This window comes from Ammodytes marinus (assembly GCF_949987685.1).
Source record: "Ammodytes marinus genome assembly, chromosome: 21".
Classification (NCBI taxonomy): Eukaryota; Metazoa; Chordata; class Actinopteri; order Uranoscopiformes; family Ammodytidae; genus Ammodytes; species Ammodytes marinus.
In genome coordinates this window covers 21113734-21185822 of record NC_137225.1, presented here as the reverse complement: position 1 = coordinate 21185822, position 72089 = coordinate 21113734, and the positions used below count along the sequence as shown (strand labels likewise).

At 40.6% G+C, this 72089-nt stretch overlaps 2 protein-coding genes across 2 annotated transcripts; both read right to left on the bottom strand.

Annotated features, from left to right (window-relative positions):
- Positions 1 to 21081: 21081 nt before the first annotated feature.
- On the bottom strand, positions 21082 to 44736 carry adgrg2a (adhesion G protein-coupled receptor G2a). The gene is made up of 35 exons (XM_080050087.1): positions 44527 to 44736; positions 42099 to 42196; positions 41138 to 41463; positions 39759 to 40017; positions 39328 to 39378; positions 39116 to 39157; positions 38933 to 38992; positions 38406 to 38470; positions 36479 to 36550; positions 36328 to 36365; positions 36089 to 36231; positions 35100 to 35211; positions 34941 to 34999; positions 34812 to 34859; positions 34489 to 34553; positions 34375 to 34412; positions 34111 to 34144; positions 33993 to 34027; positions 33627 to 33754; positions 33416 to 33533; positions 27766 to 33092; positions 27322 to 27443; positions 26910 to 27046; positions 26663 to 26819; positions 26332 to 26487; positions 26009 to 26131; positions 25843 to 25885; positions 25651 to 25754; positions 25284 to 25408; positions 24911 to 25179; positions 24525 to 24624; positions 23216 to 23502; positions 22681 to 22782; positions 22188 to 22310; positions 21082 to 22088 (listed from the first exon to the last, which is right to left on the bottom strand). Exons 1-35 carry the CDS (start codon positions 44544 to 44546, stop codon positions 22006 to 22008), a joined length of 9069 nt encoding a protein of 3022 aa, XP_079906213.1. The 5' UTR covers positions 44547 to 44736; the 3' UTR covers positions 21082 to 22005.
- Positions 44737 to 49093: 4357 nt separating this feature from the next.
- ptchd1 (patched domain containing 1) lies at positions 49094 to 64650 on the bottom strand (the record flags this gene model as incomplete). The annotated part of the gene is made up of 4 exons (XM_080050630.1): positions 49094 to 50197; positions 50817 to 51592; positions 59018 to 59735; positions 64231 to 64650. 4 exons carry the CDS (start codon positions 64648 to 64650, stop codon positions 49094 to 49096), a joined length of 3018 nt encoding a protein of 1005 aa, XP_079906756.1.
- Positions 64651 to 72089: the final 7439 nt, after the last annotated feature.

The window sequence follows — 72089 nt, the reverse complement described above, 5'->3', positions numbered from 1 at the left end:
ACACACACACACACACACACACACACACACACACACACACACACACACACACACACACACACACACACACACACACACACACACACACACACACACACACACACACACACAATTGTCCTATGGCCCTCACCTAGAGCCCCTCTCAGAGACGGATAATACCTGAGACCAAGCTTTACCTTCAGATAATCTCCAAAAAAGGTCTTATACAGGGCACACAGTTCATTGCGTTCTTAGACAATAACTCAACAATCCACACTTCCCTATTGGCCAGTGAAGATTTATGGAGCACAAAGGCCAAAATAAAATGGATGGACATGTAAAGAGTGTTGAAGACCGTCAGAGAAAGATGTGATGGAGAAAAATATGGAAAGAGATAAAAACGATAAACTCAATATCTAGAGACTTATAAAAGCAGGCATTTCAAAGAGGAAAAATCCCATGAAGCCCAGGGATAAAAGCTGGAAGACATTGGGAAAAGGTTGGTGCATGGCTGTGAATATGAAATCAACTCTGCGGTTTGAGCTGCAGGTTTTACACACTTGATCTTCTCAACCCGGCAAAATAATATTTTAAATAGAGACAAGTTTTGCCTAAATTTATCAAGTGAATTGCATAACTTTATGGAAGCAAAACTCAGAAAAATTGAAAGAAGCCACTCTTTAGTGACTTCATACACACCTTCGACATTGTGTGCACTTTCCTGACGTTTAGACTCATGTATTTTTCATGTGTCTTACTCTTTTTACATGATAAATTGGCTTTTATGTGTATAAACTGCTGAATACTTGAATTTCCCCATGGGGATCAATAAAGTATCTATCTATCTATCCATCTATCTTTCTTGATCCATCGTTGTCTTCCATACACTGCCTCGCCTTCAAGACCTGTGCCCTGCAAATGTGCATCAACTATGTTTTTATATGAATTAAACATCTTATTAAAAGTGGAAGCCGTGTACTATGCATATGGAGATTAGCCTGGAAATCCTGACCCTGATATCTTGAACGATAGAGGGTCTGGCGACGATCAATAGTAATTTCCAACTCTAGGGGCGGCTCCTACTCGTGCATTTCAAATGCCACTGCACGCAGTTGGATAGCACTACAACCAATCAGAGCGATGCACAAGTGACGTAAGCCCCGTTCGTTTAGCGAACAGCTGTTAAACTGTTCAATTAAACGTTTGCCGTTGTCGGTCGGCAAAACAGAACATTCCACTTACTTGCTAGTGAAAGCTATGAGTCCCGTCTTCCAATTCGTTAAGGGTCGAGGCCAAAGCAGTCTCAAACTCACACAACATATCCGCAGCCATCTTTGATGTTTACTATCACAGCTTCGACGTCGCATGCACGTCACTGTCGTCATCCGGTTACGTCCTCCCCAGAGCACCATATAAAGGGCTCTGGCGCGCCCATATTAGATAGAACCAATTGAAACGTTATACCAGATTTCTGGTAGTCTTGATAAGCTTCAACGGAGCGTCTCCAGACCAACACGCGCAGCAAATTTAATTTGCCAGCGCCTAGTGGCAGGTCTGGGAATGCCAGGCTATATGGAGATAGTATTCAAAATCAACCAGCAGGAACATGAACATGTAACCCACTCAAAAATGCTTCCTCTTCAGATTACAGTTCAAGTGCTCCTCCAGTAGCTGACTCCATTAATGGTAATGTATTACAAGAGGCACTCCAAAACAAGGCAAGCACAGCAGGTTTTGGCAAATACTTGAAGTTGGTCGTTTTTCGATGCAAAAATTAATTTATAGCCAATGGCAACGTCTCGATATGAAAGTTAACAGGACTACTGTGTAGTTTTTGACCTTCCTTTCAAATGAACTAAAACAAAAATCGTTGTCAATTGACATTTGTTTGGTACGGAAGAGGATTAGGGCCACACATGAAAAAAAAAATAAAAGTTCTGACTTTATTCTCAGAATTCTGACATTTTTCTCAGAATTCTGAGAATAAAGTCAGAACTTTTTTTTTTTCATGTGTGGCCCTAATCCTCTTCCGTAGTTTGGAGAATACGACTTACAGTAGATTTTTTTTTTCTTCCATTTTTATATGTGAAAAGATCCCCAAGGTTTCCACTTCAACTGCCATCAGTAGCATCCACAAAAAGTGTGAAATGACCAACGAGGACACAAAACAACTTTTAAGTACAAATAAATCTCTGGTCAAACCAAGGTGAAGTGATTTAGTGGAATGTTTACAATGAAAGCCTTCAGCGGGAATTTTATGTTTAGTTCTGCAGGTTTAGAATCACCTTGTTTCTTACCTTGAGCGATGCGCTTCCGGAGGCTGATGTACAACGCTATTGATCTGAAAGGAGCAGTCTGTTTACAGCCCACTATAAAGGCCGTTAAGTTGACTGCAATATTTGTAATCCATCTATAGGCCCTTTGTTTAAAGCGGCGCTTTGTCAAAATCTACTTTAAATACCTTTAGTATTTCTTGCATAAAATATACTCAAACAAAGTATAACAAGCTAAATTGTCTAGTAGCAGATCAATCCCGCCCTGCTGCTTGTACTGTGAAATGTATGGGGGATGTTATATGCAATATATGTCATGTTTGATAAGACTAGTCGTTATGGTCATTGAATCAAACGTAACAAACTGACTAACAATTCCCATTAAATACTGATGTAATACAGTGTATTACAATGTAATGTTTAAAATATTACCCACTCTTTCATATATAACTGTCACTGATACTTAGTGACTATTAGATACATTGCTTGAAATGGCTAGCATGTGTGAGTGTGTGTGTGTGTGTGTGTGTGTACCCTCCATAGAAAGGATGCCTTTTATGGAGGACTCAGGGAGAACAAAGTTGAATGGAGCCCTTTGAACATGCTTTTAAATATTTCAGGTAGCTGTGATCAGATTAGGAATGAGAGCCAATGCAGGTCGTATAGATCTCAGGCTGTAACCTCACACCAAATCAAAAGCAACATGAGACAGACTTTGAACTTCACACAGAGCCGTCCCGATGACCTTGGAATCACAATTGAAATCGTTCCATTGTTATTGAACATGCGACAGAGATAGCACAGACAACGAGTCATTGTAGTCGAATCAATGGCGAGGCCTAAACTGGATTCTCTTTTCTTTGCCATGGGGCACAATGTTTTGTTACTGCAAATCAAAAGAAGTGCAGAGAAGGCTTTTTGGAAAATCTCTCAAGGGATTTGGGAGGCTACAAAGAAAATAAATTGTGTGATGTGTTGCGAGGTAAGACGGGTGAAGAGAAGGTGAATGTGTGCCTTGGCCTCAGCAAAAAAAAAAAAAAGAGTATGATTAAAAAGGGGCATCATATTGCTTGATGGCCTAAACAAGGACACATGTGTAAGTTATGGATTAAATGGTGTGTTGGGGCATTTTCACACCTAATAGTCCCAACCAAGGTCCAAACCAGGGTTCATTTTTTTAGTTTCTACTATTGATAAAGATCAGCTTATGTTTGGTTTCACATTGAAGTTCTGTGAGCGCACACACTAAATAACTTCCATTACATACGTCCTGTCATCCCTTAACTGGAAATTGATTGGTTTGTAGATGGGCGAGCATCTATGCAGTGGATAGTCATCAGTTTGAATGAATGAATTAACCCATTGATGACGGCTGCTTCGCGATGCCACATTGGCTCTCCTGCCTGATGCTGCGTCGCGCAGCATTATTACTTTATCTAATTTTCATGGCATTCCCAGCATAGAATGCACTGTCATTGGTTAAAATACACATGAGGTGGGTTTTGTTGATTTTTTTAAGACCACGTGACCACCCAAAAGTTGTGTGGTTTGCTGAAAATCATGTCAATCAAAAAATAAATAAATAAATAAATAAAACAAAATAATAAAAAAAATACGCCAGCTATGTCAGCGACAGAACAGTTAGTGGCGTTTGGTGCGCAGAATCAAGGTCTACTATAGACTGCTGACGAAAATCACACAACACATTGCATCTATTTATTAACAATATTTAATAATTTTCTAATTCATCTAATTTTGACGATTTTTAGAAATATTTGTTGGTTTCTAAGCGCTAAGGGAGCATGTTTAAATAAAACCTGTGAACCTTAACTTTTAAATGTATTTTATTTCATGTTTCTATGTGCTACACAGGCTTAGATATTAAGGTTTTGGTAGACTTGACAATTCGTACTATCTTTTCAGAAAACCCTCAGGCATTAAGGACATGCATCCTAGATTGCCATAGTCATCAATGGGTTAAGAAAATGAATGATTGAGATGCCTGCCTGCCTAGAATATGCACCGCCTGCTTTAACTCCTGCTGTATTTAAAAGGAATTGTCTTGGCCGTCTCCATCAGAGTAGATGGCTTTGCCTCTGTATAAAATCATTTTAAAATGCTATATCTGCCACTGCTGTTACTTTTAAGTGCATATGTCACATTGTCTAAATTGTAGTTTAGAATAGGTACACCAAAAGCTGCACCCACCAAACCCTCATTTGATTAAAGCAGCTCTGAGTAACATTTAAATATATTTTAAACAGCCTCATGTATGGGCAGAGATTTGTGTCAGTAGAACTTGAATTCGAATTGATAGAACTTGAATTCGAATTGATCGACTTGAATAGGAATTGATCAACCTGCATTTGAATTATTGATACTTGAATTCGAATTTATGCACTTGAATATGAATTATCCATTTGAATTTGAATTAATTGTACTTGAATCTGAATTTTATTTACTTGAATCTGAAACAGTTAATATTCCAAATGACTTTCAAATAAAAATTCAAAATTCAAGTTTTCAAATTCAAGTAGAAAAAATTCAAGTAGAAAAAATTCAAGTAGAAAAAATTCAGATTCAAGTAGAGATGTGCACATCCGGTTTCTTTGAGGAAGAGCAATCGAGTGCAGATCTCTGATCCTAGGCTACAGCGTCTGGCCGGTGACCGTTATTTAACGTTCAGGAAATATAAAGTCATACATTAATTTGTTTAATCATCGTCTGTATTTTTGACCTCTTGTTTTATAATCGAAGTATCTTTTAGAACACTAATCACGTTTGAGTAATGAAACTGAAAGTAGTTATAATATCGCCAATATGCTATATCAATGAAAACAGACGGTCAAACAGCGTCCAAATGAGCTAAAATCCTAAATCCAATAAACAGTAACATGGCAAACTTATTTTTAGGCAAGCTCTAATTGATTATTTATTCATTTTTTCAAACGTTTACATGTTTAGAGGCGGAGGATTCCTCCCTCTGTCCGGCTTATCAGACAGCACTCAGCTGTCTGTCAGTTGAACTGGACAAGCAAACGTAAAATCATCAGGAAATGATAAAAACATCCCGATGGAGATTTCTATGCAGTGATTTTTTGATTTTACAGGGTCACGTTGTGGCAGTGACACTCTTTCATCAGTCGGAGCTGCAGCGTAAAGTGAAAACAAACTCAGAGTAGGCCTATATATATAGTCATACTATAGTCAAAGGCGAACATATATGGGCCCTTTACTTGATGCATGCGCGCTCACCGGCCGGCGGGGACACAATTCTTATCAGCGGTAACTTGGCACGATACCGGCACACACCTTGGAGGAGCAGATGCGCAGGTGAACATTGCATCCTGTCAGCGCGTCTCTCTCTCTCTCTCTCTCTCTCTCTCTCTCTCTCTCTCTCTCTCTCTCTCTCTCTCTCTCTCTCTCTCTCTCTCTCTCTCTCTCTCTCTCTCTCCTGTGGTAGGGCGCTTAGCAGACGGAGCGAACGTATAGTGACTATGTTGAAGTTATCTACTGCTTTGTGCCATTACCCTGGATTTTTAATGATAACCTAATGCTCATTAGTGCGCGCCTCTCAGCACTCTGACTCTACCGAAGTGCGCATGGGAAGGCGGGGCACAAACGTAATCTTGTCCTGGGCACGGGGAAGAAATGCGACGGGCATAGGCCTATACTGTAGCCTATACAGTATAGCCTATAAACTGTATATATATATTATAGTGTATATTTATGATCTGTCAAGTTGATGTGAGGGAGCAGGAGATGGGAAAGAGGACATAGGCTATGAGACTGTTTACAGAGCAATCGCGGGAGCACAGGGCAAAGTGTAGGGGGGCGGAGAGGGGGTGCAGGCGGTGGTGATCTCTTATCTATTGTAGCCTAAGTGTTTATTAATGACTATATATATAGGCCTACTCTGAGTTTGTTTTCACTTTACGCTGCAGCTCCGACTGATGAAAGAGTGTCACTGCCACAACGTGACCCTGTAAAATCAAAAAATCACTGCATAGAAATCTCCATCGGGATGTTTTTATCATTTCCTGATGATTTTACGTTTGCTTGTCCAGTTCAACTGACAGCTGAGTGCTGTCTGATAAGCCGGACAGAGAGCGTCGGAGGAATCCTCCGCCTCTAAACATGTAAACGTGTGAAAAAATGAATAAATAATCAATTAGAGCTTGCCTAAAAATAAGTTTGCCATGTTACTGTTTATTGGATTTAGGATTTTAGCTCATTTGGACGCTGTTTGACCGTCTGTTTTCATTGATATAGCATATTGGCGATATTATAACTACTTTCAGTTTCATTTCTCAAACGTGATTAGTGTTCTAAAAGATACTTCGATTATAAAACAAGAGGTCAAAAATACAGACGATGATTAAACAAATTAATGTATGACTTTATATTTCCTGAACGTTAAATAACGGTCACCGGCCAGACGCTGTAGCCTAGGATCAGAGATCTGCACTCGATTGCTCTTCCTCAAAGAAACCGGATGTGCACATCTCTACTTGAATCTGAATTTTTTCTACTTGAATTTTTTCTACTTGAATTTTTTCTACTTGAATTTTTTCTACTTGAATTTTTTTCTACTTGAATTTGAAAACTTGAATTTTGAATTTTTATTTGAAAGTCATTTGGAATATTAACTGTTTCAGATTCAAGTAAATAAAATTCAGATTCAAGTACAATTAATTCAAATTCAAATGGATAATTCATATTCAAGTGTATACATTCGAATTCAAGTATCAATAATTCAAATGCAGGTTGATCAATTCCTATTCAAGTCGATCAATTCGAATTCAAGTTCTATCAATTCGAATTCAAGTTCTACTGACACAAATCTCTGCCCATACTCATGTTTCCTCTGATAATCATAAATTACTTTTAACAGCAAACAAGACCATCAGTGCAAAGAAATATGTTTTTATGTAGTTTTTATTACTGCTTTTGGTCTGGTCGCACACCGTCCCGATTTTCGGTTCGCTCGTGCATGCTCTATGGTCACATATTCGTATTGGTCGCAGATTTCAGTGTGGCGCAGCAACGCGATTTGAGAAGCCTATCCCGCCATGTGAGGGAAGGGGAGTGGGAGCCTTGTTTGAGACAGTTATTTGTCGTCATAATGACTGATAGTGGGGCTGAACCATCAAAGAAAAAAAAGAGAATGCAATGAAGAAAAGCTAAAAAAGGAGAGAGATATAGGCTATGGGCGGGACGAGGGCGTTGCCAAGCAACGTGTATACAATTTCTGCCGTCTCTCGTTCATTCGCTTTCTGTGAGGACACGTAATCTTTCAGCTCCGTGAGAGAGAGTAGTTAGGTGACACTGCTGCATCAACTCATTGCAATCAGGTGTGTGTGGCACTGACTGGCATTAGTTGATGCAGTGTCACTAACCACTCTCACAGAGCCGAAAAGAGTCCGTGCCCTCACACTTTCAACACACGGACATGCACTATATTGCGCCCTTCCCAGTTGACACTCGCACGCCTGGCACAAGCCAGAAAACAGCTTTGCGACAGCGGGCGTCGTTAAAATACTACCGCTTTTGTCCAAAGGGGCCGCCAACAGACCATGTTACTCGTAGTGGCTTTAAGTAGATAGAGCTCCCATATGCGTTCATAGACCCAATGTTAAAAATTAGTAAATATCTGTGGTGGTAATTTACAGTTAAGTTTGATCTCCTTACTTGGTATGAATAGAGATGTCTGTTCAGCAACATCACAAATCCAGTTAAATAGTTGTTTTCATTATTCAAGGCCATGGCCAAATGAGTTTTTAATAAATGCCCAATGACGGCAAATCAACAAATGCAAAGTGCTGTATTCAACGAGCGATAAGATAATGACCTCTTCTTAATGATCAGCTCCTTGACCTAATTTACTGTCTTGGGAAAAAATGAGCAGACATCCAGAGCATCTGTGTGTGCAGCACTGTATATGTATCAGATCAGCTGCTGTGATAATATGTTGTCTAACTGATGAGCTCCTTATCGCTGAGCACATGTTTCCCTATATCTGACCATCTCTTATCTACAGTATTACTTTCCCTGGGACATTAAAACCTGAACTGATTGCGTAACAAGCATGGCCGCCCACAAGTAAATTATTGCAAGGCAGAGTGAGAGGGAGAAGAAGAATCATTTATTAGTCCCTCAATGGGGACATTTCCCATTTACACTATGTTATATTGTTTTACACACACACACACACGATATACCAAGCAAAACTTCCACCCTGATTTTATCCATTTTAAATGTTCTTAAATAAACTTTTTCAATTTGTTGTGCTTCTATTGTGTTTTGTAAAGTGTCCTTGGTTGTCTTGAAAGGCACAACAAATAAAATGTATTATAGGAGAGCTGTCAGATGGAGGGAGCTGCCTCAGGAGAAGACTCGTCCCATAGTGGACTTGAACCGGTGACCCTCCTGTACCCAATCCAATTCCCCACGGACTGAGATACTGGACTAAAGGAAGGGCTAGCATTGAATTCAACAATCTGCTGACCTTGGTTTTCTTGTAAAGACATTCTGGAACACAAACAGCCAATAATAGATCTAGTCTACACTCTCTATGTCTGTTCGACTGTCCTTAGCCTTTGCTTGGAAAGGACATTTCCCCTTCTAACAAAGTTGTATAGCCAAAGTCTTAATGATGCCCATGGGGGGGGAGAGGGGGGGGGGGGGTCAAAGTCAGGGGGCTCTGCAGCACTACATCCCTCTCTATGTGGAGCACAGAAGGACACACACTGTTGTACCAGATTATTTCAAAGGTGCAGGTTTTGAGTAGCACAAATTCAACTACTGGACAATTTGGAAAAAGTATGGACAAGTAATGCTTTGTTGTCAAGAGTTTGATGTACGGATATATACTATTCACATCTAGGCTTTCCAAGTGATCCAAATTAAACGACAAAAACATTGATCCATTCCCTCCAATATGACCCAGGTTAGCTTTTCCTGAACAACAAGGTAGGAAAGAGTCCTAATTATTACAATGATTTTGTGTCTAAAAGTCAACAAATAACAGTTTCCAAAAAATATACATAATGTCCAATAATCTCGTTTGACTTGAGGAAAGTGTCATTCATGATGAAGCAACAGTCAACAGCTTTATCAAACAACAAAGGGAGCACAATCCAACAACATTACTTCTAAAGCTCACCAATTAACATGCTACATCTCAATTGATTGATCTGCACCGAAAATGTGTAAAAAACACTATTTGTGGTGATATAACCCAGAGTGGGTTATTACCACCTGCTTTTGCTCAACACATGGCACTCAGACAATGTGTTGATTAGTGAGCCTGAGCGGTGGAGCTAGTAGAAGTCTCTTAAAAGAAAGTCAGGCTACCCATTTCTATAGTTTTATTGTTGAGCTAAGATAACCCGTCGATTCTATGGCTACATATTCACCCAAAATAAATGAAAATAGTATGAAAACAGTGCCGGCTAATCATATATTCAATCCTGTATTCAACATTGATTAAAAGTGTCTGACAGACTGTCATATGGGGATTGTTATCGGGGAACACTCACTCAACGATGCCCTTTTCTGTTTGGGAAATGCAGTCAATTGTAATTATGAATCTGACTGTTAATCTATTGATTCTCTTCTTAATTAAAAATGTTATAAACCCCTTAAGACACAGAGCCCCATTATTTTTTGACACAAATACAGCTGAACAGAACAGGATCAAATCATTGTGCCTCTGTGTGATTTTCACAATTTTTTTGTTGCAGATCATGAAATGTCTCGAGAAAAGGGTTTTTGTCTGTCCTATTATACTTCAGTTGGGGAAAAAAATAAGCACAATATGGATGTTAAAAATCTTTGTAAGTCAGGTCTTTGAGAAACTGTTATGTTGTATCCCACAAAAAAGGAGCAGTTGGTTCATAAGTAAAAGTACGATAAGGTTAGCAAAGGAAGCTTCTTACTCAAATGGAAATGTCCACATTAGTACCCTCCTCCACCCTACGTATTAAAAAGTTAGTCGTCCGCTGCTTACTGACATGGTGAGCATGTCAAATTGATGGGCTATTTATAACACAAAAGCAAAGCACAGCAAAAGGACGGGAAGGGAGCGCATTTAGAAAAGCCTGGCCTGAAGGTATATGGCTCTCAAGGGACAGATAATCGGGAAGCTTCCTATAGGGGAGATTTATTAGATGTTTTATTTATTACAGTTTTTTTTTGTGTCCGAGTTGAACTTGGACCTAAAAGCTGTTGGTGGATCTTTGTTGTAAAGTCAATGCGGCTCGTCTTCCAAGACACTGGTTCAACATGGTTGTGTGTGTGCCTTTGAGCTTTTCCTACTGATTCTTCCATTTCAGAATAAAAACACTTCCTCTTTAATAAACATACTGTATAAATAAGAAATAATCATCCAATGAGGAACAATTTCAACTTCCAGTTCTCAATCATTGTCGATTCAAATTGCTGGACAGGAAATGATGCTGAAATGTCAAGTTGATTCAATCAGTCACTAAATTGAACTGGGAGATTTTGAAAACATGTAACTACACCATTACATAAATCGGTTCATTTTACCATGCCCCCAAGGTACAATACGTTTCCTCAACATGAAATATGGAAATAAAGGGGGCCCTGAAACTCTCCATACATTTACTGCTGTTGTGAAACTTATCCTCATTATACAGCATGGTGTCACTAAAGTTTGGAGTCACCTTGAGACAACTCACAGTGGACAGTTGTGCAGTGAAATTGTCAACTCTGTTTCTATAAATCATCCCTCAACTGACGCTCTGCTTTCCATATTAAGACAATGTTGAAACAATTATAAGCCTTCATAGCTGGGCCGACACGTCAGTACAACAGCAGAAGGAGGTCCCCCCCCCCCCCCCCCTTCCATCTAAGTGTGAATGTAAATCCTATACTGCAGCAAAGACCTTTGACACATTTACCATCACAGCCATGAATATTTATCAGTGGGTGAGGAAGTATTAACATCCTTTATTTAAACATCCTACGAGGAACTATCAAATGTTTATGAAATAGTCTCATTTTTCCTTTGATGATCATAAATGACCTGCAACAGCAAACGAGAGCACCAGTAAAAATAATGCTATGTTTATATAGTTTTTATTGATGCTTTTGATCGGGTCTGATTTTTTCTTACCACCATTAAGAAGTTGAAACTGTGAAGTTTTTGATCTTTTTCTACATGCAATTGTGTTGTGTGTGTCACTCAAGCTCTGTATACAGCATTGGGTAGTTAAGGTAGTTATGTGAAATATTAGTCTGTAAATATATACAGGTATCTTGCCCTTCTTGGGATCAATATAGCCGTCTAATCTAATCAAATATGTATTGAAATACAGCCTACAGAGTAAATGCACTTTAACATGGGATATTTGTATGTTAATGTATGTATATTTGGAGTGACATGACATTGACCAAACAATTTGTCTCATGCATGCTAAAAAGAAAGAGGATCTAGAAAAGCATGCATTGTTTGATGTTTTTGACATACAGTAAGGACAACCTTGTCCGTGCATGAGATACAGCTTCACCTTGGCTTCATTAACATTTCTTCAACTCGAAATAATAAAATTTTTTGCCAACATTTGAGTTACAGTTAATGGAATGGATGCTTAACATTAACCTGATTTAACCACTTTTTCAGTAGCTTCTATGCCCAAAATAACTTGATTCTTTCCCCAGTGGTTCTGTTCACGTCCCCACTGTGATAAAGTGACTGTGTGGACTCTACTAGCCAACAGATCTGTGATGCTGATCAATTCACAAACATGCCGCCAGACTGCAATGGCTCACGCGATTGATGTAGTTTTAAAATGTGCATTTCAAATGTCCCTTTATCACCGTGCCAACAGTATATACACACACACGTCCCCTCCCCTGGGCGGCTGACAGCTAGCAATAAGAGGGATGTAATTTCCCCTGGTCTCTAATGCAAGTTTAAAATGAGCTTGTCAGAAAAAGAAAACACACATTTTCAAAAACATATCCATTAAAGAAAAAAACATGTTTTACCGAGACGTCGATGTGGACTTTAGTATAGTTTGATTATACAATAAAAATAATACGTCTCTGCAGATACATAAATTATTTTTGACAAAGCAGACTCTCAGCATGAAATATGGAATTATTTTGTTAACATAGCCAACTGCAGGGCGAGCCCACAGACACCACAAAGCCTGTCTGTAAAAGATGCTTTAGATCTACTGACCAAAGGGAGCCAGATACATTCCTAACTTTTCAAACAAGTATAAGTTAGAGACTATGGTGGATAACATAAATGACCTCAAATACAAGTGAAACGAAAGCTTATTTTGTGATGAGCAAACTACTTTTGACCAACTTTTGTTTTGTCACACTGCAGAATGTACATCAACTACACAGTACAATTAACATTTACTCCCCTTACCCCATTGCGGTCCAGCCGTATAGTAGGTATTCACATAGTCTTGCTTTTAGAGTAGGATTTATGTTCAACCTATAAAAGTTAGTTACATTTTTACACTGTCAGTAGCTTACATATGGAAACAAGCGGGAGCGCTGCAGCAGGAGCACAAAGTGAATGTCCACCTACACACAATCTGCTTCTTCTTCTTCTTCTTATAGAATTCCGGCAATTTAGACACTGTTTAGCGTATTAGTGCCCTCCACAGATCAGACGTTGTCCTACATTTTTACATACAGCCCTGTGTTGTGCAGGAACTGCAGAATAGCTTTTGACTTCATTTGATGGTTCTCACTGTGTCCAAATAAAGAACAAATAGAAAAAACCTCAACTCCAAGTCCCAACAGTCTATCAAATAATAAATGTCATTCTGCTCGATATTTTCTGCACTCAAGAAACGCATGCTTTACTGTTTCAGGTGTCCCACACTCACACAACCCAGACACATGTTTTCCAACAATAAACAAAAAGTGATTTAACCCACAGTGCCCCAGCCTTAATCTACACCATTTAACTGAATCCCTTCTGGAATGAAAAGTGCAGATACCTCTTTTTTTAACTTGGGATTGTAAAGAGAAATAGTGTCTTCCCCTGCTTTCTTTTTCCCACCCTCTCTGCCATTACTTCATTAAACTACACAGGCTGTGTCTTGATTCAGGGGTTGCACCCTACGTAGGTTGCATTTGAAGACCGATTGCGTCATAGCGGCGCGCAAAGGCTGTCCCGTTTGCAAGGCTCATTGCAAGGCTCCTCATATGCGGCCGAGAAATGCAGCCTTCGTTTCACGGTTTTGAAGGCTGCATCAGATGGATCCTTCGTGGCCCAACATATCCCAAGATTCATTGCGTTTTTTTCAGAGATGGCATAAAATAAAATAAAAAATAACAAAACAGCAACGTGTTGCTCCATCTTCTTAACTTTTATCTTCCTTTCTTTTTTTCTTGTACTTTTTTTTCTTTTCGTCTGGTAGGCAACTTATTTTTCTTTTTTCCTCCGTTGACAAGGCTGTCTCCGTTGGCAGCAATCAGGGTTGCTAGGCAGCACAGGAGCGGCGAGTCGTCACGCAAGGTAACGGCTTGTTACGTGAACCGGAAATGCTCGTAAACGGAGACCTGCGGAGACCATCTCGTTTAACAAGGCTCGTTGGCCTTAAAACCGCCCTTAAAATCGGCCTTCATAGGCTATAGCCTTCATAGACCGCAAGACTGCGTCCTGCCAAGTGCGTGGTCTCTGTAATGGGATACAGCCACAATCTGCTACCTGGTGGCCTGATATTTATACCCAGGGGCTTGACGAGGAACAGGTGTGTCGTGATGATGTAATCAGGGACAGGTGTACTGGGCAGGAGACTGGCAGTTGGTGAAAACCAAGCCCCAACCTCAGCGATTTCTACCAGCATCCAATAAGGAAGTGACCACAACTGTAGTAACCAGGAAGTGCCACTGAGGGGTGGTACCAAGACCGAGCAGTTTTTCTTTGACTCACTTGTTTAATAAGACGTTTTCAAAGTCTTATTAAACCTATTTACAGCCTGGTCCACAAAACCATTTTAGTCTGTATGTTTAGGTCATATCTCCATGACAACACTGAGGGGGGTGACTTTTTTTGGACCACGCTAGTTTTTATTTTATCGGAGGTTAAAATGTATTGGCGCGATCTCTTGAGTGACAGCTCTCCGCCCGTTGTCCCTCACTTTGCCTCGGAGGTATACGTCAGCTATCTCCCTCCCCCCGACGTGAGGCGGAGTAAACATCTCACAAAATGGCGAAGCGCACAAACTAGGATTATTGGATGCCGTGTGAATAACTGAGGTCAGCCCGGATGCTACATCCATATTATGTACTATCTATGGTGAAAACTTAGGAGAGCACAACTAGTGGATAGATGGGGGACAGCAGGTCTGGACAGTTCTGCAGAGGAATAAAGTTACGCAGGATAAATGGAGTAAATCAGGGTTTTAAGTAACAGACCATTTTAAAAAACAACAGAATTGCTTGTTCTTCATAGTGAATGCAAAACAGTTTTATTTGAAAAACCACTGATTGTATGTAGGAGAGTCAGATGGTAGGATGTGCAGCATGTGCAAAAACACTTACAAGAAGCATCTGTAAAAAGAAAGTCTTTGATTGGAGTGCAAACATCATGTTCAAGCAGATGCTTCTTATGGAGATACTTGTATAGCCTCAGCCTTTTTTCTTAAGGTACAGTGGGTAAAATCGAAAAGTAGTGGCAGCTGGTGGTGAGCTTCTATTCAAAGCTACCACGCTAACCCCTCACTTTCTTCAAATTTAGAGAAGCTATGAATTGAAAGGCTCATTCAAAGGTTATAAAACACATTTTATTTTAAGAGTGCATACATTTATTACAACAAACTTATGAATATTATATTCCATTTCTACCAAGTCTGTTCTTTAATAACATGCTAATACATTCTATGCACTGCACCATTCAGTCTTTGGTGTGTAAAGATGTGCTTAAGTCTGTTATAAAAAGGCAGTAAGATAATTTTGACTGATGATGAATTGCTAGTCCGTTTGCAGCAGCCTAAGTGGTTTCCGTGACCACAGAGCTGCATGATTAAAAGCACAGATTTCAGTGGCGGTATCTCCCGCTGAGCGCATTTCGCTTGATCTAAATGTCATCCTCTGATTAGAAATGTCATGTTCTCAAACCAGGAAAAGAGTGCCAATCTAGCAGGCTCCTCGCTGTGTTACTGTGAGGATTGTGTGTGATGGACTATCTTGAATAACTGGAATTTTAACTCATTAAACACAAGTTTGATATTTTATCTGTAGGACTAAAAACATGAGGCACTTCCAAGTGTGGGATAGAACAGTTTGGACAGCGTGTCTTGGAGGCTCTGAATTCCTCTCATCAGTATATATGAAAGACTAAAAACTGGTTCATTTACTACATGAAGTGAACGAGGAATGTTTATTTAACAGCGTATACCTCCTGCTGTTACTGTTCAATCGGACTTTTGCCTCACACACATTTGTGATGTTGTAGAAATCTAGGATCATTTAATGAAAATCTGCAAGGCTGGCCTTTTACTAACAGAAGCATCCAATTTGCCGACATGTACAGTATGCGTTTTATTCACGTTGCATCCCGCCTTGATATACTGCATACACACAAGACACAAATCCATCCTTTTTGCACTGGTCACATCATAATATTAACCGTAAATATTTCATGATTTACAGGAGCAGCAATGTCATCACTAAGTCTTGACTGACACTACAAATCTTTCCATTTTATTCCTCCAGCAGCGTCTCTGTGATAAACATCCTCCTTTCTTCACCGGATGCGGGCGGGACAAATTGGAATTGAATAAGACTTCCGCTGGAACCAGGCACACACTCATTTTTGTATTGTATTGTGTAACCAGGTTTTTCTTCCTCTCCTGTTTGTCTGTGTGTAATTTATTTTTTAACCCACCACCTGGAATTCGTCTAGAATGTCTGGCCAAGAAATGTGAAAGAACAATCAGCTGTGTGAGTATGTTGCTTGCTACTCATATAAAAAATATATATAAAAAAACCTTGACAGATATTCATATTCTGATATATAAAGTATTTTAGGTGAAAGAATACTAGACACATACACCACTGTAATAGTGCAAATAGACGGACATCAAAATCCAAATCCAGAACATGCTCTGCACTAGTACAGTGAGTCTACAAAAAAGTATCTCAGTTTTGAAATGGGGGGGGGGGGGCTTCTGCTATGCATTGTATCACTTACAATGGGTCTATTGATCTTTTCTTGCCACACATGAAAAGAGACGTTTAAAACCATGGGCAGTTAATAAGGTAGCTGTAAAAACACAAGTGACACATTGACAAGGATCTGAATGCATTTAAAAGGCTTGTAACAGGTGGAGGACGCTAAGCCCATAGGCATGACTTTAAATTCCCAATTTGGCAAAGAGTGAAGATCCTGCTGATTCAGTGACCTCCTTCAATCAACAATGGATTGAGAGGTTTGTCTCATTGATCTGATGATTCCCAGAGGGGGGGTGTTATTTCTGCTGATGTGGAGGGCACAGGTGTTATCAGCCAATACCTTTTAGATTAAATATTTCCTCCGGCTCCTCTATCTGCATTTAACAGCATTTATATTAGAAATGAGTCGAGATGGAGCAATTATAGTTACGAAAAATTCCAATTACAATGTGTATTCAAAACTGCATTGAGGCAAATAAAGGGACATAGAGTTTAGACATTAATAAAGTTATCCGACATGTTCATAAACTGATACCAAATACACATTATTCTCACACACGCACACACACCTACACACACACACACACACACACACACACACACACACACACACACACACACACACACACACATATACTCGCAACACCGTCACTCACTGAAATCAAAGTAGATTTTCCTGAGCTCAGATTCTTTCCTTGTGTTTTACTGCCCTCCTTTGCCACAAAAGGTTACAAAGACAGTTACTCAGACAAGATAGTTGTATTACACTGCCTCCACTTCTATTATAATAAGATTTTCATGGGAGATTCTGTATCGCTATCAATCTTCACTAAAACCGCTGTTTACAAGACTGTGTCTGATGGATCGTCAATAAAATAGTGTTTTAATATAGAAATACATTCAGAGCATGCTTTATGATATTTGTTAAAACCAGACTATTCTTCTGTGAATACAAATAATGAGGTTCTGTTTATACTGTCAAATCATAGCTTTGTTTTGTTGATGTCTGAAATACCACCGACATATTACAACCACATGGGTCAATTATTCAATACAATAGGCTACAAATTTTTTCTTCTTATACTATATGTCTAAATGTACTTCATATGTTTGGACTGGTTAGATGCTTAACTGCATTTCATCGAGTTGCCACTTATTGCAATCAACATTGTGGTTTTTACAATAAAGAAGAATGCATGGAATTAAAATATATATATTTCTGGTACATCACATCTCATTTTATACCTCAAAGATAATTCTATGTGAGAGATTTTATCGAATCAGATGTGTTCTTCTTATATGAGAGCAGAATAGCAATACTATTTCATTTTATTTTGAAGTAAATATATGTAGCATCTCCATATCTCAGTGTGTCAAATGAGCTGTGTGATGTAAGCTGAGATAAGTTGCAATCTGAGGGCTGCGGACTGCAATATCTCAGAGTTAATGATGTGAGTTGAGTGTAAAGCTATAAATGTTGTAGGGGGAAGTGCTGGAAACAGATCTAGTAGCACATTCATTTGTACACATCTGAAGTTGCAATCCACCCCACAGTGCACTTCTTTAGTTGCAATATTATTTTTTTTATTTTACAGAAGATGGCATGAGAGTATGTGGACGGGTTTGTATGTTCAAGCCTTTTGGATATTTATATTTACCTGAAATAAATATATGTGGTATAGACTAGGTTGTAAGTAAGTTTTTGTGAGTAATGAATCTTCTGACCCGATGGGAAATCAGAGCGGTGTTAGTGACTGATGAAGCCTATGATTCATAACCAAACAGCTGCTGAACGGCCAATGATCAATACGCTTCAACTTTAAATATAGGCTCTGCTCTATTAAACTTTAAAGCTGTAATGCGTAATTTATGTTGCCCTATGTGTAATTCTTAGTAATTACAACACTGTCGGCGCATCATTGTAAAAGAGGGTCACCCCTCAATTTATCTGTCGAGGTTAAATAAAGGAAAATTAATGAATCTACATGAGGTAAGCCTTCGGTGATCGCACATGGATTTTCCCTCTGGTGCACGTGCTGATTTTTTTTTTTTTTAGATCCTTCAAATCTGTTAACTCTTCTGGGCTTTTATAGTATTTTCTTCCCAGAAAATGAAAGGCTGCTGGTAGTGACTCGCATGGATAATGCTGCTTATAGGTGTTAAGCTGCAGAAGCCAACCCCCGGGGACAGACAGACCTTTCCTCTGACCTGGATTAAATATTGATGGTAGGCGATAATAGAGGATAGGGCACCAATGTCTGGGTCACGGCAAAGCAAAGCGGAGTGGGGGCCAATCCCTTTGTTAAAAAACTTAAGGGTGGGTTGGATTTATTCATGTATGTTTTTCCCAGGCCGCTAGATGAATCGTAAAACGTCCATTTAGAAAATGAAATGTTAATCGATTGAGATGCGTCTTCACGTCCGCGCCCTTCCCACGCCTCTATCGATGGTGAGGTTGTAGGAGCGTGCAGGCCACACGTGCGCGGCTGCACTGAAGGTTAACCTTCAAATTTAATTAAAAATCCGGACGAGAAAAAGAAAACATTCTTTGCGACTTCTTGACCAATGAGTTATTAGTCAGTTAAAAATCTGAAAGCAAATAAATCAGGTGAACTGGAAATCCACATATCTCTTGTTATTTTTAAGAGCCTTCCATACTGAATGTGTCAGTACAACACCCAGGAATAAAGGTTTTGGTTTGCAAACATGAATCATCTAAAAGAAAAGAAAAATTGATGGATTATGTTAATGTGTTGTTTTGTATTCAGTAATAGTATTGGTTTATTCGAGGTGGCACTAAACACAAATGTACAGAAGCAGGATCATAAGTGAGTTGTTTTTTCTAGTTCTTCCGTCCCTATTGATATTTCACTTGACAATAAACAAATTAAATCAATAAATCAAATCGCTGCAGTAAAGTGTGGACTGGTCAAGCAGTTTTTCCCTGTATGAGCATAAAAAGACATTGGCTTACACTGACATCTGGTGGGAGATGTCTGAGCATCCAGAGTGAGCCTTATTTAAACCAGACGATCCTCCTGTGACTGAAGTGGAATTATTCATGCAAAACAAGTTTCTGTTCCTATTGTTATGATCGTAATGCTGACACATATATATATATATACATAGTAAATAGGGTAGCGATGACATCAAGTTAAGATGTATAAACAAACAGTAAGAAAGTACAGTGTTGGCCACAGTAACTAACAAGGAAAAACACATCCGGTAACAAAATGCAAAGCACATTCATTATTTGCATCCCACATAACCCTTCCATATGTGTTCAAATAATAACAATAACCAATGTGTTTCCTCAGAATAGCTTGTTTCTTCAACCGTAAAAAGGTTTGCACCACAAACTTGCACAAACAAATAAATACCTATAAAGTATTGTTATTACACCAAACTAGAACATGTTTTACGTTTATTTGCGTGTTTACACCTGTAAATTGGGAATCTGACAATTCAATGTACCATACAGTATGTTATCCTATGTAGCCATAACTGTCATGAATAAAATATTTGCCCAAAGGATTTGTGGGGGATAGTGCTGTGTGGAATACACTGTCAACCTCTTTACAGATAGGGACAGGGATATTTCTGGGGGTGTGAGATGCCAGACAGAAGTAATGCATCATTGTCTGTAAATGTACAAACATGGCATCAGATCCGAAAATCATGTTTATGAACTTTTTACTTAATTTATTATTTTTTAGTTATTAAGCACCAGGCTGGAGAAAGTATATTCAGTATATTTTCTGAGTGGTTACAGAGGTCAGACTGGTTATTATATTTCTGGATAAATGTAAGCAGTAGCAGCAGAATTTTCTCATCTGAACGACCTGGCATTTTGGATTCAGTATTATTCAGTAATGTATTTAGAAATATGTGCTCGTCCCCAGTAACATCTGCGTCTCCGTGACCTCTTCTTTGGTTCACCCCGGAGGTCACCCCGTTCTGAGATCTGAGCTCATGTAAAAGTTTTTAATTAACAGAGGCCGACATTCACAGGCTGCGCAATGGGTGGGCGAGACAGTCAGCTCAAGGTGACATATTGGGATGAAAGAGGCTATCTGCAGGGATCATAATTGGTGTGAGGGGGTTTTCCCCATAGAAAAGGTTTGATTTAATATGTCAAGATGTAAAAACATTTTTTATTTTTTATTAGTAAATACAAATAAATGAGGCTCTTGCTGAGTAACAGAGAGTCACGATTCAACAGGATTTGGCGGCCCCTCTTCTGTCACTTAAGAAATTATCCATACAGGAAACTCCTTGTGTATGTGACGGCCCATGTTAACTCTTTTCCTGTCATTTTTTGTAATATTTCATAACAGCCCTTAATGTACCCTTAATGTATACGATCACACACTGAGCAGAAGGGAGGGGTTGGGAGGGGTTTGGTGTATGTTGAGATTATGTGTTTATTTTTTTTACTTCAGCAGTATTTGTTGTTGAATATTCCTTTTGTTTCTCTTTTCAAATGAAAATGTAGATTGCATTCTATTTTCCTACAACATATATTGTAGATCTTGAAAAAAACACAATTGACCGTTTTTTTTAAAGATGTCATGTAGATGTAAACAATATCCCATTCAAAAAAGACTATCTGGCATGTAATGAATTTAAGTTTTATTATGTCATATTTCATGGCATGCACATGTGCCTGCATTAGAACACTTGACAGTTTTTGTCCTTGTATGTGCTCCAGCACACTGCTACACAACCATACGTCATGTCTTTTACAATTAAAAAATATCCTATATACAGTATACAAACAATATAACAACTCTGAGTCTAACATCAACACTGCACTGTGGCAAAATATAGCAATACATAACTATAACGGAGGAATAAACTCTCAAATACCACATAGAGATGATCAGTTTGTCATACATTAATTCAAGGTTTTTGTATTAAAATTGAGCAGTTGAGTTTTGGCGTGTGAAAATATTCCTTCAATCCACCTACAAAAGGTAGAAATGTTTTATCAAAGTGCCTTTTGAGAGCCCCTCAATGAGGGGTGTAACTTCAAAACTTGAACCGAAAAAATATCGGTAATGATCACACTCTTCATCTTCATTTTTTCCATTTATGTTTGTGAACAAAAGAAAAATACTAAAAGAAGAGAGCACAATAGCCTCACAATAATCTATGCAATGTTGACAGTGTATGTTCTAGTATACTAAATAAATACACTTTTGTCTCCTTAAAATGCAAATACTTTTTCTCACAGACTCGAAATAATGTTAATAATATCACATGTAATTCTGAGAACTTGAAAATAAGTCTACACAAACACTGAGTCACAGATGTGACAGTAAAATAATTAAAATGTTCAGTCAAAAATGCAACCTCTTGCAACACGTGTCTCACATGAGTTCTGTATGTTCTACTGTCCACGTAGAAAAGTCACATTCACTTCATATTGATCTCGTCCTCGCTAAAAGGTGCATCAGTTTCAAGTCTCCACGGCCTTCTCCTTTCCTTCATTACACTTTCGAAAACCTTGTGTAACACAGGGCATTTCTTAGGACCATCTTCTCCTGCCCTCGTTTTTTTTTTTTACAGCAGAGAACTAATTGCTTCGTCTGAGAATCTCGTTGAGGACGACATCGCTGCCTGACCCATCAGATATGCCGCTGTCCATAAACACAGAGCCTGTGTGAGTGTGGGGGGGGGGGAGAAACTTTAATGTGGTGTAGAAAGCATTTAAATAAAGCTAAGTTATACGCTGCACTTTGTGACCTGTGAACATACCACTGCTGCTGTTGGTGACATCGCTGGTAACAGAGGTGCTTCGAGAGGTGAGTGGTGGAGCGTTGGTCGATTGCGTGGCAACTGACAAATGCCTCTTGTTTTGGGTGGCCGTCCGACTCCAATCTGCAGAAAAGTGCGTTTGTATTTACATTAGGTCAGATCTGAATTTTACTTAATGTCATAGTAAAATCCATTAATGTTAGCAGATTGTATATGTGAGTGTTCAGCGGAGTCTACTGGCGACATTCTAGATTACCACGCTCCCTTGTTAACTCCTCTGTTTCGTACAATTTACAGAAGATGCGGTACCCTTCAAGGACAAGAAGCTAGTTACTTAAAAATGGCAACATCCACCACTGCCTCAAGTATTTCCACAATATCAAGTGATGAGGTGAATATGCATTTAGTTATGTATTCTATAGAACTTTTTCCTTGTCTTCCAATAAGTGCATTTCCAATTTATCAGAATTATAAAACACATTAAGATACCCACCTGAGTTTTCAGGCAATCGCAGTTTCCCACAGCAGAGGTAAGTTCTCCACTGCCTGCGGACGTTCTCCTTCACAGCACAGTGGAAGACAAAGACAAAGAAACCTAGACAGGACAACAATAAATTGTAAAAAACTATATTTTGGCATACATGTGTGTATTATGGTTTACTCACATAGGGAGAACCCAGTATAGATAGATAGATAGATAGATAGATAGATAGATAGATAGATAGATAGATAGATAGATAGATAGATAGATAGATAGATAGATAGATAGACAGAAAGACAGACAGACAGACAGACAGACAGACAGACAGACAGACAGACAGACAGACAGACAGACAGACAGACAGACAGACAGACAGACAGACAGACAGACAGATAGATAGACATCCAGTAAAACTGTAAACTGTACACAACTCTAAGAATTAAATTAAACTTTGCAGAAAATAAAAAAATAAGTGCAAAATAATGAATGAATGAATGAATTTATATACAGTACACATATAATTATAATTATTTCATACAAGTCTCACCTTGCAGAGTGTTGAATATAGAGAAAAGGTAAACAAAGGGTAAGTAGAGGGGTCCCCATGCAAACAGGGCAAACCCCCATGTGAGGCCTAGCAGTACGATGAGGCCGGCTATGCTGCGTAGATCAGTGATAAACCCCCTGTTAGGAGACTGGTTCTGGGGGTTCTGCCTCTTGATCCGGGACAGCTGCACCATCACCACCACAAACACAATCAGGCACAGCACGAAGATCAGCAGGAAGTAGGCCACCACACCCACGTAGAAGACAATGTCATTACGGATCCAACAACTGCAAAGGGGACGGGTATATGAACAGAAATATGTGTCACTAGAACATGAACTTGATACATCTGATGTATTTACCAACTTAAAATGGCTTAAAATAAAACGTACTACATAATTGTTGTTCCCTAAGTTGATCCCTGCTAGGGTGCTGCAACACTTTATTAAGTGCCTTGCATGGCAGCTAAATGGTAAATGGACTTGACTTATATAGCGCTTTCTAGCCGAAAGTGTATTTATTTATTTATTATTCTTTCGGACAATTCCACACAATACACAATTTTCTCTTGCAAATATTCATACATCATACTTTGTGTTGTCCGAAGGGAGACGGAAGAAGCCAAAGGCTTATCAGGTCCCGCCCCCATTTTCATCAAATTCGGATTCAGATACACAGATTACTGTTACAAAATAAAAATAAAACAAACAAAAAACATTATTTTTTATTTATATATAGCTATATATGTATATATATATATACATACACACACATATATATATATATATATATATATATATATATATATATATATATATATATATATATATATATATATACATATACTTTTTTTTTAAGAATCTGCAGTCCAATACACAGTCAATTTTAATCTAATTGCTTCAGCTTTTAAAATCAGTTCAGCACAGTTCAGTTTTTCTGTGACAATGCCAAGTGTATAAAGTGTCAAGTGGCCTTGTATTTGGCCTGTTCCATTACTAAACTGGTAGTCTAAACACTTCTGCAAAAGTATTCCAAAACAAGTCTGTCTGCTGGCCTGTATTATTTGTTACAACATTGTAATGAAAGTGACATTGACATTGTGCTCAGGTTATTAGTCTGTAATTTTCAATAATTTTTGAAACATAATTTGCTTTGAAATGAGTGTGTGTATTTGTGAATGTGGTAAAAAAATTGCTTTGGGGCTGAGAACAATCGTCTAAAAAGTGCTATATAAGCCAAGTCCATTTAAAAAAATATTGCATAAGTGTATCTGTGTTGTTAAAGTTGTTAAGATTGTTGGAGTAACTTACAAGTCATCTGAAGTGCCATTAATGTTTCTTCCATACGTGACCAGACCATAGTTGTCTTTGTCCACTGCTATTATAATGATCACCACGATGAGAGGAATGCCTGCAAAGAACAGGAAGTCAATTATCAGAACCATCTCCATCTCAGTCATTAAAGCTATAGAGGGTAACTTTTTCATATACATGAATGTCGGTTACGTTCAAGCCATCGACAAACAAGTTGACACAAACTCATCAGAATTACTTATGGGAATAACATGAGTTACGCATTATAGCTTTAATGAATGCACTTGACATATTTGCAGAAAAAAAAAATTTAAAAACTGATCGACAAAAAACCTTGAAAGAAATATATTGTATTGTACATTTATAAACTCAGTTTCACTCACCCCAGCCCACCAGTGAGAACTTGAGCATGTATCTGCTGAGGTAAGGAGTGAACACACGCACTATACTCAGGTACATGTGTAGGGCCTCAAGCCCCGCCCACGTGAATGATGTCAACAGGAAGTAGTGCAGAAAGAAGGCAGTACTAATACACAGCCCAACGGCCGGGTAAAGCGCCAGCCAGCCATCCACTAAGAAGACAAGGTTTAAGAGGAGGAGGGACATGCAAAGCTGGACCAGGATCTTGGCGGGAATGTCCCGAAGAAGTTTCCTATAAAGAAAATAGTTTGTTAGGATTGGGGCTTAGTTGTTTTGAGGTTTCTTGAATAAAGCTGACAGGCAAGTATGTGTATTGGTAAAGGCAGAGACTCTTACTCAAATGAAAGATATGTCATTAAGGTGACAGCCAGAAAAATGGCAGAGATTCCACAGCCGATGTAGGTGATGAAAGTCAGAATTTGTGCCTGCTTTGGGTCAAGTACTCCCTCTCTGGACAAATCCTGTATTTAAGATAGGGTGCACACAGAAACACACATATACGTACATTGAACACACATTCAATAACAACAGGCTGCTGTTTCACAGAAAAAATGTCTGACAAAAAGTCAGTTATCTGTTTTCACGTTTATCTGAAATTGTATTTGTTAACTTTATTTCTTATACGCACGTTGTATTGTGACGTGAAGAAAGGTATTGGTACAATTATTGTCAATGTTTCACAAACAAACACTTATAAACTAACCAGCAGTATAGCAAAGGATGTGAGATGGTTGCAGCTGCAGATTGTCTCTTCCGATGTGGCGTTGACAACAAAGCATCCGGCCGAGCTCCAGCCTCCTCCACCACCTGATCAAGAGAAACACAACAATCAGGGATATTGATACCCGTGGCAATATGGCTCTTTACCAACTTCATTTGGCAGTGATGTACTCACCATTCATAGTGAAGTCCCAAAATACACAGGAGGCCTTTGGGTTCTTTGCATGCAAAAAAATAACGAAATATCATCACAGAGGAACTTTGAGGGATCTATAAATACTGAATTTAATGAATTTCTGAACAAAAGTGATATGCTGGTTTTTACTTGTGTGCACCCTTACCTGAATGGGGTTGACGTTCCGGATGGTGAACTCAATGTTCTCTCTCAAGTTGCTCAGTGACAAATTGGCCACACTAGAGCCAAGGACTTGGCTGACAAGGGTATTGTTATCCAATGATTCATCCTGGCAACAACAAAAGGAAATACGGTTGATATAATTATTTTGTAGGATAGTGATATTCAGTTTGAGATGTATGTGATCACAGTAATTGTTGTACTAAACCTACCCTGACTTAAAAAAACACATGTTGGACGTACTGAGACAATTTTAAAATGCTGCTTTTAAACAATTTAATTTACACCAATAAATACCGTATAAAGTACCTGGAAGAAGGCAGTTTTGGTGTAAAAGGTTACCAGGACCCTGTCGGCCTGCCGTTGCTGCTCGGGACTGAGATCCGAGGAGAGGGACGAGGGCAGGGATACAGATCCCAGGACAGACGCTGACCTCTTGGACCGAGATCTTTGGAAAGAACGCAACTGGACGCACAAAAAGTTAACAAATGATTAGTCGTGTCTCCTAGTCTATTTGAGGTCAGGCTTTTTCATCTCTTTATGTGAAATAATTTGCATTTTAAATCCCTTTCATGTGTCAAATATAAATGAATCAGTGTCTTGCATGAGGGCCATTGTGTCTCAGGCTTATTTGGGTTACCTGGACATTTTCCGTATTGAAAATGTCGATATGTGTCGTTGGAAAGTTGGTCCCATCTACTCTCCTCACTGCCAGAATCAGCGACGCTGAGGTGATAACCTCAAAGTCACCAGGGAACGACAGCTTTAGACCCAGATCATCTACCAGTCCAATCAGCCTGTCAGCAGGGCACAAGGCAAAACATTTTAGAAAAATCAAGCATATTCGAGTATGTGTGTCTATGCAGACGATGGTTGTGTGATTGTACCTGTTCGAAGATCCAGAGAGGGCATCTGAGTCGGCCTCCATCAAGTTGCTGACAACATTGACTGCATCTTGTCCCACTGCCTGAGATACATTAGGGCTATCCAGAGCCCTCTCCAACCTATCTACCAACAGTTCCACCTGCAACATCCATCAAATTGTAATGTTAACTTTCAAAACATCAAATTTACCGTTTTCTGAAGATAGTAACATATCAAAATGGTTATTATAAAAATAATAAAAAGATTGTATCAGTCAATCATTATTGACATTATGTTATTGATTTGTTCATACATTTCCAAATCAAACTAGTCTTAATACAAACACATATACAGTATATACAATTACAGAAGTCCACAAAATAAATTGTTTTATGCTAACATTTTTGATAGAAATGCATAGGTCAGTAGCTTCACCTGAGAGGAGTTGAGCTCAGCTGCATTCTGTGTTTGTTCCACTAGCTGGTTGACTCGTTCCTCTTGCGACTCTTGTTCATCAGTTGTCTTCTCTGCAGTGGTTGTAAGGGTAGTTCCAGTACCTTGGTAAGGAGAAGAGCAAGTTTTCAATTCATAGGAATCCATTATTCATGTTTGGTGGTCATTGCAGTTATACAACAAATCAATCTAGAGAAGGATTCAGTTTACTAGTTGATGTTGAGTCATATTTGAACTCCAGAAAAGCATTCTATCCATTGAGATTTAGAGACAATACGTATTTATCTTATGGGCTTCACAGTTTTCCCCATACATACATAAGTTCAACTTTAAAATGTATTAAGAAGAGCAATCTACTCCAGCCAGTTTGATCAACCACACTGACACGTTTAAACCTTTAAATTTTAGATTCTCAATTTGACATACCAGGTTGTGTTGTGGTCGTGCTGTTGGTGGTTTGGAGAGTTGTTGTAGAAGAACTCACAGGAACCTTTGCAATAGTTGTGTCATTCGGGGCCGGAACTGGAACATTCCTGGTTGTAGCGGCGGTGGTTAAAGTTGTAGCTCCATGTTCAATGGTTCCGTTAGCTGCTGTGGTTGTTGATTTGACTCCTGGTCCTTTGGTTGTGGAGTTGATTCCTGATGTACCATTGGTTTTAATAGTGGCAGCTGTAGTAGAGGTGGCTTCACTATCCTTGGTTGTTGTGATGTTGTGAGGCACTCTCGCTGTGGTATGATTTCCAGTTTGGTTTTCCAATGGTGCTACAGTGGGTTTGGTGGTGTTGGCGAATACAGAAGTCGTATTGTCCAGAGTTGAGTTTTTTAAGGATGTTGTTGCAGCAGTCGACGTTGTCGTGTTTTTGTTAGGAACAGTTGTGTTCTTTTGCGTTTCCCGGATGGGTGCAGTGGTTAGGTTGTCTGTGGTCGTTTCGTTTTGAAGTACTGTAGTAGTGGATATACTTTCATCTGTTGTGTAATTGTTGGTGCTAGCTGTGTGATTGGGAACGGGTGTAGATGCGCTAATTGTTGTGTTACCTGTTGTAATCGAACCATTCGTTATGTTTCTGTTGTTGTTTTCCGCTGTAGTTATGTTGTATTCTGTTGTGTGATTGTTAACAGATGTAGTCACATTGTAACCTCTTGTGTTATTGGGAGATGTTGTGAAAGGGCTAAATGTTGTGTTACTTGTTGTAATTGAACCATTCGTTGAGTTCCTACTGCTGACAGCGGTAGTTATGTTGTGCTCTGTTGTGTGATTGTTAGTAGCTGTAGTGAAATTGTTGGCGGCTGTAGTTAGATTGCCCAGTGTTGTGTGATTAGCGGAAGGTGTAAATGCGTTGGCTGTAGTTAAATTGTAAGTGGGAGAAGTTGTTAATGTTGCATTACTTGCTGTAACTGTACCATTGTGTAGGTTACTGTTGCCGTCTGCTGTAGTTATGTTGTGCTCTGTTGTGTGATTGTTAGCGGCTGTAGTCACATTGTAGACTACTGTGTTATTAGGTGACGACGTAGATGCACTACTTGTTATAAGTGTACCATTTGTTAAGTTTTTGTTGTTGATTTCCACTGTACTGAGGTTGTACTCTGTTGTGTAATTGTTGACGGCTGTAGTTAGATTGTAATTTGGAGAAGATGTAACTGTGCCATTACTTGTGACTAAACTGTTGTGGCTTGTTCTAGTCATGTTGTTCTCTGTTGTTACATTGTTCAGTGGTGTGTGAGTTGGAGAAGGTGAAATTGTGTTGGCTGTAGTAAAACTGTTATTCGGAGAAGGTGTCAATGTGCTAATTGATGTGCTACTTGTTGTAATTGTACCATTGGTTAATACTCTGTTTGCTGCTGTAGTTATGTTGTACGCTGTTGTGTCATTGTTAACAGCTGTAGTTACATTGTACAGTGCTGTTTGATCGGAAGCAGGTGTAAATGCAACGGCTGTGGTTACATTGACATTTGGAGAAGGTGTAAATGTGCTAATTGTTGAACTTCTTGTGACTGAGCTGTTGGGCAGGGTGTTGCTGTGTGTTGTAGTAACATTGTTCGCATTTGTTACACTGTTAGTTGCTGTTGTTACATTGTACACAGTTGTGTGATTGGGAGAGGGTGCAACTGAGCTAATTGTTGCGTTACTTGTGGTAATTGTTCCATCAGTTTGATTCCTACTCCTGTCATCTGTAGTAACATTGACATTTGGAGAAGGTGTAAATGAGCTAATTGTTCCGTTACTTGTGGTAATTGTACCATCAGTTTGGTTCCTGTTGTTTTCTGCTGTAGTCATGGTGTTCCCTGTTGTGTTATTGATAGTGGTTGTTGTCAAATGTTTGGCGACTGTAGTTAGATTACCCAATGTTGTGTTATTTGGAGAAGGGGTAAATGCATCAGCTGTAGTTACATTGTTATTCGGAGAAGGAGCAAAAGTGCTAAGTGCTGCATTACTTGTGACTGAACTGTTGTGTGAGGTTGTGTTGTTGTTTGTCGTTGTTACATTGTTAGTTGTGGGAGTTACATTGTACACAGTTGTGTTATTGTTTGATGGTGTAAACTGACTCATTGATGGACTACTTGCTGCTATTGTACCATCACTTTGGTTCCTATTGTCTGCTGTAGTGACATTGAAATTTGGAGAAGGTGTAAATGTGCTAATTGTTGCATTACTAGTTGTCATTGTACCATTGGTTAAGTTTTTATCGTTTTGTGCTGTAGTTATATCATACTCTGTTCTGTTATTAATAGTGGTTGTTGTGAAATTGTTGGCAGTGTGATTGGAAGGAGATGTAATTGCATTAGCAGTGGTTACATTATTATTGGGAGAAGGTGTAAATGTGCTTATAGTTGAACTACTTGTTGTAGTTGTACCATCAGTTTGGTTCCTGTTGGTGTTAGTTGTAGACACATTATACAGTGCTGTTTGATCGGGAGAGGTTGTAAATGTTTCGGCTGTAGTTGCATTGAAATTGGGAGATGGTGTCAATGTGCTAACTGTTGCGTTACTTGTGACTGAACTGTTGTTCAGGGTCTTGTTATCGCCGTTGTTTGTTGTAGTTAAATTTTGCTGCTCAGTTACACTGTTAGTTGCTGTTGTAACATTGTACACAGTTGTGTGATTGGGAGATGGTGTAGATGAGCTAATTGGTGCGTTACTTGTGGTAATTGTACCATTGGCTAGCGTTGTACTGCTGTCAGTTGTAGTAATACTGTTTCCTGTGTAATTGTTGGCGGTTGTCGTTAAATTGTTCTCTTTTGTTACACTGTTAGTTGCTGTTGTTGCGTTGTTCACAGTTGTTTGATTGGGAGAGGGTGTAGATGCGCTAATTGTTCCGTTACTTGTTGTAATTGTACCATCAGTTTGGTTCCTGTTGTTTTCTGCTGTAGTCATGTTGTACTCTGTCGTGTTATTGATAGTGGTTGTTGTCAAATGTTTGTCGACTGTAGTTAGATTACCCAATGTTGTGTTATTTGGAGAAGGGGTAAATGCATCGGCTGTAGTTACATTGAAATTCGGAGAAGGAGCAAATGTGCTAATTGTTGCTTTACTTGTGACAGAACTGTTGTGTAAGGTTGTGTTATTGTTTGTTGTTGTTACAGTGTTAGTTGCAGTATTAACATTGTACACAGTTGTGTGATTGGGAGATAGTGTAGATGCGCTAATCGTTCCGTTACTTGTTGTAATTGTACCATCAGTTTGGTTCCTGTTGTTTTCTGCTGTAGTAATGTTGTACCCTGTCGTGTTATTGATAGTGGTTGTTGTCAAGTGTTTGGTGACTGTAGTTAGATTACCAAATGTTATGTTATTTGGAGAAGGAGTAAATGTTCTGCTTGTTGCGTTACTTGTGACTGAACTTGTGTGTAAGGTTGTGTTGTTGTTTTTTGTTGTTACATTGTTCGTTGCGGTAGTTACATTGTACACAGTTGTGTGATTGGGAGATAGTGTAGATGAGCTAATTGGTGCGTTACTTGTGGTAATTGTACCATTGTTCAGCTTTGTACTGCTTTCAGTTGTAGTAATGCTGTTTCCTGTGTAATTGTTGGTGGTTGTAGTTACATTGTTCTCTTTTGTTACACTGCTAGTGACTGTTGTTGCATTGTTGACAGTTGTGTTATTGGGAGTCGGTGTAATTGAGCTAGAAGATACGTTACTTGTACTTGAACCAATGGTTACGTTTCTTTTGTTTTCTACTGTAGTTATTTTGTCCTCTGTTGTGTGACTGATAGAAGTTGTTGTGAAATCGGTGGCAGCTGTAGTTACATTTAAATCGGGAGAGGGTGTATCAGTGCTAATTGTTGCATTACTGGTGACTGAAATGTTGTGTAAGGTTGTGTTGTTGTTTGTAATTACATTGTTAGTTGATGTTGTTACATTGTGCAACGTTGTGTGATTGGGAGAGGGTGTAGATGCGCTAAGTGTTGTTGCATTACTTATTGTACTATTGTGTCGATTTCTACTGCTCTCAGTTGTACTGCTCACTTCTGTATCATTTTGAGAAGGTGTCAATGTGTTAGTTGTTACATTACTTGTGACTGAACTGCTGTGCGGTGTAATGTTGGTATTTGTTGTGTGATTCTCTGTTGCCATTGTGTCATTGTTAGCTGGTGTTGACACTGATGTTACCTTGTTGACAGGTGTGTGATTGGGAGATGTTGCAAATGGGCTGACTGTGGCATTACGTGTTGTAGTCGTACCCTTAGCTAGCGTTGTACTGCTGTCAGCTGTAGTTACATTGTGCCCTGTTGTGTGATTTGGAGATGGTGTAGATGCGCTTGGTGTTGTTGCGTTACTTATTATTGTACTATTGTCTCGATTTCTACTGCTCTCAGTTGTACTGCTCTCTACTGTATCATTTTGAGAAGGTGTCAATGTGTTGGCTGTGGTAACATTGTAATTGGGAGAAGGTGTAGATGCGCTAGTTGTTACATTACTTGTGACTGAACTGCTGTGCGGTGTAATGTTGGTATTTGTTGTGTGATTCTCTGTTGCCATTGTGTCATTGTTAGCTGGTGTTGACACTGATGTTACCTTGTTGACAGGTGTGTGATTGGGAGATGTTGCAAATGGGCTGACTGTGGCATTATGTGTTGTAGTCGTGCCCTTAGCTAGCTTTGTACTGCTGTCAGCTGTAGTTACATTGTGCCCTGTTGTGTGATTTGGAGATAGTGTAGATGCGCTAGGTGTTGTGCTACTTGTTGCGATTGTACCATTGTGTAGGTTCCTGTTGTCTGATGTAGCTACGTTGTGCACTGTCGTATCATTTGAAGAAGTTGTAAAGACGTCGGCTGTTGTGACATTGTACACTGGTGTGGAACTTGGAGAAAGTGGGAGAGATGTAGTTGTGTTAAGTCTTGCAATGATATTTGATGAGTTGAAAGACAATGTTTTGAATTTTGTTTCGTTTCGGTTTGCTGTGGTTATGTTTGACACTTGTGTATTTCCAGTGGGTGTCGGCAATGTTGCGTTATCAGACAAGGTTGTGTTTTGTACTTGTGTACTGTCCGAGACAACCATGTTTTGTGAGCTGGTTTGAAGGACAGGTCCTGCTGTCGAAGATTGTGTTCTGTCAGTTGTTGTGAGTGGAGTAGTAGTCCTTTCACTATTTACTGCAGGTGTGTATGTTTGTCCACTGGTGTGCGTCACAGATGGTTGTAGGGCTTCAGAAGTTGTAGCCTTCAAAGTGGTGTGCTGTGTTGTGCTCTGCTTGGTTGGGATAGGTTCCGGAGGGCAGGCGTCAGTCAGAAGAACAGCAAGTGTCTCGTTTGCGTCACTGTGTATGAACACAGCAAAATACTGAATAACTGATAGTAAGTGAATATGATGTACATGTGGCCAGTGCTTTGTTTAGGGAAATTGGAGGTGTATGTTAATATATGTGTTAATTTAAGTACTGTATCTGAGTTCCCAAATTTCCAGAATTACTTTAAAAAAAACACTTTTTGTGTCATATTTCCACTATGGTAGGCTAACTACACATCTATAAAAAAAACAGACAAGGCTTCAAAATCTTTTCTACAAACAATGTGCATGAGTGTAAACTCAATAAAAACATTACAAATTCAGTCTTCTAAAGGGAATGTTTTATACTTTTACCATTTAAGTAGCGTGGGGTCGGGTTGGCAAATGTCCGACGCACGCAGGTCACTGGAAACCCAGGTGAGGTTGGACCCCAACAGCTTAGAGAGAGGCAAACGAGGAGGGCCACAAAGAGCTGAGGACACACATACATAGCACCATCAATATAAATCTACACAATAAGATGTTTATAAACAGTAGAGGTTTCATAGGGAGCCTTCAGACTAACCCATGCGTGCAAGAGGGCTTTCGGTTGATATGCCAATAGTGCCGTTGATGAGGTGTTGCATAAATGTTTGTAGGAAGCAGCCATTGACAGGTCGAGACATCTCCAGTATCACCATGCAACTGTAATACCTAGAAACCAGCAGCAAATGGGTTATATCTACTTTTAAATGCTGGTATTAATCATCATATAATTTATCATCAATAGTGTATTCCTGTTGTGTCCTTGAAGTGTTATTTTTCTTCATCTACACCATGCCACATTTATATCAGAATGAATAGTTAATATCTGTTTTTGTAGCATGTTTGTTTTTGATACAATATCAGATAAGATAATGTGTACATAAATTATAGGAATAAACATGGCTACCTGTCTTGTGTCCCATGGCATTCCAGCTGTGCGCCCTGGATAAAGAACATGATTTATGAAGCATGAATGACAACACCAAATCCATGTGAGTAAAACAACGTGATTGTATAAGACTTACCTGGTAGTGATGTGTAATCTCTTGGCACAATGGCCTGGAAACAAATAATAATAATAATTGTCTACATGTGTGAATTATCAACCCCAAAAACCTTAACTCTCAACATCATTGAGTACCAGAATTATCATTCACACAGGTGTAGTATACTTTAGTAGTGTATACAGATTAAATAGGAGACAGCACATCACAAAACTACCAGTAAGATGATATTACACTTATACATGGTTACAAATTGTAAGTGATTCAAGGTGGATATAGACTTACCCTGGTATTTTGAAACAGTTGCTGGCAAGTGCTGACATCTGTCAAATAAGTTTATACAGTCAGTACATGGCATATATGCGGAGGGTAGAGCAATCACACTGTAGGCCTACATACCAATACTTTCAGGTGTCCAATCCCAGAAGCACTGGTAATATTGAGTCTTATGGCAAAGAACTGACCTAAAGAGAGAGAAAAACAGTTAATTCTAACACCCACTCAAACAAATAATAATGAAAAAAACATACATATATATATACAGTATATTTATTTATTTTAGACAGTATATATCTTATATACAGCTGCCAAAAAAACATTTTGCAGCTGTATGTGGAGAGACACAAGAGCCCATGTATGTAGGCTACTGAAATGATATTCCCGTGACATTAAAATGCAAACATATGTAGAAAGTCAGGTAAGACAATATTGTGTTTTCTTACTTTCAGAATTGCAGAAAGAGGTGCAGTCACAAAAGCGGGGCTCTTCTCCTGTGATACAGAAAAACATGGTTAGAGCAAGGGAAGCCACAGTGAATTCTGGAGAAAATAAAATGTGTTTTTGACACTCACTGCTGCAGGACTCTGCATTAGGTTGTGGAGCTGGCCTTGAGTGGGGCTCTATTATGGAGCTGAATAATTAACATTGATAAGATACAGCAACTGAGTGGACAACTGTACAGATGTTAAATCAGTGATTGTGTGCAGAAAAAAACAAAAGGGAATGCTCACCATGTGAGCTTGGAGTGTTGCTTCGCCTGGCAGATTTCATCCAGGGAAGATGTGGACGTACACCTCACAAACTTTCCACTGGAAGGCGCCACATCCCCACAATGATCTTGAACTGTTCAGAACGAAATCGACACGAGTAAGCTAATTATACTGTGTGTGGTTGTTTGTCATGGTTCAGGGTAAAGGAATGAATTATGCCATTGATGTTTCTCACATAAGGAAATAGAAATTTTTTTGTTTGGGTTTGTGCTATATATTTGGGAGGAAATTTAGATTTCAGTTAAAGGTTGCAACACACTCACTGCATCTGTATTTGTATATGTTAATATGTGTGTGTGCTCATTCATTCAAAGCATGACAGCAATTTGCATGCTTCCAAAATACTGTCTTTGTGAGTGTTTTAAACCAGTGTGTGTGTGACTCAAATGCAACATTCATGGTCCAAATGAGAACTATGAGTAAACATTTATAACATTTAGCACTGTAAACTGAAAGGTCTTTTTCATATTTTGTTGATGCAGTTAAATGTCACAACATGTTTATTTTTTCCTTCTATACGTAAAACTCTGTCATTATAGACGTAGAAATAACTGTTATTTATAAGCTCCAAATGGTGTGTGTGTGTGTGTGTGTGTGTGTGTGTACTTGTACAGGAATTGTCGTGAGGACCAGTTTAAGCTTTTAACCGTCAGAGTGAGGGCATTTTTGGAAAGTGAGGACATTTTGCCTGGTCCTCACTTTCCTCAAAGGCCAGTTTTTGGGGTTAAGACTAGGTTTGAAGGTTAAGGTTAGAATTAGGTTTAGGTTATGGTTAGTGTGAGGGTTGGGGTTAGGCCTTTAGTTGTCATGGTTAAGATAAGGATAAGGGGGCTACGCAATACATTAGTCGATGATGGTCCTCACAAAGATAGAAGTACAAGAATGTGTGTGTAGGTTTATGTACAGTATGTGTGAATATTGCTACAGTAGGTATATAGGCGCGCGCTCACCGACTCTCTCCACCTCTCCTATGATTTCCACTTGTGTTTGTGCGCCTGTGTCTTGCTGCAGTGCAGAGACTAGGGCGCGCTGCAGATCACACGCAGACACGGCGTGGCTGAGCTGCAACATCACATCGCAGCTGGTCGTAGTCCTGGAAACAAAGTGTTCACAGCACTGTGAAAATAGGTGCACTCAAGTTCCAGAAAAAATGCACTTGAGAAAAATACACTTGACAATGCCATTTTACCTCATGTTATTTGTCTCCTTACAGTTCACCTGTTTGACCTGTGCAAAGACAGGAAAAACAGGAAGTCATGTGCCTGCCTGAATTACAGAAGACATGTTATTCTGAGATAGTCCAAAGGATGCCATATAGCTTGTTTATGGGACAAACTGACCTGAAGTTGTCTGTCATCATCCTGACAGAAATCTATAAGGCCTAGACCGGGGCAACCAAACGCTTTTGACACCTGAGTGAAAGATGGAGAGACAGATGCTGATAACTGTGAGAGAGGTGGTGGGAGCGTTACACATACAGTACAGTTGAAGGATGAGGACAATGATAAATGTTTCGTTGGGTTTACTTCTGTACCAAGTGAAAGTCCTAACTCTCAGCATTGATTTGTAGATGTTTACATCCACATCAGATAGAATTTCTATCCATATTTTTATTTCACAGTTCCCCAATGTAAACTGAAAACTGAGTATTCTGATTCATTCTACCGCAGCGTTTTGCATTGGTGCTCCTCTCCCTGATGGATTTAAGATCATTTTAGCTCAGATGGGGGGCAAGCTGCACAGTGTGCTACCTCCTGGTTAAAAGCTTACTGAAGGTGAAGGTGGTTGCTGAACTACAGTTCAAACTGTTTTAAAGGTAGAGTCAGCGATTCTGGAGAATGCTTGTTGTCAAAATCACTTTTAGTCAAGCTACCTGTCCCTACTGTGTGTGTGCTGAAAGAGAATCTGGTGTTAAGCGCTTTGAGTGCGAGCATTATTAATACACAGCCTAGGCTCTGTAAATGGGAATGTTGCTATGGTGGGCGTCCTTTGATTACATTCCCTTTGTTTACATGCCTGTTTACAGGGCTCAGGTTACGTATTTACTCCAGAATCGTTGTTTAATTGTTAGGAGATATTCACTGAGTTCGAAGAAAAAAGTGATTTTTGTCAATAAGCTTTCTCCAGAATCACTGACTGCATCTTTAACCATAAAAGTCAGTGGAGACAGAACTTCAACGTCAGCATGTTCTGAGCAGTTATATGGTCTCTTCATAGTGATTTATGGAAGCCTATACTCTATTTGCAGTACAATAAAAATGGACAGATAAAGTAGGTCATGCTAACAATAAAAGAAGACATAGTGCTATCAGTCAAAACTTTCTTGGCAGAAATGGGCTTTCATCCTGATGAAATCCCTTGTGTTATGAAATGAATGGAATCGTGACAGTGAATCTGAACTCAACTGAAATACTGTAACAGTGCTGCAAAGAATAGTCAGTCGACCGACAATGTATCTGCAAATATTTTGAACATTCAATTTAAAAACAATTCAATGTGAGGATTTTTGTGTTTTTTCTTCATATGTTATAATCGTAAACTGAAGGTTCTGGAATGTTGATTGGACACATACAAGACATTTGAAAACCTCACCTTGACTCTGGGAAATTGCTATGGGCACTTTTCACTTTTTTTCTTACAATTAGAAAGAATGACCGACAGAATAATGTAGTTTTTCAGCTGTAGCTAAAATGATGTAAACGTTATTGAATGGAATATTTACCTTGAGTAGGCCTAAAAATATGTTTTTTAACTTGTCTGCATTTAAAGTATAATTGTGCCTCTCCATTGTACTAATATTGTATCACAAAAGTGTAGATTATTCCTATATAGCACCCCAATACATATCTGAACATCTTCAAACTCATGTTCAAAACCTTTCCTCCAAGTACAGAGTGAAAAACATTGAAAGAAGTTCTACTTATTCAAATGCATATACAGTACATGCACTTACACACAGTGTGGGAAAGGCGCATGATTCACAGTTTTAATACCGGTAACCGAGAAGGAAGGATCAAATCATAAAAGGTTCACAGACAGCACCCAGGTGTTGTAACGTTCTTGTGTCATGCAGTGATAAATGGCAGACGGTCCATCTCTAAATTAATTTCAGGTGCATCACAGGGTTGGAATGTCCTGCTCTTATGAGCTAAGTCTCTGCCTGAAAGACTTGTTTGTGACCTTTAAAGCTAGTTAGCCACATGACGCCATGACAACAAAGCAAGAGAAACCTAAACAACATAGAGGAGGAGATGTTTTCACTCTCACCAAGTTACGGAGATCCTGTTCATTCGTAGTGACGTTTACACTTATGGACATCCAATAGTAAGCAGCTGCAGATGAAGAAATATAGTTAGAATCTGAAAAAAAATATGCCTAAATAAAGCACTGTGATTGGACCAACGTTGGATATGTCTTACTTGTATTGGAACACAGTTGGCTGATGTTACAATTTACTGACAAGGAAAAGAAAGCAAGAAAGGGTTAATTATTGTTTCTTCTCTGCATTAGTAAGACAATACCATTTAGGGTGTCTAATTATACACCCAAGCAAATATGCATCGTGCGTGTGTGTGTGTGTGTGTGTGTGTGTGTGTGTGTGTGTGTGTGTGTGTGTGTGTGTGTGTGTGTGTGTGTATGTGTGTGTGTGTGTGTGTTTGTATGTTTGTCCCACAATGCAATTCTGAAACAAAATTGAGTTAATGAAAGAAAATTAGGGTTGTGGGGAAACAACTCCAATCAAAACTGGGGAAAAATTCTGTATATAATTAGTGTAAAGTATCAACGTCACTCACCGGTGACATCAGACGTTGGTAAATGTGTTGCTATGACAGGACTTGGTTTAAAAGGCACTTCTTGAATAAAAAAAAAATAAAATAAAAAAGAGGCAGGTCATAATCAGGAAAGAGAGCTATATTCGAGATATAGATACTGTTTAATATTATTATTATTATTATTATTCTAAATGTGACACATACCAGATAGAGGGAAGAAAGACCGTCCAAATCCAGTTGTGGGTGCTGAAACGGCAAAGGTAAATTAAGAGTGTGGTGTATTTCTACTCTCAAAACTTTCTCTTTCTTGCTGTCTCTATCAGTTACATTTATTGCAGAAAAATGCAGCCATGAACAAATACAGATAGACATTCATAAAAAATACACACACGAGTGTGAGTCACCTGAATACACACCATTAGTAACACTTCCATTAGCTGATGCTTCACGTCTCAACCGTCTCCGGGCTACAAGACACATGAAAACATGCAACATTCAACATCCAACATGCTCTAAAAACATGCACAGCTACTATATATAGACTACTGCCATTAATAAATAAGCGTTCTGATCGCACGCATGCATGATACAAGACACTTTTCATGTTAAAAAATGTCAGTTACATTTGTGAGAGAAAAGACTACAAGACGACTCTATTGACACAGGATAAGAGGCATGCTCAAGGATTTCTATGTTTTAGCTACAATTCAAATATTTTACATTCATGAAATCATGAATGCAATAACATATTAGTCAGAAAAAGTCATTCATGCACAAGAATCCCAGCTAACACACTTCTACAAATAGATCCAGTAAAAAGGGTTTTGTTTCGCCACATCTGTCTTACCACACATGAGGTACGGGTCTCTCTGCCTGGCCATGGGACTGGTTACGCCCCAGTAGCGAGCGTTCCAGCCGATCACGGTGCCGTCCTCACAGAGGCCGTGTTGGTCCAGGTCGGCCCACATCCTGAACAGGTAGAGTTCCACCTGGCCAGACACCACACCCGGGGGTCTGTCTCTGGGTCGGCAGCCCAGCCACAGGGAGCCCGACGGGGGGATGGCAGTGGCGATGACCGTCCTCTCTGCCACCAATACCCCATCCACCTGAAACATTGAGACAGCTTAGTTGTTGCTTTTGATGAAAAATGTGGACCTATGATACAATGAAACATTTTTTTTTCAACAAAAAAATATTTTTAGCTTTTTGCCTCACTCTCCGGCTCGAGAGAAGTTGACAGAAACTGTAATTGTACGTGCATTTTTGACATAGAAGTTGGCAAAGGTTGCTCATCCAGATGAGTACAATGCTAGTTTAATTGATATAGTATATGGCTAAAAATAGGACCAAAATCCGTTTTGTGTTATCTGCATTAAAAGGTTTGTCTCAGAGCAGTACATTCATGTAAGACACTGCTGCTGTGCGAGTAACCTCCGATCACATCGCACATACTTCAGTGTCAGTGTGCAGTCAAAACACTTTGTTTGTACAAAGCATTGTCTCTTCTTTCATTCCGAACCCCACCCACAATCTGAGGTATTTCTGCACCTAAACTTTACATTACATTTAAGCTGTTCAGCAAGCGACTTACAACTTGAGCTATGTATAGGCAGCTAATACAGGGCTTGCCTAGGGGCCTACACTGGACTTTCCAGCACCCTGGGAAATGAACCGCAGTGTCCTATACCAAAATGAAGGGTATGACCCACTGAGCTATACAGCTTTCATTACACATTTGATATACTTTACTTTACTCTATGCTATTAATAACTTATGTAACAATTCATGTGAAATATTGTACTTATTGCTCCTATATGTTTACTTATAGCCTACCTCATCTAACATAGGCCTATAAATAAATGTATTCAAACTCACTCTACCATGACCAAGTTCAACAAGATAATGCTACTTGAATTACTAGGTCTACTGCATAAGTAATAATGATCATCAAGGTTTTTGCTATTTAATAACATAACACAGTGCACTGAGACATGTTTGCTAATGATACAGACTTTTATGTACCATATTGGCTCAGGCCTCGTTGCAGTGGTCGCGGGTTCGAATCCGACCTGAGGACCTTTACTACATCTCATCCCCCCTCTCTCTCTGTCTCCCCATTTCAACTCTGTACTAAAAAATAAAACTTGAAAATGCCAACAAAAAAAGTAGAGGATTCAAAAAAACTTTCCCCTACCACTGGGCATATCAACACACTTCAACTATTACCTCCAGGCTGAATGAGTCTTGTATGACGTCCCTCCTCAGACACACCCTGTGCCAGTGTGTTGGGCTGAGCCGCAAGGGGAACCGGTGTCTGACCCTGAGCAGCCAGCCGTAAAGCGCCTCGTCGTCCCCCTCTAGCCCCAGCTCAGGCCTGGGTGCGTGGTTAGAGCTGTAGGAGAAGGCCACCCAGGGGCCCGGGACCACCACGCGGATGTCCACACACACAGTCATCTGGTAGAGCAGCGGCATGGCGGCCCTGTCCTGCAGGGTCCAGTGTTCCTCACAGCCATGTAAAACTGCTTTAGTGTCAGCCAGGAAGAAGCCCAGAGCTGGAAAAGGTGACGGAAATGTAGATTCAAACATACAGAAGATATGGAGAAACGTTAGCATTAATTTGGAGTCATGTTTTCAGTCAACTTGGTAAATTTAAAGCTATAGTGCGTAACTTTCTCATATCATTGAATGTCGGTTACAATCAAGCCATTGGTAAATTAGTTGACACAAAGTTTATTAAGCCTATCAGCTCTACAAAACTCTCTCTGTATTTGTCAGTATGACAATTATCTGTACGCCCAAGAAATGTTCAGTTGTTGATTCTACTGCTAAGAAAAAACCTTTGCCTAAAGCAGAAAGTATAACATCTTTGTACGACCAAAGGCACCAGGGGACAGTGTTGTTGTAATTACTCAGAATGCCATGGGGGCGACAGAAGTTACAAACTATAGCTTTAAGTCCAATATGTATTGGTGTCCTCCAACTGCGACGGGAAATATCTGGTTCTTCTTTGGCTAAATGCTCCATACCCTTCTGTCATTGAGTGCTAGTACAGTGGGTTTTTACTCAAGCTTTTTGTCCGAAAACAATGATGCTAGTGAGAGCAAACCAAAAAAGCGAAGTAATAAATAAATGAAAATTAAATAAATATTTAAACTATTTTCTCTTTATATGACCATGAGCATTGTACCTTTTGCAGGAGTTGCAGCCAGCTGCAGAAGCCAGATGACCAGAAGGAAATGTTGCGTACATCTCCACCGTCCTTCAAAGCAAAGGCCATACATCCTCCTGGAAACACAAGGATGCATTATATACAGTCTATGGGAGGCTTACAAGTGTAACTAAAAATTCAATAATAATGAAAAGTTAATTTTCTTCCGTAACTTAACTAAAACGTTTTATCTTTTTTTATTCCATGAGTTGTAAGCCGTAATCATCAATAATTACAACAAAAGGAAGAACTGACATAATTCACTTTGTGTAGTGGATCTAGAATATGAGAACGTTTTATTTTGGAATGAACTTTGCCATGATATTTAAAATATGTTTGGATGCACCTGTACAGTCACACATAATGAGATTTCCTGCTTCTCCTTTTTTTTCCAATATTATTTTCACTCTATTTGCCTTTGCATGCATGTTGGTATTGGCTATTTCTCTATCACTCATGCATGGCGATATCAAATAGCCTATCATGTCACGCTTTAAGTGAGAAAAAGAACATCTGTTTGTATTCCAGCTTCCTCTTCCCATATTTCTGAGATCATTTTTCCCTTCCGTGCACTGGGGATTCCACAGACATTCTCTTTTATTGCTGGTGGTAAGCTAAAACGATCTAATATTATCCGGGGCTTTGTCTCTTCTGAAAGACTGGCTGCAGGGCAGGGCATGGGGCGGACACTGCAGGTTGGGTTACACCTTGCTGCATTCACACCTTGATATACAGTATTACATGTCATTGTTGCATGTGTCTTCATGCTGTTGATGCAGGTCATTTTTATAAAAATGGCATTAAACAATACAACACTTTGTAACATAATGGCTCAAAAGGCTAATGTAAAGTGTCAGAAGGAAAATACTCAAATTAAAAACACTATAGTTCCTGATGACTTTCAAGATCATATAATCTTGTAAAGACATCAAGGTATGGTTTACATTTAGTATAACTGCGTCATTTGTTTCAAGAGTCAATTTTAAAGAAAATCTAAATTTTGAAAACAAACATTGGCGCTGTGAAAAGATTGTTTGAAGATGTAATCTGTTACTCTTGTTCATGAATTAGCTTAAATGTATTATTCTAGCTACTCCAAAAACGTTAGCATTCATCTGGACAATTCGAATAGACAGACGTAAGTCCACTCTCCTTTTTGCTGTTTTGCAAGACGTATTGAAATATATAACACATTGAGTTTACCTGATGTCAAATGTGCTAATAACATGTATTAGTCTTGCCCTGCAGACAACAGTTTGAACGATTTTAATTATTAAGTATTAAAATGTTTGAATTTGGCATATCGCAGTCACATCAAGACACAACTTTTACCTCACCTATATTTTCTTGCCTACTTTTTAATTAAATAATCAACCTTATTTCTGAGCTGATCCTCAAATGACATTTCAGGTGTAACAATAATTGTGTCAGTGGATATTAATGAGATGCTTTCACCTTACTGCTGACGTTTGTTTGGAATTCTATTTTTAAACCATGTACCACATGGTTGGAATAACTGGGAGTGTTTTGCAATTACACTGAACCCGATTAAAGAAAAATGTAGATCTACTGGGCTTGTCAGCTGAAGTTATGTGGCAGCAGAAGTTTAATTGTGTCAAACGATACACACAGATACAATCTAATAAATGCTTTTTGATCCGTATTCCGACCTGTTTTTATCTTTGTTTTGTTCCCACGCTTATCTGAAATCTTAGATACGAGATAAGAGTAGGTCTCAGAGATTTAGGGCTTCTATTACTTCATTAACATTTTGCCAAGATATACAATATATTTTGAATACATTAGGTAACTTATGGGTATGAAAATGGGCAATCATTGTTCAAAAATTCAATTTGATCTTCGAGTAAACTATATTTGTGTTCTCTTAAGATGTGATTATCAGATGTATTTTGTGTCACTTCAGATAAAGAGAAAGTATATTTTAAAGACTTGAACCTACACAGAAGCCGTGGGGTTATTGTTGCTCCTAATCTTGATTTCACAAGTTTCTATAACTATACTGCAAGTGTTGTATGCTGATCTCTTATTTAATTTTTATTTTATTTCTTTTTAATCTGCATGCATTGGTGTGCTTTTTGTTGTTATTTATGTATTGACTCTATTTTTTATACATTGTACTATGGATCTTCATGTGTCCTGAATAAAATCATATATATATATATATATAACTGAAACCCAAAACGTTGTTGACTGTTTCCTGATCTAGTCTAAGTAGAGTAGGTATCAAACCTCGTCCAAAACCTTACATACATCACATCTTACAGACAACTTATTCAAAATATAAAAAAAATAGTTATTTTCTAAAATAACGTGTCCAAATTTGACATATCATTTTAAACAATATCGGCAACAGTAACCATTGTTGAGGAATCTTTTAGTTGCTTACCTGATGCTTCTCAAAAGCATCTGCGAGTGTTTGTATGAGAGTCCTATGGAGGGGGGCTCGTCCTATTCACTCTGATCCCACTGTTCCCGTGTCTCCCCATCTTGTCTTCCGAGTCCAAAACTTCCAAACAAGTAGAGGTATCTTTTCCCGAACTCTTCCAAGTATTTTCCTGTCTTGTCTTTTTCGTTCCTCAGTTGCTCTCCCTCTCTTTGCCAGTATCCACCTGTTTCTTACACAGCAATATCATCATCTGGGATGGGTCAGGTGCCTGTGTGCGAGTGTGTGTGTGAGTATATGAGTGTGTGAGAGCATCGAGGTGTGTTCAGGAAATCACAAATTCTGAAATGTGAGGAGACAGCTTTCAAAATAATGACACACCCCCACAGAGAGGGAGGAGGAGACGTAAGTACATAGACAATAAACAGTCGAAGAAGAGTATTTGTGCTTTTATCTATCTCCTTTATATCTTTGTTTTCTGTCTCAGTATGACTGGAGGGCAGCAGCTGGTATTACAGGATGCAGGACCAGACAGTTCCTGGACAGAGTATTAGCCTTTATCTGGTGTGTGTGTGTGTGTGTGTGTGTGTGTGTGTGTGTGTGTGTGTGTGTGTGTGTGTGTGTGTGTGTGTGTGTGTGTGCGTGTGTGTGTGTGTGTATCCAAGCGCCCACTGAAAAGAATGTGTGAGATGCAGCAAATTGAAAAAAAAAAAAAACAAGCAAGAAATTGCACGGTAGGCTCAAGTAAGAAATGTTGGATTGATTCAGGTTGACAAACCGGTCAAACATATTCCCTGTCTCAGTCTCTCCCACACACACAAACACAAACACACACATGCATGACTCACGCACACAGAGACTGAAAGACACACACACACACACACACACACACACACACACACACACACACACACACACAGGCGGCTGTACTGTGAACATGAGGAATGGCATCTGACGTCAGACGTAAAATGAATCCAAACAAGACTGGAGCAGCCTCAGGGCGACACGTCTTTTCAAATCTTGGTGTATTTTACCTGTCTATCCAGTACTGTCTGCCTGTGTGTGTGTGTGTGTGTGTGTATGCCCTGGAGGCATTAGGCAGTCAACCCATTGACCACAAGGGGGCAATAAAGTCTATAGCATTTTCCCCCCTTTTTAAGTGTCAGGTGTCAGCCTTTGTTCTTTTCTCTTTTCCTGGTAGATAACAATACAGTATCAGATCAGTGGAGCGGAGCAGGACTGCAGCATGTTACTGCTGTGCCTGGGTGATGCACCAAAAGTCATAGTGTGTGTGTGTGTGTGTGTGTGTGTGTGTGTGTGTGTGTGTGTGTGTGTGTGTGTGAGTGAGAGCACAGTTCAAGTACAGTTCAAGCTAAAGTGACTTAAAATATCACCAACACACTCACCCCTGAGTGTCTCTCTTTTCAACCATCCTTTGAGAGTGACAGCACATCACAACTTTGCAAAAATTGCTTTTTTTAGCCCACCACAGGTTTTTTTTCTTGTTCTTTTTTTTACAGCATATGGCCGGCGTTGTCTGTGAATATCAAAGAGGTGTGGATGTGCATATGCTATGGTAAGAGCCTATACCTGTCTCTAAGAGTGCATTAGCAGTCAGAAAGTCCCGTGCATAAAAAAGGTCACAGCTTGAGAACATTAAGTTTCAGTGTCCTGCCAAGATTTTCTCAGAGTGAGATCCCCGCACCTGTTCACAAAACGTACTGCATTTTGCGATACAGCAAAGCCTGTGTTGAATTTATAGGACATTTACATCCTGGGACCTTTACCCAGAAGGCCAATGACCTTTTGAGAAAATCAAACATTTCAACCTCTAGAAACCAAGGACCTTAGATGTTTGGCCAATTTTATTTTATAATCTTATTTAAAAAAAGGTTCCTTCCCTTGGGTACTTATTTCAGATTATCTAGGAACTACTGAACAGTATTATACAATCACAGAAATTAAGATTATGAGCAGTAGGAAAAGTATTTTGGTGGATGGCGGTAACGGGGATGCTGGAATATCCCTTTTTAGTTTTTTGGAGGGTACATTTTCCGGAATAACCAAAGAAGAAAGCCGTAATGCTATAGCACACCATAGAAGAAGAAGTCACATCGTTTACAGGGTGAACATCTGGCATATCTGACCATCAACTCAAACAAAATTAAATTAAATTAACACAGCAATATATACAGTATGTTGACAATATCAAATTATACCTGAAAATTGTAAATCCTAAATACCCGTATAACGAGTGACATTCACATCTGTCTCAGAAGTCATTTGAGTTAAGCGACAATTAGCAAAGATTCCCATGCCGACACGCTAAACATTGTCCTTCAAACAATTCCCCCCTATTGTTCCCTTGTGTATTTATTGTGTATGAAAGGTAATTGCAGCCCATCAATTTCACATTCCTTAATGAAAACTCTGCAGCTCTAACATTGATTTAGTGCGATTGGATTGACGGCACGATTGATTTGTGTCGGACGTGTTCCCGGAGGCGTTTTATTTTTTTTTTACCTCCGAGAGCTCAGTCTTAAGTGGGAACCAATTGGCTGCCACTTAAGGGAAGAAAGGATTGAGATTGATTTCCATTATTTGATCGTGACACATTTTCTGTTTGACATCTGCTCCGAAGGCGCACACTATGTGACTGACTGTTGTCTGGATTCAGTTTGGTAAATTTCCCCCACAATTAACCATTTTGACACGCACCAGAGCACTCTCTTTGTGTGTGGGTCTGTGTGTGTGTGTGGGCTATACATAGAGAATCCTGTAATCAGCCCTGTAATTGTGTTGGAACCGTGTTTTTCTACAAAGGATGACGCAGTTAGGAGAGGCAGCAACAGCTCGGGGGTCGTGCATGAGCTCTCAAGGAAAACCAATTGGAGGAGAATGGCGGGTGGGAAGATGGTGAGAGATCACGCTCCTGAATTACTGACGGCTGTGGCGCAGGAGTGCAGATTCTTAACAGTACTTTCATTCAGGTGCAAGTGTCAGAGAGCAGCATGGATTAACAATAGGAAGCATATACACACACCCACACACACAGACGCACGCACGCAAACACACACACACACACACACACACACACACACAGAGGTGAATGCAGGAATGAAAGAGAAAAAGCCAACAAGATTGTTATCAGTTCAAGGGAGAGAATCGCAGGAGGATAACGGAGAACAATACATTCAATCAAACTGATGTATGGGTCAGGAAGACGGGAGGAGAAACATATTAGAATAGTGTGTGTGTATAGTATAGTGAATTTTAAAGAAGGGCTGGGACTAGAAACGTTTTTCATCCTGTGTCCATTTGGAACACACTTTTTGTATTGATACATAGATTTTGTTAAATATATTAGCGAATATTTTCATTTTGTTTTGTTTTTCTTTAATCGTTCCACTGTCATATTGTACCATTTTAAAATGTTTCAAAATAATCAAATCCCCATTTAGTCCCATTCACTTCTACTGACTTGGTGTGAAGACAACATCTCAGAAACAGATTTCCTCAAAACCTCAACCGATAACACCCGGCTTTAACCATCTTCACGGCTACAGTGAGAAAACACCTTTTATTATTTATTTAAGTGAGTTGTTCGTTTTTACACTGTGGCCTAGGTGTTTAACATACTGATCCTTAGCCCCAACGTTGCAGTAAGTTTCACAGTAGTTGCACCCTTCATTTTAGTGTCTGATGTGGAATTACCTCAACGTTGACCTTTTACCTCGAATTCAAGGCACTCTGCAAAAAGTCGGAGTCATTATTCTGATCCTAAACTGTTCCTTTTGCAGATGTTTCAAACCATTTGACACAATTTTGTACTGTTTGTGTATATTTGCCATATTTCTATACTCAAAATATTATAACCTTCATCGAAGCCAAAACCACTTACAAGTGCATTTTTCTTGATTTGACTTTATTTGTCCAGCATTAAAGTAGAAATACTCTTGTCATACAGATGATTGCCTCATGTCATTTTAGCTGTATTTGTGCAACGTGATGTGGCGAAAAGACAGCGGTAGCCAAACAATGTGATCAGATCTGAAGCAGAAGGTATTTTGTAGACATGGAAAATGTGGCACTTCCCTTTTATGGATAACGTCACGTCTCCGGGGGGTTGAGGGGTAGGGGGGGGGGGGTTGCTCGACCCTTGGTTAAACCGCAACTTCTGATTGGCTGTTTGGGAAACGAGCTCATTCACATGCCACACAGCACTAGCAACAAGCAGGTAACCATGGATACACTGCATTGGAAACCCAGCGTCTCACTCCCATTCATGTCTCCACTAACCTCACACACTGTCCCTCCACTTGTTTGTTTGAATCTGTTTTTCCTCTCGACCTTCTCCCTCTATTTGCGACAGTGACACCGTCTTTTTCTCTTGCTCTCTTTCACAGAGATATACGCATTCTTCTCTGCAGCATGCACAGCGGCTGCTCAGACTACAATGAAACCAATTCCCCAGCCCGGCTGTCACCATGGCAACCAAGGGGCCCCCACCCCCACCCCCTAAAAAAAAAAAAAAAACGCCCAATCATCATTTTCATCATCATCCACATGCTCAGACAGTGGTGATCTGGTCCACCACTCGGGTGCTGTCGTTCATTTCGACGCACTCCACCTCTTGTCTCTGGCCCTCTCCCTCGGGCCCGTCCTGTCCGCTGGTCTTGGAGGGGGGCAGGAAGGTGAGTAAAGTGGGTAGGAAGGCCAGCGTGTGCAGGGCCGAGCAGCCTGCCGTGAGGGCGAGGCAGCGGAACAGTGTGCTGGTCAGGTTGGACCTGACGGAGCCCACGGGGACCAGGGCGGCGCTGTAGCATATGAGTGTCTGTAGCGAGGGCACGCCATGTCTCTCCAGCGCCACTCTCACCCAGCGAGTCCTGCTGTCGCCCCGGCCCGACGCAAATCCGCACAGCATGGGGGCGCTGCAGTCCGCCGAGTGGCCCAGGGCCGAGATCAGACACAGCACAGACATGCAGTCCAGCTCCACCCCCCACAAGGTCATGAAGCCAAGCACCCCGAACTGCACCGAGAGCAGGGTGAGGCCCATCCACACCGACACAAGGGGCTCAACCACGGCCAGCGACGACAGCCCCAACAGGAAGAGCACCGCCAGCAGTGAGTGTCTGAGTGGGGAGCTAACCGCGGCGGCGTAGCGGTCCAGGTAGACGAACGACGGGTTGAAGATCAGGAAACGGACGCGCGAGGTCAGAGACAGGCGCCGCAGTGTGTCTAAAAGCACAGACATCTCCTCGCGCTTGTTCTCCATCGTCTTGGCGACCAGGAATATTCGTGATGCCGCCACTTCAGGCTCCTCCCCCTGGCCGCGCTCCGCGAATATGATGTCGTCCGCGAAGTGCGCGTACTGAGGCTCGCGGAGGAACGAGTGGCGTAGCGTGCGGGTGAAGTTTTCCCGCGGTTGGCTGGTGGATTGGTTTTGGTCCGATAGGTAGTTCAGGTAGGATTCCAGCCAGCTGATTCGTTGGAAGCCTTTGGCGTATTCGAGCAGGTCCCGCTGCACCGAGGCATTCCAGTAGGGGGCGCTCTCGTAGATGTAAAATCCAATGACGGGCGAGTAAGAGCTGAAGTAACGCTGCTGGGCACGGGTGTATAGTACCGTCGCTGTGTCCATAGCGACCAGTGCACTGGGATCAGAACCCTGGGTCACCTGTGGACAACAGAAAACACATTTGTTACAGGTTCAGAATGTGTGATATAATAAAGCTGGCACTCAACTCTATTGTTCACATGAATGTAATGACCAAAACAATTGAGGAAAACAAACAAATATCTTAAAAAAAATAAATAAAAAGGAATAGAACCGGAATGGACATGGTCATGGATTTGGTCATGGACTATGGTCTCCTTGAATGTTTTAAAAAAAATATGAAGCTATGGTCAATTAAACAGCTGACATGCAAGCACTGATGAATAGATCTCTGTGTAAATTTGTTATTTCACAAATCATATGACACATGTTTTTTAAATGTGCAAACCTCTGGACCTTTTTGTGCCACATTTTAGTTTTTGTATGTTTACATATAGTACATTAGTACAATAGTACAGAAAATGGTGTGATTGATAAATTCACATTACGCAGCCTTTCAAACTAAATGGTCTGTGTCTATTGAAAATACCCCAGATGAGGACATGATCGGTCATGATTCCAATATGGGTACTAGATCAATATTGAGACTTGGACAGCAGGTATTGACATTAAGCACAATTGTAAGATGTCTGCACAAACATGGCCATATAGTTGTGTGTTTGTTGTGTTGTTGCCTCACCTGTAGGAAGCCCATCAATCCGAAGGAGATGTAAACCAGATACAGCAGAACCACAAACGGTTTGACATAGGTGTTAGTGATCCAGTCTCCATAGCAATGTCTCACACACCCCAGCAAAAGGTGCGAGTCCTGAGGATGAGGGTCTGTGTTTGCTGTGTGGTGTGGGAGCGGATGTGGGGGCGGTCTGGGGAGCGGATGTGGGAGCGGATGTGCGTGTGTGGAGTTAGCCACATGGGCGTGTCCGTGCGCCACGGCTGGGTTGTTAGGCGGGTGTGGGTTTGGGTGTGGGTGTGGTTGTGTGTGTGGATGTGTGTGCGTTAGGTTGGGGTTAGGTGTGTGAGCGTGATTGTGAGGAACCCCATGTGGTGGGTGGCTTGGTTGAGTCTCGTCCTGGTAGCGAGTGTGCATGAGACACCGGTACCAGGCCGGTTTGGAGTCCAGTCGGTCCGGTTTGGGGACCCGCCGGCAGAAGCAGCCGTGCCTGTATCCATTCTCTAAATATCCCGTGAAGACCAGACAGGAACCGTAGAAGGACACCATGTAAACGTAGCTGATGCAGACGGCCAAGGCTGCGGTGCGACAGAATAGACGCACGGCCTCCATGTTGGTGAGAGGAGAGGCGGCCAGGCCTAGCGTCAATAGGTGGAGCATGGTGGAGCCAGAGAAACGCAACATGACGTCCTCAAAGACACTCGCCACACGCTCCTTCACGTGCTGGTCCTCGCGAGTCCGCCGCCACGACGACAGGATCTCGAAGGAGCCGAAGAGCCCGTGGCCTGAAGCAGAGAAGGAAGATTGTTAGATTTAAAGGTGATATATTATGCTAATTTTAAGTTCAAAATTGTAATTGTGCAGTGTCCAGTGATTCTCCTCTTTTCACCCTCTGTCAGAAACACTCCGTTTTAGAGCCTGTCTCTTTAAGCCCCACCTTTCAAAAAGCCCAGTCTGCTCTGATTGGCCCTGAATCTAACTGTCGGTTTGAATCTATCTGCCAGTTACTGTAGATTCTGGGGTATCTGGGGTTGTGCTAATCACGGGTGGAGGTAGTGCTAAGATAGGTTGGTAATGAGGGGGCGTGGCTTAGCCCCTTATGACGTCATAAGGGTAGATAAATCGGACTTGGGTTTTTGAACACAGGATTTCAGAAAGGTGGGGGTAGAGAAAAAGAGAGAGGGTTGTTTTTTACCTCAAACTCTGGGAGTCTGGAGACACACCGGGGAGCCATATCAATGTTGATCAACCGTGAAAAAGAGCATTTTGCATAATAGGTGACCTTTAAGGAGGATGTGCTTCATTACCCATTTACCAAGACAATATATTTCAAGGTCTCCGTATACAGTAAACACTTAAAGCAACACTCAACAAACTTAGACTACAACCATTAAATGACTAGGTAATAGGAAAGAGGTGGGCAATAAACATTTCAGCTCAATGTTTGGGTTTTACAGCCCACAAATATAGCATGTGTCTCAGTCTTCAAACATACAGACTAGCTAATTTCCAGACAACCCATTTTCTTTTCATTTGAAGCATTTATTTGCACCCTAGTGGTTTTCATCCAACTTTTTTCAACTACAAAACAGCTCTTAGTACCCCACAGTGGACTACCCACCCAGCTCCCAACAGCACCGAGACAGATTCAGCAGCTATGAACATGGTGGAATATTTAGCCTCTAAAGATACGGACAGATAGACGCCGAAGCCGTTCTTAAAAGGAGAAAAGGTGTCAGAATTGGACAGAAACACAACTACAAAAGAATGTTTCTCTGCTGATGAGTCGGCTGTATGCCTTGCCATGACAACTTCATGAGATAATAATGTGTAAATGATGTGTTTACGGCTTGAATTGTTCCCAAAAAATATGTAAATGCAGCTTTATTGACAACTTGCAGTTTCTTTTAGAGCATACAGTCATATGAAAAAGTTTGGGAACCCCTCTCAGCCGGCATTATAATTGACTCTGCTTTCACAAAAAAAATATAAAAGTGGTATGTCTTTAATTTACCAGGAACAGCTAAGTACTGGGATGTTTTCCAAACAAAGATTTTTTGAAAAGCAGTATTTGGTTGTATGAAATAAAATAAAATGTGAAAAACTGGCTGTGCAAAAATATGGGTACCCTTGTGGTTTTGTTGATTTTAATGCCTGTAACAGCATGTAAAACTGATGATTTTAAACACAAAGTTGGTTGGATTATGTTGTTAAGCCTTGAACCTCATAGAATTGTCTGTTTAATCATGAGAAAATGTATTTTAGGTGCCTAAATGCAAGTTGCACTTCTCTTTGACTCTCTGCTGAAGTGAGACAGAATGGGATCATCAAAACAGCTCCCAAAAGATCTTAAAAACAAAGATTATTCATTGTCATGGTTTAGGGGAAGGCTGCAAGAAGCTTTCCCAAAGGTTTCAATTGTCAATTTCTACTGTAAGGAACGTTGTCAGGGAATGGAAGGACACAGGCACAGTTGCAGTTAAACCCAGGTCTAGCAGACCAAGAAAAGTACAAGAGCGGCATATGCGGCGGATTGTGAGAATGGTTGCACACAACCCAAAGATCACCTCCAAAGACCTGCAAGAACATCTGGCTGCAGATTGTGTATCTGTACATGGTTCTACAATTCAGTGCAATTTGCACCAAAACATCTGTATGGCCGGGTGATGAGAAGGAAGCCCTTTCTGCGCCCACGCCACAGATACAGTTGCATGGAGTATGCAAAAGCTCATTTAGACAAGCCAGCTTCATATTGGAAGAAAATGCTTCGGACTTATGAGACAAAAATTAAGTTATTTGGTCTTTATAAAAAGCAGATGTTTTGGTGCAAATTGCGCTGAATTGTTGAACCATGTACAGATGCACCATCTGCAGCCAGATGTTCTTGCAGGTCTTTGGAGGTGATCTGTGGGTTGTGTGCAACCATTCTCACAATCCTCCACCTATGCCGCTCCTGTTTTTTTCTTGGTCTGCCATGCCTGGGTTTAACTGCCACTATGCCTGTGTCCTTCCATTTCCTGACAACGTTCCCTACAGTCGAAATTGACAATTGAAACCTTTGGGAAAGCTTCTTGTAGCCTTCCCCTAAACCATGACAATGAACAATCTTTGTTTTTCAGATCTTTTGGGAGCTGTTTTGATGATCCCATTCTGTCTCACTTCAGCAGAGAGTCAAAGAGAAGTGCAACTTGCATTTAGGCACCTAAAATACATTTTCACATGATTAAACAGACAATTATATGAGGTTCAAGGCTTAACAACATAATCCAACCAACTTTGTGTTTAAAGTCATCAGTTTTACATGCTGTTACAGGCATTAAAATCAACAAAACCACAAGGGTACCCATATTTTTGCACAGCCAGTTTTTCACATTTTATTTTATTTCATACAACCAAATACTGCTTTTCAAAAAATCTTTGTTTGGAAAACATCCCAGTACTTAACTGTTCCTGGTAAATTAAAGACATACCACTTTTATATTTTTTTTGTGAAAGCAGAGTCAATTATAATGCCGGCTGAGAGGGGTTCCCAAACTTTTTCATATGACTGTATGTCTGTCATAATGCCGGTTTAATGATATATTACCTCTCTTTAGAGAGAAAGAGGAACTGAAGATATGCTACGCTTACAGCACGGCTTAACATATCTGCAAACTGCACACAGGCAGAAAACTTATGTAGGCCTACTGGTTTGGTGGAGAAAGAAGTGTATTCAAAGACAAAGATATAACTTTAAAGTCACAATGACAGTCAAATAAAAAAGGGAATTCCCAAAAGCTTTTATTGGTCCCAACTTGGATTTAATTTATCCATTTTGAGGAATCACAGAGTTGCACTGGGAACTGTAATAACTCAGGCTGTCTGCTTCTGAACAGTCCTCTCTGCATAATGTCACACCCCTATCCTGTTTCAGTAAAACATTACAAATGTGTCACAAAATATGTGAAATCACACATGTAACACACCATAGAAACGCTGTTTTCTTGTGATTAAAACTATCCTGGTCAATAAATGGGAACACTGCAGCAGCGTCAGGACTTTACCTCACACCCAGTTTTCATTAATTAATGAAATCCAATATTAATGAACTATATTTCCAGGAATAATTTATTGCTTGATGAAATTAAACTTACTGAAGAGATTTACTGCTTCAAACATCAGTTTTAAGAAAAAGGTTTTAACATTTATGTGATGCTGTATTCAATATTTCTCCATGAGCTTGTCCAGTCTCAAATTTGTGTTTGATGACTGATGAGTATATATCCCTGCAGCAGATGATTTTCGATACTTTTCTCTCTGGTTACTATGGTATCTGTGAGTCAGCAATGCCACATGAACACCCCCTCCCCACCCCCCATTGTCCCCAGTGACCTCACCATGGCGATACACTTAACATCTTAGCAGAGTCATAATGTACCAAAACTTCACATGTGGGTGCTAACAAGTCTGCATATCTGTTGCTTGCGTTTGTTTGTGTGTGTGTGTGTGTGTCTGTGTCTGTGTTTGAATGGAGAGGGGAATTAAATTAGACAGTGAATGACAGTGGATGAGGTGAGGAGGTTAATGTTGCAGAGAGAAGGTAGGAGGAAGAAGAGAGGCTGAGGACAGCACTTGCCCGCGGATTATTATTATTTTTTTACCATAACTTAAGACAGACTAATGCACTCATACACACACACACACACACACACACACACACACACACACACACACACACACACTAAAATACCCATAAGATAAGGGTGTTTGTCTACCAGAACCATTTCAATCTATTGATTTTTCTGTTATAGCAAAAGTGTATTTCAGATACTGAAAATCCTCAGTTTAAACTGTTAGTTAAGGTAAGAGTGACAATTGATATGGATATGATTTGTACATTTTCTTTTTTTTAAGATTATTTTTCAAGCTTTATTAGATAGTACAGAGTTGAAATGGGGAGACAGAGAGAGAGGGGGGATGACCTGCAGTGAAGGTCCACGGGTCAGATTTGAACCCGCGACCACTGCAACGAAGGCCGGAGCCAATATGGTACACGCTCTATCCACTACGCCACCGGAGCGCCCAATTTGTACATTTTCAATATAGGAATCACAATACTAGGGGAGGGTTTGAAATCAGTCTGAAATCATTCCACTTCCAATCATCATGTATTAGTGACTGTCTATCTATATGTATGTCCTTCTGTCCTTCAAATGTCTTGCCTTCTGGGCTTATCAACTGTACATCCAATCTACTTCACACTGGGGGGAAGGGGGGAGTGGTTGATGAGGACCCAAGGCAGTGAAGTGCTAAGTGTGAAGTTGTTCAAGACAGCCGGACTTTGGTGCCATTCCCTTAACAGCATGCATAGACAATGCATTAAAATCCAGGTTTACGCATGGGCAACTCCCAAACGGCACATCATTAGTGTTAGACACTTGCAAAAAATAATAATAATAATAATAATAATAATACATTTAATTTATTGGCGCCTTTCAGGACACCCAAGGTCACCTTACAAAGCATAAAAGAAAATCATCATAAAATCATTAAAAACAAGACATTGTGAAATACCAAATCATCACATTGGGGAAGCCAATATATAAGTAGTATGTCCTTTTTGTATGGATTGGATAGATTAATCAACTATCATACTATCAATCGTCTTAACAAGTTAACAAGACTATGACGGACAGTTTTCTGTACTTAATGGATAATTGCAGTACACATTTTGGTTAGTAACGACAAAATATTCCTGTCCAGTGATACAAAAACATGGATTTGTATGAATTAAAATGCAGAGAGAAAATGGAAAATGTGAGTAAATTAATGCACTGATGACTGAGGCATATTAAAATGGTTTCCAAAACCCCTTACCCTTTCAAATACAATATGTCTTTCTTTCACACACAAACCCATTCAAAAAGCAATATTTGTTTAAGAGCCAGCTTTGCAAGTTAATAAGCCCTTTGTGAAAACATTTCTCGTGTCCAATTTCTGAAAGAGAAAAAGATCCAAAGTGTTAAGAACCCACGTACTTTATTTCTCCTGTTCATCTCTACTGTGTAACAACATCTTTCTTTTCTTATCCTCCCACCTCTTTCTATCCGCCCACTAGATTCTCAGAAAGCCTCCGTGCCTCTCCATCCTTCTCTCTAACTAACACTTTAACTTCGTTTTCCTCTGAGAGATTGTCCCTCCCTCTTTCTCTCGACCCCCATTTGGAGCCATATTTCACCGAGCCCCCCACTCCGTTACTCCCCCTGCTCCCTCTCTGGTTATTTTAAGCCTAACAGCATCCTCTTCTCCTCCACTCTACAGAGTAATTATGGTATAGAGAGACAACATGTATGCGTGAGTGGTTATGTACAGGCACATACAGTATTTAACATGCAGCACACATGACATGCATTTACTTTCTGCTCCTAGTTCTTTAAATGTTTAATTTACTGTGTCTGAACTTTTTTTGCTTTTCTGTTTGCCCTCGATCCAATGTTCATAGTATCACTGTCTAAACAAATTAATTCAATTAACTTCAAAGCTTTACTATGTAATATTTTAAAAACAAATTTAAAAAAAATATTATCCACTGGCATTTTGTCCTCAATAACCAGTCTACTTAAATGTGATTGTGACTAGAATTCTCTCTTCTGTCTGCCCCCTACATTCTCATGAGAATCACACAGGCACCCATAAGTAACAAGTAACAAAACACGCTTTGGATAACTATTCGGCTAATCATTTAGACATGGCAGAGCAGTCAATAAAGAGACCACAAATTCCTGTGACATAGTAACATAGTCAAAAATTAATGGTTTGTTAACCTACTGATGTCAGCAGATTTTGGACAACAACAAACAACATTGATTCAGGAACCACAATAAATAAAAATTGGATTTATCTCAAGTTCATCATCGATGCAAGTGTATCAGTTATACGATAACACCGCTGCAGGCACCATAAGACTTACTAACTCATTAAAGTATTTTATTTCCTCCACTAAAATGAAGATGTCCACGCAACAGATTTGTGGCCCCCTTTAGGACCTCGGTCATGGGCGCTATGACGTCAAGTCTGCAACATTTCTGTAAATGATGGTTAATCTTCCCAATCAAAGTTGGGTAAAAAGTCCACATCTCGTAAAGGATGAGGGAACGCTGACCTCGTTAAGACTGCGATGCGATCGATCCACATTAAATACAGTTTTCTCCATTTCTCTATAAAATGTCAGTGGTTTCCTGCTATAATTCACATCTACGGAGTCACACTTGGCCACTTTCTCGGTTTTTAGTGCCACAACAAATCCATGGCTTCATGTTCTCCCTACATAAAAAAGAATCCATTTAGTTCCGCACAGCGAGAGACACGCATTTTAAATCTACGTAGGGAAAAAAGAGAGCACTACTTTCTATTGGCATGGTTCTTGGTATTGAGAGAGAATAACTTGAATTGGTGCATCTCTACTTCGGTGTCTCATGCTGTGATATACTTCAAGTGGTCATAGTCGTCACATTGGGTCTACAATAACTGCTATGGAGTGCGGCTAATGGATCATATTACGTGCCGTCTCACCATGACGGGAAATAGGGCATTCATTCATGGTGTTGCACTCATTTGAACATAAAAGTAATACATTATTTTGTTGCTTGAGAGGGAGTAACTGTGCAAAGAAAAAAAGAAAGGTTCATAAAATGTTAGTGTCGGTGCCATCATTCTCACCCCCCTAAGCCCACCACTTATGAGTCATTCTGATGATCTGTTTTCTTTGAAATGGCATTTAGCCTTAGGCCGGCATCTGCACAACCCATGACATATTGTTAAAAAAAGCAGACTGTAAAACCCTGTGTTATAAAAGCAAATGGCATGTTCTCCGTCCATATCTTAGCTTCACTTTTAGTTGAAATGCTTTAATCCATTGTTTTTTTTTGTTGGGATTATTTGTTGCTAAGACCTCCCTTTGTTCAAAAAGCAGAAGTTCAAGACATACAACATACTGACTTATGAGGTCAAAAACATCTTTGCATTTGTTATTTTACCATCAAAAGTACTAGCTTTGACTACATTTTGGGGCTGTATCTTTGCAACCTTCCCATACATTTATGATAAAACAATTGACCCCAACCCAATTGCTGCTATTTTGGTTGAGGGTTGTGTGCTTTAAAGTGTGTCTGTACTGTATTTCCAAAAGTATATAAAACAATTAATTAATTTATTTTCAGTTTTCAACCTACCGAGCATGACGAAGGGTATCCCCAGGTACGTGGAGTTGTATGTGGCCCCGGTTAGGTTGAGTATCCCCGCTGCGGTGAGTCCAGACAGTGTGATGGACAGCAGAGCCAGCAGTCCCAACCAGGGTTTAGACCTCACACAGTCCCTCATGGAGCAGCAGAGAACCGCCAGCACGCCGCACGCCCCCAAACTGGCCAACAGGGGGTGACGCGCCAGCACAGAGGAAAACTGGAAGTCCGTTCTCAGGGAAGAGGAAGTGGAAGGGTACAACCCAAGCTTCGGGTGCAACTCCGCAAAATGCTGCAACTCGGCACAGAAGGCCTTCTCCCATTGGCTGGCCACTTGGTCCATGAGGCTGCCGTGGGCTTGGAGGTAGTAGGTTAACTGCAACGCCCTGGCCGACCGAACACCCTCTCCCTTGGCGGCACCGTTGCCTGGACTACGCACTGCGCCGTTGGCCCCCCAGCTTTGCACACCACCCAACTGGTGTCCGATGTACGCCTGCCGTCCGTCCGCCAGCTGCGTGATCGGGTAGCGCAGGTTCGGCGCGGTGCGGTTGGTGCTGCGAGCCGATTGGATCTCCTCCATGGCACGGATGATGTCATCGATGATGCACACATTCTTGTCGTCGGGGAGACAGAGGTAGGAGAAGGAGTAGTTGAAGCTGTTGAAGCCCGTGGATGGGACCGTTACCTGCATCTGGTAGATCCTCCGGTGGAGCTGTGTGCAGAGGAATAGGATGAGATAGGATATTAGTTTATTGTCAAAGTAAGTGTGATATTTGTTTTGTAGCACTGCAGCTCTATTTATAACATCACAGACATAGACAAAAGAGACGATAGCAGACAATAGATAAGACATCAAGGACCCAAAAATACATATATTCAACATAAACATTACAATAACAGATGCTATTTTAAGGCGGAGTCAGCGATTCTGGAGAATGCTTGTGGTCAAAACCAGGGAACATCTCCTCATGACCAGTACTGTGTGTGCGCTGAAAAAAAGTCTGTTAATACACAGTCTAAGTTCTGTAAACTTGAATGACTGGTGCACAAAAAATTGCTTCAGTCTAACCTTATTATATTTTTTAATTGTATATCTCCGGTTTGATGGTAACAAATTGTCCTCACTGTTCAGAAGATGATTGTGGTCATCAGTATGTTTTTATTGTAGGCTGATTAATACAGTTTCTGAACTGGTCGACCTACCATCTTTGAGCAGTTTTGATTTTGCACACACACACACACACACACACACACACTCAAGCCAAAAGCAAGTTATCTTTCCAAGTGGCCCAATTTTTTGTGAGCAAAAACTGCAGCAGAAGCAAAAAAAAAAAAAAAGTTCCATCAAAGTTTTTCGCTGTGCAGCAAAACTGTGGCTCATTCGCCTACTACTCTCTAGGTGAATATTATGTATGAATAAGAAGAAGGACAGATATGCGGGGGAGAGTGAGTGTTTCACTCGACGACGGCGTAACAATAGTGGTCTCCGGATCCTCCTCCGTTTCTATGGCGAGAGGGACAACAGTGTCAGCATCCACAGAGCTGGTAACTAGGCAACAGGCCTGATGCCAGTCTCTGCCACAGTGAACATGGGCAGAGCTGCCTCCCCGTCTGAGAGTGCTGCATTGAGCGCAGAGACAGTATGTGTGTGTGTGTGTTTTTTGTGTATGTGTGTGTGTGGGTGTGTGTGTGAGAGAGAGAGAGTGTTTGTGTGTGTGTGTGTGTGTGTGTGTGTGTGTGTGTGTGTGTGTGTGTGTGTGTGTGTGTGTGTGTGTGTGTGTGTGTGTGTGTGTTTGTGTGTATGTGAGAGAGAGAGTGTGAGTGTGTGTGTATGTGAGAGAGAGAGTGTGTGTGTGTGTGTGTGTGTGTGTGAGATTGAGTGTCTGTGTGTGTGTGTGTGTGTATGTGTGTCTCTGTCTGAGTGATGGATTCACAGGGCCCGCCGAAGCCAAAGCAGAAGCTATTAATTAGGGGGCCAAGCCCGAGTAGGGCTGGGACCGCGTTTTGCAGAGCAACGCGGTTCCCAAGCCCTGCGGGGCAGGGAACCCTATTGATCTTGCTGGGCCTTTTATTATTATTATTATTCCATGTTTAGAAGTGGTGCTGCAGCCCAAACCGTAAAGGGTAGGGACATGCCACTTGCAGCACTAGTTCAGACCCCCGGTCTCTCAGCATACAAAAAAATTCAGACATCCCAGCCACTAGGTGGCGCCACAACAAAGGAAAACGCGTTTTGGGCTATAACTTCCACACCGAAAGTCCGACAGTCAAAAACTTTACATCCACAGATGCCCACAAGTCAGCTGCATCTTTTGAGATAGGCCACGCCCATTTGCGTATATATACATTTTTCGCTACATCGCGAAAACTGTGTCAGTCACCAAAACATACTCCTCCTACAGTTTTCGCCCGATTTGGACGAAACCAAAAGCATTATGCTCTACCGACTCCCACGAGCAAAAGTAAGTCAAATAATTTTTCTACGACCATCGGAAGACCAAACGGTAGCGCTTTAAAAATTCGCGAAAAATCCTTAAAAAAAAAAAAAAAGGGATTTTCTTGAAACTGAAGGGAGACTATCATGGGGCATACCTGAGCCTATGGCAAAAATATGGGCAAGAAATTCCTATGTGGGCCGGACTTATTAAAAAAAATAGTTTTTCAATTTTTTTGCCTGTTTTCGCCATTTCCTAAGTCTTTAGGCGGGAAAATGGGAAAATTCAAAAAACTGTCTTTACAATGGAGAGGTTGACAATTTGATTTTGCTATAACTCCCCAACCAAACATCGCACATTCAAAAACTTGACATCCACTTCTTCGGTACATTGAGCAACATCTTTCTATCAAACACAGTTTTGCAAATGTCATCCATAGGGGGCGCCAAACCACAAAAAGCAAAGAAAACGCGTTTGGGGCTATAACTTCCACACCAAACATCCCACAGTCAAACACTTTATATCCACAGATGCCCACAAGTCAGCTGCATCTTTCTACATAACACAGTTTTGCGAATGTCATCCATAGGGGGCACCAAAACCGCAAAAAGCAAAGAAAACGCGTTTGGGGCTATAACTCCCACACCGAACATCCCACATTCAAAAACTTTACATCCCCGGATTCCGTGAAGCGAGGGGCCGGCGCTGCGGACGACGACGTCCAATCCCGAGTCGCGTGGGAGGCTTGGCCCCCGTTCACAACTGCTTGCAGTTCTAGTTTAATTTGTTGTTTATATGCTGTTATTAGGCCTATCAGTGTTTTTGCAGATCAGACAGGCAGACAGGCGTTTGCGCTGTAGACAAACATTGCTTCTACATCATTTTAATATGAGAGTCTATTCAGGGGGGGGGCATACAAAACCTCCCAGCTCCAGGGCCAAATGGCAGGGTAAGGCGGAACTGTATGTGAAATCACCACAAAGTACTTCAAACATAGGACAATGCAGTTTTATGGTAACAAGAAAATCAGTTATTTTGAACAACAGCGTCAAAGGTACAGACACAAGATCCTGCACGGACACAAATTAATCAGCTAACGAACGCTATCCATCATCGGAAAGGAAGAGTTACCGATTCCTTCACCAACAGAGGCGTACATAGACCAGAATGCAGTGCGGGCATTGGGCGTGACTGAGTTATTACTGTTATTTCAAGTGGAAATCCTGTGTGGTACAGGGGACTACTGGCTACCACAGCTTCTAATGCTTCCAAACTCAACAAGTTCAACCCCGTTGTTATTACCACAGGGTAGTTCAGCAGTGGCATGTTGGGAAACGTAGGAACTTGCTGACTGGTGGGGGACTCAAAATGTAAAGAGTCCTGAACCTCTTTGATGATATGCAATAGGGTAGGATTATGTAACAGTTAATGTCACAGCTGTTTAATGCACCAAATGTTTTCCTCTCCTGAAGCCTGTTTGCAGTAAAAGATGCAAAGCCCTATAGTAGGCTGACTCTTAACTGTGGCAGTCCTCTATGGGCCAGTACTGTTTTCTGAGTAGCCTATATAAATACATCTATATAATGTTAAGTGGGTCACAACAACCATATTTGACAAACACACACATATCGATACATGTATGGTACGCACAATCTCACATGCAAACCTGTACACTCTACACAGTAGATCGCAGTGTCTCGGGCGTATTAGTCAGCAAACTCGGATTACAAGCGCAAAACTTTGTGAAATCATTTGGCTAATTGCTCCAGGGATGTTGTCCAGCTCATACTCATAAATCCATGTAGGAATACCAACGCAGAGACAAAGCAAAGGCCTGCAAGCTCAGGCCAACTCCACTTTGTAATTAAAATGCTGTGATTCATATCAGGAGAAGGCTGTGGGGGGTTATTTGAAAAACGGAACTGTGTTATTTTGCTTAATGACTATCGATCAATGAGAATGAGACGGGGAGACCGCTGGTGTGTGTGTGTGTGTGTGTGTGTGCGTGTGCGCGCGCGCCCTCCGACCTGCAGAATACGTTGACCTTTACCTCTCTGTCTGTGTGAGTATGTGTGTGTGTGTGTGTGTGTGTGTGTGTGTGTGTGTGTGTGTGTTTGTGAATAGGAATGGATTTGCTACCTAAAGTTGGATTCTGTAGTTTCATTGCAGCGTTGATTTATGATACCGATACTTAATGAAGTCCCAGAAGATAAAACATCCTATACATTTCCATTGTACAAAAATGTCTTAAAGTTTGAAACGGAGATGTTTAATTGTTCAAATGATGTCCATGATTAATAAGCAGTTATCCTCCTGGTTGCTTTTCTTTACTTCGTTCTCAGTTTATTTCTGTATGATTTTATTTTTAGCAACTTTATAAACCAACACTGATCGTTTTAAAGCTAGAGTGTGTAACTTCTGTCACCAACCGTGTCCGGCGACAACAGTTTGTAAACGCTACAATAGCCTACTGAGAAATACAGAGATTGTTTTGTGGAGCATAATCAACTTTGTGTCAACTCGTTTGGCAATGGCTGGATGCAACCGAATAATTTACAGTATATGGAAATGTATATTATGTGTTTGTGTGTGTGTGTGTGTGTGTGTGTGTGTGTGTGTGTGTGTGTGTGTGTGTGTGTGTGTGTGTGTGTGTGTGTGTGTTTGTGTGTGTGTGTGTGTGTGTGTGTGTGCGTGCGTGTGTGTGTTTGAGTGTGTGTTTGTGTGTGTGTGTGTGTGAGAGTGCGTGCGTGCGTGTGCGCGCCTATACTGTACCTTCAGTATGGTGTCCAGATGAACCAGGTCTAGCACGCTGCCCTTTCGGGTGGTGACGATCACGCGCCCGTAGCGTCCGGGCGTCTGCAGGTCGGAGTAGAGCGCGTGTTTGGATCGATTCACCGGGAACAGGCTATCCACCAGGTTGCCCTCGATCTTGGCCAGGCTGTGTTTGGGCGCGAGCAGGCTCTCCACGTCATCCTCCACGCGGTACCGACTGAAGCTCGCGCCCAGCAGGATGGACAGGAGCACGGGCGCCGAGGCGAAGAACACCGGGTGGCTCGCGACGAACCGACCCAGCGTGTGGAACGACGTCTTGAGGCCCGCGTGCAACACCTGGCGCAGCATCCTAGCGCGCGGCCGCGGCGGCTCGAGCCTCTCCCAGCGACCGGAAAGCCCCGGAGGAGCACTGGCGAGCATCAGGGGCAAGTGCAACTGGACGCATGGGTGGAGGTGGTGGGCTCCGTAGCTCTCGGGGTCTGTTAGCTGATTTGTCCCTGGATCAGGAGGTCACCAGCCGGGGGGATCCAAGCCTCCACCGGTCACAGGTGGTGCGCCGCTTCCCCCTGGGTTTGCTCATCCGCTGAAATATCGCAAAAGGACAGAAATTGCCTCTAAATGAGCCAGCAGTCTCTCTGCTCTGCGGTTAGAATTAGAAAGGCATATTGATAGCCTACTTTACATTTTATAGCCACTATCCTCCTGCTGCGTTGAGTGCCTTAATCTGTGCGCAACAGACAGAAGAAAAAAACATCGCAGCGCCAAATAAGTGGCCTCATAATTACACTTGTTAAGCTCCCTCCTCCCGAAGCTGACTAATGATTTCAGTAGTTATTTGTCTGTGCACTCGGACAGGTTGCAGAGAAGAGACTCACACACGCTGTATAGCCAGGCTGTAATAGGCTACATACCTAAACATGGGAGCAGGGCGACCGACCCGGCGACCGTGGAGATCATAGCATTCAGATCGAGATGTTTTCCGTGAGTCCAGCTCCACCCTTCATCCTGTAGCAACACACAATCCTGATGGGTGGTCGAGGTGTGTTAGTGGGTGGGTCGCCGCGAGTCGCAGGATAGTTGAGAGGAGGTATGCACGCACCGCACCGGTTGGAACGCCGGGTAGAGCGCCGCTAGTCAAATCAGCCTAATCTGGTTTTCCTCTGCGGCAGAAGGCTCTCTGTCATCCGGCCTCTCCTCCCCTCATCGCCCCGGTGATTTTTGACGGAGCCCCAGCTGTTCATCCGCCACCGGGCTGCATGCTCTCCTCCCAGCAGCGACTGCTCTCCTCGTTGGGAAAAGGCACGTCACTAATTACCGGCGTTCAAACCGGGCACAGTTCTCCCCTCCCTCCTCTCTTTCTCTCTCTCTCTCTGCACCGCCCTCACGACCCGCTCTCAGCCCCTTTGCTGCCCCGCCCCTCGCCGGTCCTCGCCGGTACAATGCAGAGAAACAAACACGGTCCTCAAAGAGTGAGTGATAGGGAGAGGGTGATAGAGAGAGAGAGAGAGATTTCTAGGAATTGTATGGATTTTGAAGTGCAGCCAAGCTGAATGCAAACGCTCTTTTTTAATAGGAAATCTCAGCATCTACAGTATTCTGTGAATGCACCTGTAGGTTATTTCTTCTTCACTGTGTTAGATTTGTGTGTAGCCTATCGATTGTTGATACAATAAAAAAAAAAAAAAAATCATAAAGATGCTAGGCTATTTTGGTCATCTCCAACCAACATGCTCAAATGTGCATATCTTAAAATCAAAACAAATATCAAGATAGCCTAATTGGATGAAGCCAGAGTTTGAATGTTCTCTCTTTTTTTTTTCATTTTTAAAAACATCGGCTATTAGTGTCCTACATTTTTACAGAACAGATTTTTGATACAGCCTTTTTTTATATAATCAAAATGTATCAAACAATTAACAGCATATGAACACATCTTCATAATAATCTTCTGCTAAGAATGATTATGAAAAGTGCATTTTATGTAAACGCTTTAAAATTTGAGATTATTGGTTATATTAGCCTATTGTAAAAAAAATAATATTGTGATAAAAGCCGTTAAAGATGGTTGTAAAGGAAACAAACAAGGTTTCGTAAAATGTACGGAGATGTTATGTAGGCCTATACTAGTATGAAAGAAAGAAGACATGTAATTGAAGAAAAATAGACAAAAATCTAAAAAAATGAACAGTGCTTGAAATAAAATGCTGAAAATGCATGAAAAATAGAACGTTAATTTTCTTAATAGCCTATTGCATTGTAAAAATTGAAAAGCTGTTCGTAGGTAGGCCTACATCATGAAAACATATTTTTTTCATTCCGCAGTGCATCTTTGAAAATGTTTAGAACGCTGCATATGATCATGTCCATACATAACATTAATATTAAGTGTCCTCAGCCTGGTTGGAGATGCAGGACACATCTCTAACTAAAGGGGAAGTGGGCTGTTTGTAGCATGTTGCCATAGAAACCAATCCAAATTAATTATCCTTTTTTTTTCTTTCTTAAGAGCCGAGGTTCCCATGGCAATAGTGACCCATCCCCCCAAAACACACACTGTAGTACACAGTAGTGCACTAACACCTCTATATCACACACACACTCTCACACACACACACACACACACACACACACACACACACACACACACACACACACACACACACACACACACACACACACACCTGCTGACTCCCAATCTGCTTATGAGGTGTTTTACACAGTGGCATTAAAAGTAGTAGTGACAGAGAGAGCTGGAACTGGAGATAATAATCAGTGCAGACAAGACATAGATCACACTCTATGTATCCATGTTTATATCTGTATAGCTTTCGAGTCATTGTGCCAAATAGCCAATACACTTCTATTTATATAGTTCAGATAATATCTTTTTACTGTCAAACCGTAGAACGTCTATAATTGCCTTTGTTTGTCTTTTCCATCTCTGGGGAAAATGTTTGATTTCCTAGTTATAAAAACTTAAAATGGAATGTTATTTTTAGCAGCCGAGATGGAAATCCTGGACATCATACGTTCTTATTACCTGCAAATAAAGGCACAGGATCTATTTAAAAATAAATTGTCATGATATTTTAAGCCAGAATCATGAGTATAAGAAAAGTGAGATGTTAAATTGACAAGAACATCGGCTAAATATATCACTCCTCTCTACACAGTCCACATAGACCTTCAAACCAACTAGTAAACATTGCAAAGAATGGGAAAGATGCTGAGGTGTTGAGAAGAAACCCATATCTGCTTTAAAAAGATGTGAAACTGTGGGCTTAACAATATTCCCATGACTGAATGTTTACTTAAAGAAGTTTGATGGACACTAAAACACATAAACAAAAACATCTGTGTTCATGTGCTTATGCGTGTTCTAATCTTTTATTCAATTAAGCCTCAATTAGCCCTTTAATCCCCATTACCAGTCCAGTGAGGGAGCGGCGGGCGTAGGACTGAATGAGTAAGTGTGTGTCCCCTGGGGGAGCAAGCTGGAGAGCAGAACAGAAAATGAAAAGCAGCAGAGATATACTGGGTGCTCCGGGCAGTTTTCTGATAACAAAAGTACTAATTAGTGTCGCTAAAGGATTTATAGAAATCAGAATAAGTATGTGTGTGTTTGTGTGTGTGTGGGATGGATAGAGGAATAGAGGAAAGTGGCGAGGATGAATGGATGTGCTTTGAAAGCGTGCCAGGCTATTTTCTGACACAGTCGAAGGAGGGTGAGAAAAAGAAATGGGAGGGAAATCCTCCAGGGGTTAGAAACTAAGGCCAAGAAATACAGTTTTACACACTTTCTCACACTCACTCTCTCACACTTACACACACACACACACACACACACACACACACGAAAACAGTGTAGGTAGCAAAATGGAAGTAAGCTCTTTCCTTGACTTAATGTTCAACAAGCTCAACATGTTATTCCATCGTGGAATCTTCCCTCCATTATTTAAGAGAGCTACTGTACATGGACGCAGAGTTATACTGCATGTAGTGTCGGTTGTATATTCATGAATAAGGCCCAGTGTCCTTTAGCTCACAAACCTGTCCGTGCCCTACATGTCCTCTTCAACCCCTCCCTTCCCCCAGTCCATCTGTTTTGGTGGAGGCCATCCATTAATAAAGAGTCTGCCCTTTCATTTTTCTACCTCCCCATGCTTTTGTATTATTTATTCTGGTCCAGATGCGTTTAGACATATAACACTATATAAAGTTTATAAAGTGTACAGTTGAATAGCACCTTAAAGGTGGAGTCATTGATTTTGGAGAACGCTTTTGTCAAAATCACTTTGTCAAAAAAAAAAGTGTGCCCTGCAATGGAATCCGGTGTTAATATGAAGCGTTCTTACACGGTAATTCTGCTAGCGACAATTTGATTAACTAGCCTACACTTTGTTTACATACCAGTTTACAGAGCCTAGGCTGTCTATCAACACCAGATTTGTTTTAAGCGTGCACACAATATGGACAGGTAGCGGATCCCAAGGCGATAATCACACATTTTGACAAAAAGTGATTTTGACAACAAGAATTCTCCAGAATCACCGACTACACCTACCTTAAGTAAGAATACCAAGCTATAAAAAATTAAAAAGGGTAAACTCTCTTGAAACCACTTAAACAGGCCCTGATTGGCAGCTCCTCTAATCTAAATGAGCGGAGGTGGTACAGCGGCTAGAGTCGGTTGAAATGCAGAACACCTCGCCCTTCAGCCCAGAAGAGTCATAATGTGATGTCTGGAGTGAGTCAGGAAAATGCTAATTACTGTAATCAACTGTGCTCTCATTAAAGCTCCTGTCTTCGCTAAGCACATATTTGAATAAATGCTATAAACCATCTAAGTAGCACATTTCCACCTTTCAGACAGATGCATTTAACCTGAATACTGTCCTTTAGAGGGATCCAAATACAGTTGATATGTGTGCTTTTTTAACATTATACTCTATCAATGGTCCCAGTTATTATATTACCTTGATTGTTGATGCTTTATATAGGCCTAAATATATATTTGTATTGCATTAGGCTATCTCGTGATCAGGGGATAACAAAGCTTGTTTCCACTTCTTAGTTATAATATAAGTTACCATTATCGAGGGATAAGGAACATGAAAGATACGTGAGCATTGCCCCTCTCTGCATCCGTAATACACTCAACAAAAATATAAACGCAACACTTTTGTTTTTGCTCCCATTTTTCATGAGATGGACTTAAAGATCTAAAATTCATTCCAGATACACACTTGTACTATTTCTCTCAAACATTGTTCACAAATCTGTCTAAATGTGTGATAGTGAGCACTTCTGCTTTGCTGAGATAATCCATCTCACCTCACAGGTGTGCCACATCAAGATGCTGATCTGACATCATGATTAGTGCACAGGTGTGCCTTAGACTGTCCACAATAAAAGGCCACCCTGAAATGTGCAGTTTTGTCTCACAGCAAAATGCCACAGATGCCACAAGCATTGAGGGAGCGTGCAATTGGCATGCTGACAGCAGGAATGTCAACCAGATCTGTTGCTCGTGCATTGAATGTTCATTTCTCCACCATAAGCCGTCTCCAGCAACTTCGCACAGCCATTGAAGAGGAGTGCACCAACATTCCACAGGCCACAATTGACAATCTGATAAACTCTATGCGAAGAAGATGTGTTGCACTGCATGAGGCAAATGGTGGTCACACCAGATACTGACTGGTTCTGAGTCCCCAGACCCCCAATAAAGCAAAAAAAATGCACATTTCAGAGTGGCCTTTTATTGTGGACAGTCTAAGGCACACCTGTGCACTAATCATGATGTCAGATCAGCATCTTGATGTGGCACACCTGTGAGGTGGGATGGATTATCTCAGCAAAGCAGAAGTGCTCACTATCACACATTTAAACAGATTTGTGAACAAAGTTTGAGAGAAATGGTACAATTGTGTATCTGGAATGAATTTTAGATCTTTAAGTCCATCTCATGAAAAATGGGAGCAAAAACAAAAGTGTTGCGTTTATATTTTTGTTGGGTGTAGTTACACCTGTATGCATTATTTTGGTCACTAGGGGGCACCGTAAACGGTTGAGTTGATATGGCGAACGTTAGCAAACACACAGCTACAATAGCATTAATTATGAGTCATATTTCTGTCAACATGATGCATAAAGGGTCCAATATTCTCACTCCTTTTAGCTCTGTTTTTGGTCCCTACCAACTCCTGGGGAAAATATTTGTGTCTTCAGTTTTTCTGCATGCAACACTATGTTCCCTGTTTAGTTGGTACATTTTTCTGTCAACTTCGATGGCACTAACAGTGGGATTTTGAAGCTCTTTTCCACTGGAGACAGCTGCAGAAAAAACAACAAACACTGAGTTGAAAGATGCTAAAAGGCTTTGTGAGGGGAACTGCAGAGTTGTCCTGTCAACAAGCAGAACATTCCGACTTGCTTTGTATTTTCTATATATATTTATATTTGCCGCCAAGAAATCCTGGAAGTCAGACTTGCTTTACTGGCAAATAAATAGAATCAACTTTGAAACGATATTTACTGATAGCATGTGCTATATTTGAAGGCACAATCAAGTTAACCAAACATTTGTTTTCATGTTAAATGGATCATAAATTGCCTACTCCACACTACATCATAGACCATTTGGGCCTTCAATCCAAGTGGTACACAGTGCAAATAATGGGAAAGATGCAGGTAATACTCATAGTAACTTGAGTTTACAAGGTCGCCAAGCAGAGCAAAGTAAAAACCCACAACTGCTTTACAAAGGAGGGAACAATACGCCCATGATGAATGTGTTACTAGAAAAGAGATAGACACTAAAGGTGAAAGATGACACTAAAGGTGAACGTTGCTAAAATGCTTTGTGAGGGGAACTGCAGAATTGGGTTGTAATACTCAATGGATTTGATATGAGTGAGTGACCTTCATCACATACTCATTTCATCCATTTTTTGAAGTGTAAAAAATATTGATTAGAGCAGCACACAGAACAACAAAACCAAGGGTTTCAAGGTTTCAAAGCACTCACACTTCACTCACACATTTATATACGTTACCAAGGTGGTTTCTAGCTATGAGACTAAATAAATACATTAAAAACACCCTTCCTCCCCCTTCTTGCAACTTAATTTGTGCTAGTTATATCCAAAACAACACTCTAAGCTGTCCTCCTCACCGAGTGTCTATCAAAGATGGTCTTGTGTGCTCAGAAAGTGCCGAATACGTCATGCAATGTTCGAAAGCTTGTCCTCAAACCCACAGTCTCCAAGAACCTCTGCCTTTCCATCTCCTCCCATCCATTCCTTCATCCATCTTTATTTTCCTCCGTATGCTATTTCTGTCGCTCTGCATCCTCTTGGTCGTCGGCGGCAACGTTCACGTAATTTCTAAAATGTCATTTGCGACATTAGGCTCGTGAGGCCAGGAAGGAAGCTGTAAGTGATGGAAGAGAGAGAGAGAGAGAGAGAGAGAGAGAGAGAGAGAGAGAGAGAGAGAGAGAGAAAGGAGGGTCACGGGGAAGTGCACCAGATGAGAAATACAGTAGTGTCGTCTCTACGCCCTCTCAGAGGCTCAAAGATTGGATTACGGTCACAAACCAGAAATGTGATGGATAGGGACGGATGCAGATGAAAAGCCTTTTCTTTAATCTATCGCTGTGAGAAAGCCAACTATTTTCTCACTTGTAACTTAAAGGTGCTGTAAGCGGAATGGTTCTTTTAGCTAACTTCCTGTCAGTTGCTGCAGTTAGCGGTCCCCTCGCTCGTCCCTACGTCACCACATTACTGCACTGCAGTCTTCAAGCAGCGAGTTATCTAGCATCATCTCAGATCCATAAGTGTGATAAAACATGATAAAAA

Coding starts and splice junctions, on each gene's coding strand:
- adgrg2a (XM_080050087.1), bottom strand. CDS start 44,546: ATGCTTTTGAGAAGCATCAG. Junction 34,860..34,940: donor TAATGCAGAGTCCTGCAGCA/GTGAGTGTCAAA, acceptor TCTGTATCACAG/GAGAAGAGCCCCGCTTTTGT. Junction 26,488..26,662: donor TCAATACGGAAAATGTCCAG/GTAACCCAAATA, acceptor TTGTGCGTCCAG/TTGCGTTCTTTCCAAAGATC.